Here is a 72,089-nt window from a genome sequence, read left to right as displayed (position 1 = left end):
TATTCTTAGAGCCAAAAACATAGTGGCAGAGGGTGGAATCTAAAAGGCGTTCAATAAATTTTTGTGGACTGACTGAACCTCTTGAAGTCTTAAATGAATCAGTTTCCTTATCTGTAAAATGGGCACAATAATAGTAACCTACCTCAAAGATTTGTTGTGAGTATGAAATAAGATAGTCCATCAGAAACGCTAAGCCCAGTTCATGGAACTATTAGATAATAGTGTTATTACCATTGGAATCATCACCACCCCTTTAACCTTAGAACCTCCAAAGCACTTTCAGTCCCATCAGCTCTCAGGATTTTCTCAACAACACTACAGGGGCAGCACGTGGGCTGCACTGAGGTCCAGAGAAGTTAAGACCCCTTCCCAAAGCCACACTGCTCCTTAGTGGCAGAGAACCCAGGTCCCTGACCACCCTACCATACATATCTTAGCTCCCATCTAGAGAGGCAGGACCATCCTAAGTTCAGCATGGCATTGAAGACAGGAGTCATTGAATAGATGTCTTGATTGAATGGGGAACTGGGTTTCATTTTACTTGCTGCTGGTCCATGATATAGGAAGCATTATCATGTAAGGCAGAGTTCAATTTCTTCTGTAAAGGTCCAAAAGGTCAGTATTTTGGGCTTTGTTGGCCACATACAGTCTCAGTCTTAACCACTCAGCTCAGCCATGATAGCACAGAAGCAGCCATAGACAGTACATCCATGAATGGACATCACAGATTCCAATAAAACTTTATTTACAAAACAAGCAGCAGGCCATCATTTGCCAAGACTTGATGTGTGACAACAAGTCTAAATCAACAGCTAAACATTGGGTCTGGTATCAACTTACTGTCTCTCTCCCTTTGGGTCTCAGTTTCCCCATTAGTACAATGAAAGGGTTGAACTAGACCAGGGATCTCAAACTGAAATTCCTCCAAGGGCAGGCAGGTGGTACAGATGTGTGAGGTGGTTTGGGCAGGGACTGGGAGAAGCCCACCTCTCCCACTCTGGGCAGCAGCCATGACTTAGCTCCCACTGATTTCGGTCATGTGGGAATTCAGTCCAGGGTGACCAGATCTCCTTAGAATCTGGACAAGCGGAATTGTATGTGAAATGTTCAGGCTTTTAAAATATTTTTACTGAAATATAACACACATACAGAAAAGTACACACATCTTAATTATCCAGCTTGATGAATTTTCTTAAACCGAACACACTCATGTAACTAACACCCAAATCAACAACAGGAGGTGACCAGCACACCAGAAGCCTTCCTCAACCCCTTTCCAGGAACCAACCCCAAGGGAACCATTTTTCCTGACTGTTCCAATTTTTAAAGCTGCACCTAATTCACTCTTTTTTGGCTCTGAGTGGACTTAAGGCAATGGTGGGCCAGTTTGCAACACCTGGCTCCGACCCTCCCAGCACAGCGTGACCCGTGCCTTGTTATTGATGTTACTTCCAGGCACTGCAAACACACCAATGCGGAACACACACAGCCTGTGCATGACAGGGTGGGTAGGGCCCTGGGAATGAGAGGGGCGGGCGTTTTTGTTCCCCTAAAGGCGTGTGCAGTGAGGAATCAGAGTGACAATGCGGCCCAAGGGGCGTCCTAAGTGCCTTCCAAGGAGGGCAGCGGGAGGAGGCCAGGCTGGGCAGGCGCACTCGGCTGGCTTATTAAAACGACTTTGATCCCCGGCCGCTTTGATATCCTGGGTCTTATAAAGAATTCACTTTCAGGGGTAAATATAGGTAGTTCAGAGAGATTTTATGACATACTGTACAGGCTCCTCTTCCAGAGACTTACTTAATTACTGGGATGGGGAGGGCTGGGGGGGACAGCAAAAGTGCTGACGGAGGGGGCTGGGCTTCAGCTTTTGCCGCTGCCCACCAGGGCATGCCAGGCACTGCCCGCACCCTGAACGAGGCTCAGTCCACCAGTCTCTGGCAGAGGAAGGACCATTTGCATGGAACTCCTGCCCAAAAAAGGCCAAGGCTAGGAAAGGTGGGAGGGGCTGCTTCCTGCAGTTTAGTCCTGGACATTGGAAGAGAAGCTGGGTGGGAGATGGGTGGGAGATGGGGCTATGCTGCCTAATGATTAGTGCTTGTAACAGTGTGACCTGGGCTTGAATTAGGCTCTGCTGCTGAGTCCCCGTGGGCAAGAATGTAACTTCTTAGCGCTTTCGTCTTCTCATCTGTAAAGTGAGAACGAAGCAGTGCCTACTTCCCAGGGTGGGAATGAGGAGGTTAAAGGCATCCATTGCCAGGCGAGGATGTAGCACCATGCCTTGCACCCCGAACAGAGTAAGGCCTACCCTTGGATGGAGCCCAGGCCCAGTGCCGTTCCCTCCAGGCTGTGGGGGGAGTTGCTGTGCTGCTGACCTCCTGATAGCCCCCTAGCCCCAAGGCTTCCACACCTACCCTGGTCCTGCAATGCAGACTTGAAAACAAGCAGGACCCATGGGAAGAGCTACCCGTGGTGGGGTGGGAGTCACAGATAGGAAGTGCCCGTGGCTGGACAGAGGCAAGAGGGGTGAAAGAAAGGGGGTCCTGGGCTGCAACGGAGAATGCACTGGAATAGTGCTTCTCAAACATAATATGCAGGACTTCTTAAAATGTAGATTCTGATTCCACAGATGTAGAGGGGGTGAAATTATGCATTTCTAACAAGCTTCCAGGTGACTCCAATGCAGCTGGTCAGCAGTGTCCTCCTGCGTTGAGGTGCTGAAGCCATAGACAACCCCTCGGGCTCTCTCCCAGGCCTTCCCCTAAAAGTGAAGAGCACTTTCCTGTCTGAGTCACTCATGGGGTGCTCAGTCCAGAACAATTCCTAATCTGTCCCCGGATTCCCAGGATTTGACTCATCCAGAGAGATGACCTACATAAAGCACCTAGAATAGTGCCTGGATTGTAACTAAGTGCTCAAAAATCAACAACTGAAGTTGTCATTATATTGGATTGGCCTTCAGGACAGAGATTTGGCTTCCGGGGCATCTACAGAAATTTCTTGATTGTGCACCATCTCTGCATACTTGATCTTCTTAAAAAAACTCACTGGGATAATAAAGTGTTGGCATAAAAATTCCCAAGAAATTGCAATCATTAGCCCCATTTTATGGATAAGAAAACTGAAGCTCAGAGAGATGGGAAGATACTCGCAAGGTCCCAGAGCTGATAAAACACCTAAGCCAGGATTGGAAGTCAGGCAAAACGGCTGTCAAATCCACGTAAACACGTGGCAAACGCCCCACAGCATGCATCCTTTGATTTCTCCCATCCATTACACATGTACAGATGCACACACATACACATGCACAAGCACGCACACACACACACACATATTTTGTGCCTGCCACTGAGCTGGGCACATAGAACTCATTGTCCCTTATTACCTTATGGGGTTGTTATTTTGTTTTCATGCCCAAATTCTCCCATTAGCTATAAATTCCTAACAGGCAAGAATCAGATCTTACATATCGCAGATGCCCTGAACCTGATACAGGTGATGCCATTTAGTGAGTGCCCCCTAAATTCCTGTTGAATGAGTGAATGATGAAGACAAGAAGATGGACAAATTTAGCAAATATCCTTTGAGAGGGTAAGTGATTTTGTTACTTTTCCCGGTGATCCAGCTAAATAAGTTCCCCCAGTCTTCTTGCTGGATCTATACAATAGCTGCCATGTGATAAACAGAAACATGATAGTTTAAATCTAGAAAATACCTTGTTTTTCTGTGATGGCCTGCTATCTACTCCCCTGTTCTCCCCCAAACTGCAGTCGAAGACGGATTAGATGAAAACAGAATTGCAAAGCAGAAAGGACTCCAGGACAGAGGATAAGTACCATGCGTTGTTCATTCCGGGAGACCCTCAGTGCCCTGGCAAAGGCCTTGCACATAGTAGATGCTCATAGATGCTCATTAAATAAATGAACCAGCATTGGCTATTTCAAGCAAGGAAGTGGCACAACTGTCCCCAGGCCCTCGTTGCCCAAATCTCTCTCTCTTTCTCTCTTGCATGCACACACACACACACACACTCACACCACTTGAGCCCCTTTAGCATGGGGAAGGAAACTGCCTGTAGGCTTAAGGGACTCTGGCACCCATCAGTCTGGGGACAGGAGCCCTCTGTGTGTTTCTCTTTCCCTTCTTCTCTTGCTCCTCTCCTTGCCCTGGAGCTGAGGCAGTAACTAATATTGTTTCCTGGCCTAAATAGATAATTGCCCTTCTGGCTGGATAAAAGATGTCTCACAGAGCAGAGTGAAATATCATTAATAAAGGAGACTGATTTACTCAGGAATTCCTCCAGAAGTGAGATTAATAAGCCATCCCCTGGCGTTAGATATAATCTTCAGTTCTCTCCTCACCGCATGACTTATTTTTGCAACAACCGCACTATTCTATCATTAATCATTACGGGAGGCCAACGGTTTATCTAGGCTAATGGGTCTGATACACAAACACAACAACTTTTTCCTCCCATTTGACAAGGAAGAAATTCAAGGGGAAAAAATTAATCAACTGTGTGTTTCTTTTTAAGGAAATAAGCCACCACCTTACCCAGAAACCAGAGTAAATACACACTTTATGGATAAAATGAATAAATGTGCATATAAATTAATATGACGTGTGGCTATAGATATGTAAATACATATGGAGTAGAACTGTGAATATATAAAAGTATCTGGGGCATGATCATGTGTGTGAAAATGTCTATGGTGTATGATTGTATGTGCATACATGTCATGTTGTTCTGTGTGTGCATAAATGTATATAAGATATGTTTGTGTGTGAGTGTATATAGAATATGGAGTAAGAGACCTGGCGAATATAGGGTATGGGATCATGAGCTAAGCTTTACAGGTAAATGTATACATGGTATGAACACTTGTGTGTGAAAATGTGCATGACGTATGATTGTGTGTGTAAATGTATATGCCTATATATGATGTTATGCCTGTAAATATACGATGAGTGATTTGGGCATGTATATCCTGGTGAATGACAGTATGCTTAATAAATGCTCACTATATTAAATTAAAAGACAAATTCTGTTCCATTTGAAAAAACAGAATTAGCAAACTTTTCGTGTGCCCATTTCCGCTGCCTGGATTTGCTTTCTCTTTTTTCCTGTCTTAGGCTAGGTATCCCGAAAGCAGAACGAAGACAGGGATTCCCCTGCAGTGATTTATGGCAGAAGGGGTTAACTTCCCTGGCATTTCAGCACAAGGCAATGTCTGAAGAGAGCAGCTGTGAGCCTTAGTGGACAATATTCACAGCAGCTGGCAGTGGGTGCAGCTGCCCAGCCAAGGGCATCTAGGAGGGCCACCTTAGTGTCTAAGTTACCTACCAGATAAAGTTTGGAGTTGCACTGGGAGAGCTCTTCATAACCATGATCGGAAATTTTTTACTTAATCTTGTGTGCAAGGAAAGATTTGGGGTGGGGGCACTGATGGGCTTCTGGAGCTTCAAGATTAGAGGTGGCTCAAGATCAGAGGTAGGCTTCAGGACAACAGCCCTGGGGATGCTCAGAGGATTGAATGGAGGAGGGAAGGGTGTGATGGTCCAGGACAGAGACCATATGGGGCGTTGACGGAGGCAGGGCTGCAGGTAGTGAAAAGAACAATACATTTTGCTAAACTCCCAGCCCTGCTTTCTCCACCCTGGTCCTTCAGGAGCCTACAGGGCCACAGTGCCCAGTGGGGCCCCAAGCGCGTGGCCTCAGAGCCTGCATCCGGCCTGCCCTCCCCCAGCACGAAGGCAGTTCTGGCTCGCATCAAAGGCAGCATTCAGCCAGCTGGGTTCCTGTCCTATAGCCACAGAAATGCCCAATCCCAGTGAGAAGGTGAGAGGCCAGCTGGGTGCATATTTATAAACCAAACTCCCTGTCTTTGTGGAGGGCAGCAAGGCAGTTCCCGCGTGGGCAGTCAGCCCTAAGCCTCAGCTCTGACAGAGCCAATGCTTGTCTGGGCCGAAGGAGGGCCGCCAACTTGGGCCCCTGTCCCGGGCAGGAACCGAGCAGCAGCGTGCAGCTTGGGTTGCACCCTTGGCCCCCTGTCCCGGGCAGGAACCGGGCAGCAGCGTGCAGCTTGGGTTGCACCCTTGGCCCCCTCCCTGTGCCACGGAGGAGTCAGGCTGGTTACAGTGGCATTCCTGATGTTGTCTCATGAAATCTGAGTGCTGAATCCTGAATTATGGCCACACTCTCACTGCTCCACTTGGTGACTCAAAGGAATGCAAAATGGGGTGATTCTGGTCACCCCTGCCAATCGTAGCTCAGAGAATGTGGTATTTGTAGATGGAATTAGAGGCAGCTTTCATGTTAACAGACTGAAATGAGCAGGGTTTGGTTTTGTAAAATAAACTCCTTTGGTCCCAGCTGCCTGGAGGTGACCCAAGCTGCAGACACCCCAATCTGACTCACACAGGCACCGACGCACACACAACACTCTCACACCCACACCACATACACCATGGCCACATGTGTGTACACCTGAAGAGAGGCAGCTCTGGCCTAGTGGTTAAGAGCTCAGAGCCTGGCTGGGTTCAAATCCCAGCTCCAACACTTAATGAATGAGCTGTGTGAACTTGGGCAAGTTCTTCAGCCTGACCTGTAAAACGGGGCTACCAAGAGCACTTAACTCCTAGTATTTATCTATCACAGTCCCTAAGTGTCACTGGGACTAAGTGAGTTCATGTTTGTATAAATGCTCCAAAGAGTGCCTGGCTTATATAAGTGGTTATGCCTTAGGTCTGAGCAGGAAGCCGCCTCACCCCCATCTCTAAGGGACCTTGGGGAGACCCCTCACCAGTCCCTGGAACTCTCTCCCCTATAAAAGGGGTCCTCCCCTCACCTTAGCAATCAGTGAGTGTGTGAGAGGAAGAGCCTGCATGGTCCTGTTATCTGCTTTCAACATCCATCTCTCTCCCTGGCTCAAGGCAAGGGAAGGTCTCATGACTCCCACCCAGCTCAGCTCGACTTGGTACTGAGTTCTCGGTCAAGCCTGGGAAACTTCAACTATTAGAATGCACTCAAAGCCCTCCTTCTGCACAAGTAACTTGGAGCCAATGGAGAGCTCGCCGTGTGTGGCATCTTTGCACAGAACTTTCCTTCCATTCCCTTCAATTCTCCCTACATACGTCCTGTTTTACCTCCATTTTAGAGAGGAGGAAACCAAGCTTGAGAAACCAGCCAGCTTTCCCAGGGGTGCTGGGCAGCAGGGATTTCAAAGCCCAGTCATTTAACCGCTCACTGGCGCCACCTGTGGGCTTAGCGAATATTTGGGTGCACCTGGGAGTGACATTCACTCCAACCATCACCATGCAGTGAACATTTATGCGCTTTCATTTCTGGATGACATCAGAAAGAAAGCCATTGGTGCTAGACTTTCTTAACACTTCCCTAACATTTGCTAATGCTTCTTTTCAACAAAAGGAAAGCCCAGCCTCGAACGTGGTACCTTGAACTGACCAGAGTAGCTAGCTGGAATTTAAAATCTCCTGCTATTTTCATTGTGTTCATTTTTATCACTATCTGCTATTTATGCCAAGTGATATTGATTTTTCCATTTCTGGTAGCAATGAAACGTTTCTTTTTAAAATAAATTTCAGTTAGGAAATGAGTTGACTTAATGAAAAATAATGTAACGAGTCATGGTCAAAGTAGCCTGTGAATATGGGGCAAAAAAGTGAAGGAGGTCCTCCAGGGACTTGCACATGGGAATGGCTGCATTTTGCTTTACTGCTTCTCTGGACCTGGGCAGCTTGATCCTTGGGGCCCCTTTGTCGGGTGTGTGAGCACTGGGGCAGCTGATAAGTGAATTCTGCCAAGAGGGGCAGTTGGGGCCCAGACCTGCCCATTGCTATTGCAGGGCAGAGGAGCTCCTTCCTGGCACCCTGCTGATTGAAGCTGCCATCTCAATAACCACCCCAGCCTTCAGCCCTGAGCTGGAATTCTAGAAACTCAACTGGACAGTCTAGAGGATGGGGAGACTGTTCTAAGGAAGCAAGTGGATACAGGATGCTGCCGTAACTTCTTGCAGTGAGATTCCAAATGTGAGAAGAAAGAAATAGGGAGACAGAGAGGAAGGAATCCCTACACACACACACACATATATCCACAAAGATGCACATACACACAAATATACACATACACACGAGCACATATAATGTGCAAACACACTCATACACACAAGCACACATAAATATACACACAAACATGCATGTGCAAACACACATACATGAACACACAGTCACACAATTGCTTCATCCCTTGAAGTACCAATCTGGGTGGCGGCTGGTGCAGTGCAGAGACCAGTTTTTCCCGAGCCCTGTTCACGTCTAGTCCAAGACACTCCTCTCACCTCCCAAAATGGAAGTCATGAGAACGCCACACAGCGCCTGACAAAAAAGGTATTTGCTCCATTCTGGCCTAATTACAGGGGCCATTCTGGGCCTGGCCTGGCTAGCGCTGCCTCTCCCCACCCCTCTGCCCGTCCACTTTCCTGTACGGAGGGGCATCTCTGGCCAAGCTGTTTCCCGGACATGGCGTCCATTAGGGCCTCAATTACCTGGCTGGGCCACGGCCTTTGAAGTGGCCGCCGAGGCCTCTGGGAGGCTATTTTTCTCTCACCTGTCACCACTTATTTTCCTGGGCTCCTGGCCTGTGGCCCGGCATTTTTAACTAATGGGGATTAAATAATCCAGCTGTAATACAAATGCCCACTCCCAGCCCCTGGGTTTGCGTCGGAGTCATTAAGACCTCAGCCGGAGCTGGCAGGCGCTCCCCGTGGAAGGGTTAAGGAGAGGCCGGGCGGCACATTCTGGATTTTTTTATTGCCTCCTCATTATAGCTATTATCCACAAACACAACCGCTAATGAGAGGGCTGAGGAATTTGGGAGAGGAAAGGTTTCATTTGGGCTAGAGAAGGAAGCCATCGTCTGCCCTGAAATAGCAGCACCATGCCTGGGGATACCTCTCCCCTGAACACCCCCACGTTCCAGGGCGGGAGCGCTGGAACCAGGGACAGGAGAGGGTTGGAAGAAGACCCATAGCCTGGGGTTCTGGATGCCTGAGAAGAAAGAGATGCCCTCATCTCACCTGTGGGTGGCAATATTTACTGCACACCCTTAGGTGCCTGGGCCTGTGTTAGTGTGGTGAGGTGCCCGTGGAATCCAACACACAATCTGGGACACTCCTGAGAGTAAAAGGTGACACTATTAATGGTTTCTCCAGGACAGCAGACACCAGCCAAAACTAGCAGGAAACAAGTGAAGCGTTTGCCTCAGATGCAAAATTCCAGGGGCTCCAAGATACTGAGTGATCAAATAATATTTTAATGCATTATTTTTTAAATAATATTAATGCAAAAAAAACCCACGAAGAACAGAGTATGAGCTTTTTTTTTTTTTTTTTTTTTTTTTTTTTTGAGACAGAATCTAGCTCTGTTGCCTAGGCTGAAGTGCAGTGGTGTAATCTCGGCTCACTGCAACCTCTCCGCCTCCCGGGCTCCAGCAATTCTCCTGCTTCACTCTCCTGAGTAGCTGGGACTACAGGCATGTGCCACCACACCCAACTAATTTTTGTATTTTTAGTAGACACGGGGTTTCACCATGTTGGCCAGGCTGGTCTCAAACTCCTGAGCTCAAGAGATCCGCCCGCCTCAGCCTCCCAAAGTGCTGGGGTTACAGGCATGAGCCACCATGCCTAGCCAGAATATGAGCATTTTAAATAAAGGAGGATCAGACAGGGTTGGGATTAGAGTAAGGACAGCAAAGTCAAGTCATACAAGTTGTGCAAGCTCAGGGACAGATCTTGTCTTTAAAATGTTGATATTCTGTTCATCATGGATTTTTTTTTTTGCATCAATTTTGATTTTTTAAGATATTACATTAAAATAGTACTTATTTTAATTACTGAGTGTTCTAACATGCTCTTAAATTTTCCACCCAAGGCTGCCACCTCACTTGCTTCACCCTAGTCCCAGCCCTGCCAAACCAGGTTTGGAAAATTAAAGTCATGTCTGACCCCAGCTCTTGCCTCTGTCTCCCCAGTCTTCTGTGCCCAGACAGAGAGAACTTTCTCATTTCCCCATTTCTCTCTCACTTCTGAGCCTCCCTACAGGCTGTTCCCTCATCCTCAAAATCTCCCATCCCCTTCCCTGTAATAATGACAAGAATGATCACTTACAATCGTGTCCAATGAGTCAAGCCCTATACTAAGTGCATAGCACACCATAGCTTGTTAAGTAAACCCAACAACCTGTAAGGTAGGTGCTGGGAGGATCCACGTTTCACAGATGGGGAAAATGAGAAAGGGTGTCTCACTCATGCAGCTCCTGAGCCATAATCACCGAAGCCAGTGCCCTTAGCCCCTGTCTTCTCTTGCCTCCATGCAGCTAGTACCCACTCAACGTGTGGTCACGTTCAAAAGCGCGCGCTCTGGGTTCAGATCGTGGCTCTGCCTAGCTCTGGCTGGATGTCCTAGTCAGGTTACAAACCTCATTCTGCCTTGGGTTCCTCCTACGTAAAATGGGGATAATAATAACACCCATCGAGTAGAGTTATTGTGAGGATGAAATGGGTTAGTACATGTAATGTGCTTACAACTGTGTCTGACACATGGGACTTTCTAGATTTTAGTGCTGAAAGTCCCTTATCCCAGGAAACAAATCAGTCCAGGGCAAACGGAGGTGGTTGGCCATGCTAATGGGAGATGTCAATAAATGTGAATTATTATTACTGTTGTTATTATTACTGCTCACCTGGTGTCACCGTGTCCAGATGTCTTCTCTCGTCACTGCATACACTCTCAGCCCAAAACCTGGGTTGGGCTCCCTTCTTGCTGCTCCCATAGCCCCCTGTATTACTCTGTCATAGCACTTGCTGAATGGGTTCATAAACCACCTGTTATCTGTCTCTCCCGGTACACTGGAGCCTCTAACAAGGCAGGGACTGCAACTGTTCAGGCCCATGTCCTGGCTTATAGGGCAGTTCCTACCATGCTAGGTGCTCAGAAAATTTCTGTTAAATGGCTGAATGAATGAATGAAAGAGGCAGAGACATCAAAAAGAATGCAGTCTAGTTAGCCAGATAAAATTAAGCATATAATATTAGAAAATAGAAACTGTTAAAATACTAAAAGAAACACAGAAATCCTACAACTTAATTCATTCTTCTGCAGGGGAGGTAATAACACCTGGAGAGGTGTCAAGTGGCAAGAGAGGCGGAGTTTGAAGGATAGCCTGGAGGACTTCCTTGCCATGGATGGGATCCAGGCATTGCCCCTGGCATCTCATCATGAGTGGGAGATAACCCAAACCTCTCTGTCATCCTGCCCAGTGAGGTCTAGGAGAAAGACAATAGGCTGAAGCGGGGAGTCCCGGGTTTCAGCCTTCTTAGGGAAGTTAATTCTCACCATTGTCCTCAATCTCCTTATCTGTCAAATGGACAGAGAGTGAATAAATAAGGCAGATCTTAGAGAGCCAGCCCTCAAGAGAAGAGAATGACACAGGGTGAGTTACCCACTTCTATAGCTTTTAGCCAGGCAGCAGGCTGAAATCAACCTCACAAGATATAGCTAAAACTTTGATAGAAAACCCAGAGCCTTTCTGGCCTGAATAATCAAATAACAATGTTTGAAACAAGCAGAGTTACTGGAAGGCAAAGGAGAACCTTCCTTGGAAAGGAGTGAGCTAAGGAGAGAGCCCCCAAACTCTGCATATTAACTCTGCCTAAATCTTGGCTTGACCCCTAAAATATGCATGCATGGGAATAAATCCAGCTAATGATAAAATAACTAAACTGAGAATTGACTTGCTTCCCAAAAGATAGAGTTTGTGGTTTAAGTCTAACCAAGGTAATTGCTTGCCAAAACAAGCAAATCAAAATCAATAATCTTCAGAGAAATATAAGAGTCCAGAATCTTCACAACATAGCATTCATAACTTCCCCAGTACAACCCACAATCATTCAACATAAAAGAACAAGAATTTTGTGACCCATTCTTGAGCAAAAAGATAATCAATGGAGACCAATGCTGACAAGACTCAGCTGTTAGAATTAATAACAGAAATGTAAAAGCCACTATTGTAACTATGCTCACGGACCAAAAGAAAAATAGCTTCACAGTGAATGAAATCTTAGCAGAGAAATACAACTATTTTTAAAAAATGATAGAAATTCTGGAGCTGAAAAATACAGTGTCTGGAATAAAAATTAATCTATTAGGCTTAGCAGCAGAAGTTTCTCTCTGAACAACAGAAAGAACAAAGATTAAAAAAATAATGTGGATCCTAAGGGAAAGCCTGTAGTACATGTAATTGGAGTCCCAGAAGTAAAGGAGAGAGATAATAAAGCAGAAAAAAATGTTTTGAAGAAATGATGGCTGAAGTTTTCCCAACTCTAATGAAAGATATAAATTTACAGATTTAAGAACCTCCGTGAATACCAAGCAGGATAAATACCAAGAAACCCACACCTGGGCACATCATAGCCAAACTCTTGAAAATTAAAAAATAGAGAGAAAATCATGCACCAAGCTAGAAAAAAACATAACATTACATACAGGGACATAATTTGAAATTTCACTAACTTCTTGTCAGAGATATAAAGACCAAAAGATTGTGTGTTCAAAGTACTGGAAGATAAAAAATAACTCGGAATTCTATATCCAGTGAAAACATCTTAATAATGAAGGTGAAATAGAGACATTTTAGATAAAAGAAAATTAAGAGAATGTGTCTTCATCAGATCTGTACTACAAAAAAATGCGAAAAGGAACTCTTCAGGCCAAAGGGAAATGAAGAGCATAGTAAATGGTAAATATCTGGGTAAATATACAAGGCTATTTTTTCCTCTTAATTTATTTAACATACATAAAGTACTTTAAAGCAAAAAATATGATATTGTAGTGTAGCGTTTATAAACGTAAACATAATATAAGAATAGCATACAGGATGGCTGGATACAGGGGTGGAGGGGCAGTAAATGGATTTATATGATTGCAAAGTTTTTATGTCTCATATCAAGTGGTACATATTAATACTCATTGCATGTGGAGGTGTAAGGATTATCTAAGTTCTTTAAGAATGCCATAACAAAATATCATAAACTGGTGGCTTATAAACAGCAAATATTTATTTCACACAGTTCTAGAGGCTGGGAAATCCAAGATCAAGGCACCACCAGATTCTGGTAACAGCCTGTTTCCTGGTTCATAGATTGTGCCTTCTCCCCGTGTCCTCCCAGTGGAAGGAGCTAACTAGCTCTTGGGGGGTCTCTTTTTTTTTTTCTTTAATTAAAATGCTTTTATTCATTTTTATTTTTTAAAATTTTTATTTTTTATTTCAATAGATCTTTGGGAAACGTGATGTTTTGTTATATGAATAAGTTATTTAGTGGTAATTTCTGAGATTTTTGTGCACCCATCACCTGAACAGTGTACACTGTACCCAATGTGTAGTCTTTTATCCCTTGCCATCTCCCACCTTTTTCCCCTGAGTCCCCAAAGTCCCATGTATTATTCTTATGCCTTTGAGTCCTCATAGCTTAGCTTCCACACATGACTGTGAACATATGACGTTTGTTTTTCCATTCCTAAATTACTTCACTTAGAATAATAGTCTCCAATTCCATCCAAATTGCTGCAAATGGCATTATTTCATTCTTTTTAATGGATGAGTAGTATTCCATGGTGTGTGTATATATATATGTATATATATATATCACATTTTCTTCATCCACTTGTTAATTGATGGGCATTCTGACTGGTTCCATATTTTTGCAATTGCAAATTGTGCTGCTATAAACATGCATATGCAAGTATCTTTTTTGCATAATGATTTCTTTTCCTCTGGGTAGATACCCAGTAGTGGGATTGCTGGATCAAATGGTAGACTTACTTTTAGTTCTTTAAAGAATCTCCATCACTTATCAGCCTTTTGGCGAAGACCAAGTGTCAGAATCTCCACGTTGTTTTCTATCATGGTTGTACTACTTTACATTCCCACCAGCAGTGTAAAAGTGTGCTCTTTTCACCACATCCATGCCGACATCTATTTTTTTTTATTATTATTATGGCCACTCTTGCAGGAGTGAGGTGGTATCACATTGTGGTTTGATTTGTATTTTCCTGATAATTAGTAATGTTGTGCATTTTCCCATATGCTTCTTGGACATTTGTATATCTTCTTTTGAGAATTGTCTATTCATGTCCTTAGCCTACTCTTTGATGGGATTTTTTTTTTCTTGCTGATTTGTTTGAGTTCTTTATAGATTCTGGATATTAGTCCTTTGTGGGATGTATAGATTGTGAAGATTTTCTCCCGCCCTGTGGGTTGTCTGTTAACTCTGCTGATTATTTCTTTTGCTGTGCAGAGCTTTTTACTTTAATTAAGTCTCCTCTATTTGTCTCCATTTTTGTTGCATTTGCTTTTAGGCTCTTGGTCATGAAGTCTTTGCCAAAGCCAATGTCTAGAAGGGTTTTTCCCATGTTATCTTCTAGAATCTTTATGGTTTCAGGTCTTAGATTTCAGTCTTTGACCCATCTTTAGTTGATTTATTTTTTTTTAGAAGAGTTTTGCTTTGTTGCCCAGGCTGGAGTGTAGTGGCATGATCTCAGCTCACTGAAACCTCTGCCTCCTGGGTTCAAGCTATTCTCCTGCCTCAGCCTCCTGAGTAGCTAGGATTACAGGCATATGCCACCATGCCTGGTTAATTTTTTTTCTTTATTTTTAGTAGAAATGGGGTTTTGCCATGTTGGCCAGGCTAGTCTCGAACTTCTGACCTCAGGTAATCCACCCGCCTCAGCCTCCCAAATTGCTGGGATTACAGGCATGAGCCACTGCACCCGGCCTCGAGTTGATTTTTGTATAAGGTGAGAGATGAGGATCCAGTTTTATCCTTCTACATGTGGCTTGCCAATTATTCCAACACCATTTGTTGAATAGGGTGTCCTTTCCCCATTTTATGTTTTTGTTTGCTTTGTTGAAGATGAGTTGGCTATAAGTATTTGGCTTTATTTCTGGGTTTTCTATTCTGTTCCATTGGTCTATGTGCCTATTTTTACACCAGTACCATGCTGTTTTGGTGACTATGGCCTTATAGTATAGTTTGAAGTCAGGTAATGTGATGCCTCCAGATTTGTTTCTTTGTGTTTTTATTTTTTATTTTTTCCTTAGTCTTGCTTTGGCTGTGCGGGCTCTTTTGTGATTCCATATGAATTTTAGGATTGTTTTTTCTAGTTCTGTGAAGAATGATGGTGATATTTTGATGGGAATTGCATTGAATTTGTAGATTGTTTCTGGCACTATGGTCATTTTCACAATATTGATTCTATCCTTCCATGAGCATGGGATGTGTTTCCATTTGTTTGTGTCCTCTATGATTTCTTTTATCAGTGTTTTGTACTTTTCCTTGTAGAGGGCTTTCACTTCCTTGGTTGGGTATATTCCTAAGTATTTTATTTTATTTTTTGCAGCTATTGTGAAAGGGGCTGAGTTCTGATTTTATTCCCAGCCTGGTTGCTGTTGGTATATAGTGGAGCTACTGATTTATGTACATTGATTTTGTATTCTGAAACATTGCTGAATTCACTTACCAGTTCTAGAAGCTTTTTGAATGAGTCTTTAGGGTTTTCTAGGTATATGATAATATTATCCGCAAACAGCAACAGTTTGACTTCCTCTTTATTGATTTGGATGCCCTTTATTTCTTCTCTTCTCTGATTGCTCTGACTAGGATTTCCAGTACAATGTTGAACAAAAGTGGTGAAAGTGAGCATCCTTGTCTTGTTCCAGTTCTCAGGGAGAATGCTTTCAACTTTTCCCTGTTCAATACAATGTTGACTGTGGGTTTGTTGTAGATGACTTTTATTACCTTAAGGTATGTCCCGTCTATGCTGATTTTGCTGAGGGTTTTAATGATAAACAGACGCTAGATTTTGTCAAATGCTTTTTCTGTATCTATGGAAATGATCATGTAATTTTTGTTTTTATTAATAATTCTGTTTATGTGGTGTATCACATTTATTGACTTAGGTATGTTAAACCACCCCTGCATCCATGGTAATGAAACCCACTTGATCATGGTGGATTCTCTTTTTGATACGCTGTTGGATTTGGTTTGCTAGTATTTTGTTGAGGATTTTTACATCTATGTTCATTAGGGATATTGGTCTGTAGTTTCCTTTTTTTGTTGTTATTTTCTTCCCTGGTTTTGGTATCAGGGTGATACTGGCTTCACACAATGTTTTAGGGAGGATTCCCTCTTTCTCTATCTTTTGGAATAGTGTCAATAGGATTGGTACTAAATCTTCTTTGAATGTCTGGTAGAATTCAGCTGTGAATCTGTCTTGTCCTGGACTTTTTTTTGTTGGCAATTTTTTTATTGCCATCTCAATCTCACTGCTTGTTATTGGTCTGTTCAGAGATTCTATATCTTCCTGGTTTAATCTAGGATGGTTGCATATTTCCAGGAATTTATTAATCTCATAGGTTTTAGAGTTTATGTAAAGGTGTTCACAGTAGCCTTGAATAATCTTTTATATTTCTGTGGTATCAGTTGTAATATCTCCCGTTTTGTTTCTAATTGAGCTTATTTGAATTTCCTCCCTTCTTTTCTTGGTTAATCTTGCTAATGGTCTATCAATTTTATTTATCTTTTCAAAGAACTAGCTTTTTGTTTCATTCATCTTTTGTATTTTTTCAATTTCATTTATTTCTGCTCTAATCTTCGTTATTTGTTTTCTTCTGCTCGTTTGGATTTGGATTGTTTTTGTTCCTCCAGTTCCATGAAGTGTGACCTTAGATTCTCTATTTGTGCTCTTTCAGACTTTTTGATATAGGCATTTGATGCTACGAACTTTCCTCTTAGCACCACTTTTGCTGTATCCCAGAGGTTTTGATAGGTTGTGTCACTATTATCATTCAGTTCAAAGAAACTTTTAATTTTCGTCTTGATTTCATTGTTGACTCAACAATCATTCAGGAGCAGATTATTTAATTTCCATGTATTGCATGGTCTTGGCTCCTTTTGGAGCTGATTTCCAATTTTATTCTACCGTGGTCTTAAAGAGTACTTGATATAATTTCTTAAATTTACTGAGCCTTGTTTTGGTATTATATGGTCTATCTTGGAGAATGTTCCATGTGCTGATGAATAGAATATATATCCTGCAGTTGTTGGATAGAATGTTCTGTAAATATCTGTTAAGCCCATTTGTTGTAGGGTATAAAGTCCATTGTTTCTCTGTTGACTTTCTGTCTTGATGACCTGTCTAGCGTTGTCAGTGGAGTATTAAAGCCCCCTACTATTATTGCATTGCCATCTATATCATTTCTTAGGTCTAGTAGTACTTGTTTTATAAATTAGGGAGCTCCAGTGTTAGATGCATATATATTTAGAATTGTGCTATTGTCCTGTTGGACTAGACCTTTTATCATTATATCATGTCCCTTTTTGTTTTTTTTAACTGCTGTTGCTTTAAAGTTTGTTTTGTCTGATATAAGAATAGCTACACCTGCTTGCTTTTGATGTCCATTTTCATGGAATAGCTTTTTCCACCCCTTTACCTTAAGTTTATGTGAGTCCTTATGTGTTGTTGAGTCTTCTGAAGACAGCAGAAATTTGGCTGGTGAATTCTTATCCATTCTGCCATTCTGTATCTTTTAAGTAGAGCATTTAGGCCATTTAAAATTCAATGTTAATATTGAGGTGTGAGGTACTATTCTATTTATCATGCTATTTGTTGCCCAAATACCCTTTTTAAAAAATGTGTTATTGTTCTATAGGTCCGGTGATATTTATGCTTTAAAGTGGTTCTATTTTGGTGTATTTTGGGGATTTGTTTCAAGATTTAGAGTACCTTGTAGCAGTTCTTGTAGTCCTGTAGTCCTGGCTTGGTAGTGGCAAATTCTCTCAGCATTTGTTTGTCTGGAAAAGATTGTATCTTTCCTTCATTTATAAAGCTTAGTTTCAGTGGATACGAAATTCGTGGCTGACAATTGATTTGTTTAAGGAGGCTAAAAATAGGACCACAATCCCTTCAGCATGTAGGGTTTCTGCTGAGAAATCTGCTGTTAATCTTACAGGTTTTCTTTATAGGTTACCTGATGCTTTTGCCTCATGGCTCTTAAGATTCTTTCCTTCATCTTGACTTTAGATAACCTGATGACTATTTGTCTAGATGAATATCTTTTTGCAATGAATTCCCCAATGTTCTTTGAGCTTCTTATATTTGGATGTCTAGCTCTCTAGCAGGGCCAGGGAAGTTTTCCTCAATTACTGCCTCAAACATGTTTTCCAGGCTGCGATTGGTGGCTCATGCCTGTAATCCCAGCACTTTGAGAGGCCAAGGTGGGTGGATCACGAGGTCAGGAGTTCAAAACCAGCCTGGCCAACATAGTGAAACCCTATCTCCACTAAAAATACAAAAATTAGCCGGGCATGGCGGCTTGTGTCTGTAGTCCCAGCTGCTTGGGAGGCTAAGGCAGGAGAATTCCTTGAATCCAGGAGGTGGAAGTTGCAGTGAACCGAGATCGCACCACTGCATTCCAGCTTGGGCAACAGAGTGAGACTTCGTCTATATATATATTTATTATATATAATACATATTATATATTATATATATAATATGTATATATAATATATGTATATATATTATATATAATATAATATATTATATATATTATATATAATACATATATAATATATAATATGTATTATATGTATTATATATATTATATATTTATATATTATATATTATATATGTATATATTATATATTATATATGTATATAATATATATTATATATTATATTATATATTATATATAATATATAATATATATAATATATAATATATATTTTATATATATATATTTTTTTTTCCCAAACTGTTAGATTTCTCTTCTTCCTCAGGAACAGCAATTATTCTTAGGTTTGGATGTTTAACATAGTCCCAAACTTCTTGGAGGCTTTGTTCATTTTTTAAAATTCATTTTTCTTTGTCTTTGATGGATTGGATTAATACAAAAGCCTTGTCTTTGAGCTCTGAAGTTCTTTCTTCTGCTTGTTTGATACTATTCCTGAGACTTTCCAGTGCATTTTCCATTTCCCTAAATATGTCCTTGATTTCCAGAAGCTGTGAATGTTTTTTCATTTATGCTATTTCACTGAAGAGTTTCCCATTCATATTCTGTATTCCTTTTTATTTCTTTAATTTGGACTTCACCTTTCTCTGGTGTCTTCTTGATTAGCTTAATAATTGACCTCCTGAATTCCTTTTCTGGCAATTCAGAGATTTCTTCTTGGTTTGGATCCATTGCTGGTTAGCTGGTCTTTTGGGGGTGTTAAAGTACCTTGTTTTGTCATATTACCAGAATTGTTTTTCTGATTCCTTCTCATTTTGGTAGACATGTCAGAGAGAATATCTGGGATTCAAGGGCTGCTGTTCAGATTCTTTAGTCCCACGAGGTGCTCCATTGATGTTGTGTTCTCCCCCTTCCCCTAGGAATGGGGCTTCCTGAGAACCAAACTGTAGTGATTGTTTTTGCTTTTCTGAATCCCACCCAGCGGAGCTACCAGTCTCCAGGCTGCTACTGGGGAGTGTCAGCAAAGAGTCCTTTGATGTGATCTGTCTTCGGGTCTTGCACTCCCCTGCTACCTCCACTGGAGCAGGTGCTGGTATCTGTGGATAAAAGTATTGAATATAGTTAGATTGAGGTCTAATTAATCCGTGGATACCAGCACCTGCTCCCCTGGAGTTAACAGGGGGGTGAAGTGGACTCTGTAAGGGTCCTTGGTTGTGTCTTTGTTTAGAGCACTGGTTTGGTATTGATTAGCCTCCAGCCAGGAGGTGGCGCTTTCAAAAGCGCATCAGCTGTGGTCCTGTAGGGAGGATGCAAACTTGCCCTAGGGACACCTGGTTAAGTTTCTTATTCAGGTTTCTTAGCTGGTCGGCAGGGCCATAGAGCTCCCAAGAGATTATGACCTTTGTCTTTGGCTACCAGGGTGGGTAGAGAAAGACCACCAGCTGGGGGCAGGGATAAGTATGTCTGAGCTCAGTCTCTCCTTGGGCGGGGCTTGCTGCAGCTGCTGCGGGGATTGGGGGTGTGGTTTCAAGTCCAATGTGGTTATATTTCCAGGGAGATTATGGTTGCCCTGCTGAGTCATACAGGACACAAGAGAAGTAGGGGAAAGCCGGCAGTCACAGGCTTCACCCGGCTCCCACACAGCCTGTAGTCCTACCATGTGTTGGGCAGTAGCTATGCCTACATAATGGTGAGCAAAAACATTCAATAATTTTTTTTTTTTTTTTTTTGAGACAGGATCTGGCTCTGTTTCCCAGGCTAGAGTGCAGTGGCATGAACACAGCTCACTGCAGCCTCAACCTCCTAGGCTCAAGTGATCTTCCTCAGAGGTCTTTTTTATAAGGACACTAATCCTGATCATGAGGGCAGAACCCTCATGATCTAATTACCTCTCAAAGCCCCACCTCCTAATACCATCTTTTGGGGGATTGGGATATCAACATATGGATTTTGAGGCGGCAGAAACATTTACACAATAGCAAGGATTATGTTGAAATGCTTAGAGCAACCACTTAAAAATGTGATTCTAAAAGGTATATAGCTAAAAAGACAATAGATAAGTTAAAATTGAATTCTAAAAATATATTTGAATAAAACAAAAGAAGGCAAAAAGAGGGACAGGAAAACAAAACCCAAGGGTCAGAGAAAACAAATAATAAAGTGGTAGAACTCAATCGAACTATATGCAATACTTTCATTAAACGTTGATGGACTAAACACTCTAATTAAAAGGCAGAGATTACTCATAAGGATAAAGATCACTAAGAAAAGAAAAGTCACTTGAATGAATGCAGGCTGGACATTCACCTAGTGTGTGCTGATACAGCTTGCTAGTTGCTAAAATATTGAAATACTTTCATACCTGATTCGTAACTAGCCCCCAGTGCCCCTTCTATTTTAAACCCTCACTTCCCCTATCAACCCTCATCTCTACAACCCAGCATCTCAATGGTTCATGCCTGGCACAGGATAGGGACCCTGGGACCCAGCTGCAGCATGGAGGCCATAATCCATTCTAATCTGACATTTCTAGTGCTATAGTATTTTGAATAACACCCCTGGATGAATGCCAAAATTTGAAACTAGGAATTTCAAAGGCCTCATTCAGGGTCTTGCCAGCCTCAATGTGTAATTCACTTCAGTATTTGTTTTTCCTGCACTTCATTCAGAAGCACATTCTGATTCACACTGAAAAATAGTTTCAAGTGATAACAGTTTTATTCTTCTATTAACAATTCAGTTTGTAATCTCAGTATATACATCAATTTAACAAAGACATGGAGAAATATTATTTTAAAGCCTGCACCCCCACACACACCCCAAAAAAAGTTATTTGGCAGCACATAATAATGCCTCAATGATCTCCAGTAGGTTTAAATTGGGAAACATACCTTAACATACCTCTTGCTTGTTTTTATTTTTTGTAAATAAAAATTTTGTTTTTATTATAGTTTCTTAAATACTTACAACCATATAAAAAGAAGAAATTTTAATCAAGCATTTGAGATACTAAGGGCTGTGTAAAATGTACTTTAAACTCCTCCTTTCCCCACTCTATGAGGAAACTGATGCCTAAAGACTGTGTGGGGGTGTGTGTGTGCGCATGTGTGTGAGCACATGGGTGTGAGTGTATGGGTGAGAGTGTATGAGAGTGTGCATGGGAACATGTGTGAGCATACAGGTGTGTGTGTAAGTGTGTAATAAGTGGGAGTGTGGTGTGTGTATGTGTGTGTGAGAGTGTTGTGATATGTGTGTGTGTGGTGTGTGGTGTTTGTGAGTGTATGAGTGTGTGATGTGTGAGTGAATGTGTGGTGTGTGTGTGAATGTATGGGTGTGTGTGGGGTGTATGTGTGGTATGTGGGTGTGTGGTGCCAGTGTGTGTGGGTGTGTGGTGTGCGTGTATGTGAGTGTGGTGTATGTGAGTTTGGTCAGTGTGAGACTGTGGTGTGTGTATGTGTACGTGTGAGTGTGGTGAGTGTGTGTGGTGTGTGTATGTGTGTTTGGTGTGTGGGGGGGTTGTGAGTGTGTGTGGGGTGTATGTGAATGGTGTGTGTGATGTGTGACTGTGTGTCGTATGTATGTGAGTGCGGTGTGTGAGTTTGGTGTGTGTGTGGTGTATGTGTGGTGAGTGTATAAGCATGTGTGCATGCGTATGTGTGGCGTGTGTGTGTGTATGGTGTGTGTGAGTGCATTGTGTTGTGTGCGCATGAGTGTGTGTGAATACGAGTGTGTGAGTATGTGAGTGTGGTATGTGTGAATGTGTATGTGTGAGCGTGGTGTGTGTGAGCGTGTGTGTATGAGCGTGTGAGTGGTGTGTGTGAGTGTGGGTGTGTGATGAGTGTATGAGTGTGTGTGTGTGGTGTGTGTAAGTATGAGAGTATGGTTTATGTGTGTTGGGCGGTGAATGTGTGTGTGAGTCTGTGTGCATGAGTGTGTGTGCCAGCACACAAGATCACTGAGGCTTCTCCACGTGTTCTCTCATAGGCCCTCAGGAGTACTTGGAGAAGGAAGGGGAGGGAACGCCCCATTTTCCCGAGCCTCTGCCCTCTGCCTGGGTTCCTCCTCTGCCCAGTCTGGGGGACGCCACATTCCCGGACAAGCCAGCGGGCCATGCCGCATCGCACCCTGCCCGGTGATGCTGGCGGCCCCCGTGTCTGAGTGCAGAAAGGTCACAGATGGGGTTTTAGAGACACTCGTGATTACCTTCTGGGTGACCGCCGAGACGGGCCACTTTGGGGCTGACACCTTTCTAAACATAGCACGGGGGAAGGGCCGACATCCCGTTCGTCACCAAAGCCACTTACTTACCCACCCAGACAGGCCCACACGCCAACGGGAGCCACTTATAGCCACCTTCAAAAGGGCCCGGAGTGGGTGCAGTGCCCGGGGAAGGGAGGGCGTGGCGCAGGCCACTGCCTGCAATCTCTTGACCAGAGAGGAAACTCTGCCGCATGACATTTAGAGGCCAAGGGACCTGGGTTCAAATTCTACCTCTGCCCCTGCCAAATTCTACCTCTGCCCCTGCCAGAGTGGGAGCTTTTCACTCCTCGAAGCTGCCTTTCTTTCCATTGGCAAGATGGAGATCGGCATTGTACTGACCCCGTTCCTAAGAAGCAAGGCCTGGAATGCTGGAATGGACCCCTCTCCCTACCCATGGCATTTTTTTTTTTTTTTTGACAGAGTTTCACTCTTATCTCCCAGGCTGGAGTGCAGTGGCACGATCTTGGCTCACTGCAACCTTCGTCTCCCAGGTTCGAGCAACTCTTCTGCCTCAGCCTCCCAAGTAGCTGGAATTACAGGCTCCTGCCACCACAATCGGCCAATTTTTGTATTTTTAGTAAAGATGGGGTTTCCCCACATTGGCCAAGCTGGTCTCGAACTCCTGACCTCAAGTGATCCGCCCACCTTGGCCTTCCAAAGTGCTGGGCTTACTGGCGTGACACCCTTGGCTCTTTTAGGCTTAAGTACGTGGTGGGAAATCTAATGAGGTCTTGGTTGAGGTCCAGGTGAGGCAGGCCCACCTAGGGTCACAGGAAGAGCTGCGGGTACATAGATGGGGTCCAAGTTCAAGTCCATATGTGCTGCGTAGCTTTGGGTGAGCCACTCCTGCTTCCTGAACCTAATTTCTCTGAGCCGTTCTTCTTGTCCTTCTAGACCTATTTTGAGTACTGCTTCAGCCACTGGTCCTAATATCTGCATAAAACAGGGTTCATCCTGAGCTGATCTAATCGCCTGAGACTACCCAGGCCTAGCCCCGTGGGCTCTATGTGTGTGTGTGTGTGTGTGTGTGTATGTGTGTGTGTGTCTGTAGACGGAGGAGGAGAGGGTTAGGGCTGTTTAAATATGACAGCTTTATTAAGATCTAATTCACATGCTATGCGATTCACCCATTTAAAGTATACAATTTAAAGGTTTTTGGTATATTCATATCACGACAATCAATTTTAGATTTTTATTACCCCAAAAAGAAACTCCATTCCCCTTAGCCATGCCCCCCTCATCTCTGCCCCCGTACTCCTCCCCTCATTCCACTTTCCCCAGGCCCTGGCCACCACGAATCTACTTCCGTGTCTCTGGCTTTGCCTCTTCTGGTCATTTCCTGTTAATGGGATCATATAATAGGTGGTCTTTTGTGACTGTTACTGCTTGGGCTTCGGCGCCCAAGGTAAACTTGAGAGCCTTCTTTCCAGACATGCAGGGAAGGCCTGTTCCCTTCCTCTTGGCACACATCCTCGTTTTTACCAGGGGCCCAGGAGCTTCCATGCTGCCCTCAGGCTTCTGTCAATGCAAATTAACTCACTGCAAGGTGGCAGAGACTAACCGTGTCTCCAGACTCATTGCTTTTTCAAAGAGGAGCCAAGAGAAGCGATGATTAACCCAGTAGAGCAACTTGGCATTGGTGCCCCCTTGGGATCCCTCAGGAAAGATATCCAGAAGCAGAAGCCCCTTCCCAGAGCCCCTCAAGTCACAGGTCAGAGCTAACACCATGTCCCCTAATAGGCCCAGATGAATATGATTCTCTAGGGCTTCCTACCCGGTCTGTCCCAGCAACACTGTGCTGCAGGAGAGACAGGACCCAGGGGTTGGCATGCCCCAGCCCCACCCTCCTTAAGCAAGTTATACTGAGGCTGAGGGGGCAGCTTAGGGTGACCAGCCCCTGCTCCCATGTGCTCACCCTCCCAGGACAATGTGCCCTGGGACAATGAGCAGCCCAAGCCTGCATACACCAAGCTTTCCATCTCTTCCCCAAATTAGTGTACAATTTTGGGCAAGTTTTCCTCCTCTCTGAGCCTCAGTTTCTTCATCTGCAAAATGGGGATGACAGCTCCCACTGGATTGGGTTATTGAGAGGCTTAAATGAGCTGGTCCATGAAGACTCCTTGCACGGAGCCAGGGGCACAGATCTGAGTCTGGACAAAGTAGGCATCTTGGTGATGATAACAGTGAGGAAGAGGAAGATGCTGGGGTTAGTACACAGATGCTTTGGGAAGCGGGCCCAAGCTCTGTCAGTGGGAGCTGGGGGCTGCATGCTCCTCTCCCTGCCAACAATGCTCTTTGCCATCAGCGACATCTGGCTCTTTGCCCTGGATGTGTATTAGGAGTGATTACGTGTCCCTTTAAATTCTGGGAGCTGTCGCTAACGGGTGCCGAGGTTTATTTGCCACCATTTATTTCAGCTCCCATGCAGCCCCTGCCCCTCTCTCCTGAGAGGGGCAGGCAAGGACAGACACCTGCTCAGAGTGTTTAATTTCCATGAACAGTGTGCTTCTTGGGAAGGAGCGCGTTTGAAGTGCTCCATGTTGGCTCGAAATGAGTCCCAGTAGGCACCACCACCCGAGACACTATGCTCCCCCTTTCCTGGGGATGGAGAGGAAGGGAAGCCCTTTCTAAAGAGAGGATCACATCGGTTAAAAATTAGGGTGGAGGAGAAAAGATGAGGATAAGTCCAACCTCGGGGTGAGGACCGAGCAGGGCTTCGCAGTAAAGACAGACCTGGGCTTGGATCATGTATTGTCACATTCTGAGGCACATTTCTTATCCTCTCTGTAAAAAGGAAAAGCTGAGCTCCTTTTCCCAACACCTCCCCACAACAAATACACACACACACGCACACAAACACACACACGAGCTGACAGGATTAAATGTGCTGGAAAATGCTGGACCCAAATTGCAAAGGGTGATAATATCACAACCACCCCAAACAGCTGTGGCACAAAGGACAAGAAGCCTCCACTTCCTGATGTCTCTCTCTCCTGACTCTGCCCCTCGTGGAAGGGGACCCCTCAGAGTTGTGTGTGGACTCTGCAGCGCACCCTCCAGCTCTTTCCATACACTTCTCCCTCCATAACAGCTGCCTGTTGGCCACCCCTGGGATCAAGGGTGCCTTCACCAGGTGTATAGCTCACCTTTGGGGGGATAGACTCACAGAAGTCATCCATACAGGCCCTGGAAGGGCCATTTGAGCAAAGAATTCAGAAGCCCCAGGTACCTGGAGTATCATCTAGAAATGGGTCACCTCCACTTGACCCCATAGACACCTCAACCCTTGGCTGCAAAGCTTCCTCACCCCCTGGGGTGGGGAGTGGCTCAGGGTGGACAGAGCCAGGCCTTTTGAGGTGCAGGCTCAGAGCAGCGACCCCTCTAGTCCAGGTCTAGGTGCAGTACTAAAGTCAGGAGCTGGTGAGGATGAAGATAAATGGTTCCCATCAGCCAGAACTGGTAGAAGTAGAAGACAGCATGGCTATTTTGGAAGGCAACTTGGCAGTGGCTCCTGAAACTTAAAACACACAGAGATCCAGTGACCCAGCAATTACACCTCTTCGTGGCTACCCCAGGAAACACTCACCACCGTGTCTAAAGAGGTATGTGCCCAGACGGTCACACCATGTGATTTACCAAAGTTGACAAAATGAGAACAACCTAAATGTTCGTCAGATGGGGAATGTCTAATTAAACCACAGCATAGCCATTCCATGGAACGTTGTGCAGCCAATAAAAAGAATCGTGTTGTTTCTACGGGTTCTCGCAAGGGACAAGCATGAAGACACGTTGTTGGGGGGGAAAGAAACGTGAGTACTTTGAGTCTGTTTACATCAAATCAAATCAAAACAATGCCATATATTTCCACAAATACATATACACGTGTGTAAATATGCAGAAGCATGTCTGAAAGAATTCACAATAATTGTCTCCAGGGAATGAAGTATGGCACCAGGACTAGGGGATAGTGGTCACAAAGAACTTAATTCTAAGCTGTAACATGTATATCTATATATATCTGCATGTAGTCATGTGTTCCTTGTGTAGTTAAAATGTCCTCTAAATTTATTATTATTATTATTATTATTATTATTATTATTATTATTATTTCAGAGTCAAGGTTTTGTTCTGTCACCCAGGCTGGAGTGCATTGGAAGAAGCTCCTCACTGCAGCTTCTAACTCCTGGGCTCAAAACATCCTCCCACCTCAGCCTTCCGAGAAGCTGGGACTACAGGTATGTGCCACCACACCCGGTTATGTATTTTTTTATTTTTGTAGAGATAGGGTCTCACTGTGTTGCCCAGTCTGGTCTCAAATGTCTGGCCTCAAACAATCCATCCACTTCCCCCTCCAGAGTCACTGAGTTCATCTAGATTTTAACTGAGCAGATGCTCAATTGAGGTTCATCTATGCTTCCTACCTTTTCATCCTCAGAGCACTTGAAAGTTTCCAAAACATTTTGCACCCACTGTCTGTAAGTCAACAGAGCCCAGAGAGTCACACTTTAAAGATGAGAAAAGCAAGGTTCATCCCAGGAAATAACCAAGAGTCTCCAAAGACCTCCTAGGAAGGACTCTCTACCCAGGAACATTAGAAGGTAGCAGGTAAGGGAAAATTGAACATCTTTAATGGAGGAGGAAAAAGATTCCCACATTCTGCTTCTCTTCACTCCTTAGCTGATGAAATATGATCATCTGCATGTCCTCCTTCTGCCATGGGGTCTGCCTGGAATGCCTGCCTTATCCCACTTGTTTTTATGCTTCCAAGCATAGTTCATCTTGCCTCCTCCAGGAAGCCTTCCCTGACTAACCCAGCCCAATCTTCTACTCCTTCCTCTGCTGCTTCTAAGTTAGCTACAACTAGCCATGTGTATCCACAGGGATACTTATTGTGCACCTACTACACGCTAGTGGCTTAAAAAAGGGTTTTGTTTTGTTTTGTTTTGAGACGGAGTTTTGCCCAGGCTGGAGTGCAATGGTGCAATCTCGGCTCACTGCAACCTCCGCCTCCTGGGTTCAAGCGATTCTCCTGCCTCAGCCTCCCAAGTAGCTGGGATTACAAGTGCCCGCCACCAGGCCCAGCTAATTTTTTGTATTTTTAGTAGAGACGGGGTTTCACTATGTTGGCTAGACTGGTCTCGAACTCCTGACCTCAGGCGATCCACCCACCTTGGCCTCTCAAAGTGCTGGGATTACAGGCGTGAGCCACTGTACCTGGCCAAAAAAGGGTATTTTTAAAAATACATTGGAACACTTAAGAAACATCTAAATGTTAAACTGTGTAGTACTAAGAGTGAGTTATTCAAAATTTAATTATTTGGTAACCTCAGCGATTCAAAGTACAACTCTAAAGAATTGTTGCCTTATCCAGACATTTTTACTTATAGATGAGCCCCCATGGGATCCTACTTAGGGCTTAATTACTCTTACTTGACAAACAATACTAACAATTGCAGTGATGCGGTTTTGAAACCTACGGAAGCATCAAATTAGAATGGGGAGCGAGGTGATGCTTGAGAAGCATGTACATCAGGAAACAGAAGTGACAGCCCTCATCCTGGCAGGAAAATGAGAGAGAAACATTCACAATGCAGACAGGATACTTGAAAAAGCAGAGCCCCTGGGGACATTTGGCACAAGGACAAACAATCCTCCATACTTCGGTGGGTCTTGAACACATTCTGAATGTATCATAGCACAGAATACTAATGAATATTCATATTTTAAGGCCTCCATGGAAGGTTAAATAATGTTCAGAGTTCTCTAAGAAAACATGGACATAGATGATCTAGTCAGGAAATTTTTATCTTAAGACATTTAAATAAGAAAAAGTTGCATACAGAAAGGGCAACTTTCAATTACCTAAAATATTTAAATACATGGATAAATGTTGCTGCCCCATGATTCTGGGTAATTGAGGCACGGCAGGTTGTAGCAGATTTTTCTGTGGGTGCTGGTCTCCACTCTCTGCCGTCCTCGAGCTTCACCTGTAATTAGAGATCCGTGTTCTGTGCCCATCCCCAAGGCCTGAGAGCCCTAGCATGGCCCGGGCCCAGTGGAAGAAGATGCCTACAGGGTCATGGGCTGCAGCTCACAACTGACTTCACCTCTCAGCCTGGTGCGCAGCTCTGGCCCTGAGACTCAGTAGGACAAGAGTGAGCTGAAAAAAAAAGCACTGGAAATTGGTGAGAATAAATAGAAGGTAGGCCTCTGTGGTCTGAATTAAACAAAAACTGAGAGGAGACAGGAGGCAGGTTTGTAGACATGAAAGAGACAGAGTGGCAAAAACCCAGAATCTGGGTCTTCAGATGTCAGAAAGCCACAAGCCCATGAGAACATCAAGATTCAGTGTGGCAAAGAGAGTCCAATTGGTTTGCTACTGCAATCATATGCTAATACCTGTTGGGATAAGGAGATGCACAGGCCAGGTCCAGACTCAGAAAGACTAACCTGAGTGATTGGCTATCCATTATTGATGTCTGCCACAGGCGCAGAAAGAGTGGGGAGCAGTGAGTGTGCCAAAGATCTGCTCTCCTTAATCTAGTCCAATCCCCTTATACAGATTTCTCCAGCAAGAGAAAGAAGGGGATGGGTTAGAACTGTAATGCCCAGGGTAGCTGCTAGCCACATGTGGCTACTGAGCACTTGAAATGCAGTTGGTCCAAATGAAAATGTATAATTGTAAAATACACACTGAGTTTGGAAGACAATATGAAAAAGAAGAATGTAAAATATCACATTAACATTTTTATGTTGTTTGCATGTTGAAATAATATTCTGGATATAATGAGTTAAATAAAATTTATTATTAAATTAATTTTACCAGGTTTCACTTTACTTTTTTAAAAATGTGGCTAGTAGAGAATTTAAAATTATATAAATGGCTCACATTTACATTTCTATTGGATAGTGCTGTATTAGAACAAAGAAAAGGCACTCTGCCAGGCAGAGCATAACAGTGGATGGCGAACTTATCGTGCTAATCTTGGAGGTCCTCCTGGAGGAGGAAATGATCCAAAAATGTCTTCTTAAATCCATGATGCTCAGTCCACTTTTATTTTTTCAGGATGATAAAGATATTGAAATTGAAACAATTAGACTCATGGAGTCAGGGAGTAGAATGATGGTTACCAGAGGCTGGGAGGGGTAATGGGGAGACGGGGATAAACTGAGGATGTATAAAGTACAATTAGATTGAATGAATGAGATCTGGTTTTCTTTGGTTTTGTTTAGACTGAGTCTTGCTCTGTCACCCGGGCTGGAGTGCAGTGGTGCTATCTCAGCTCACTGCAACATCCACTTCCCAGATTCAAGCAATTCTCATGCCTCAGCCTCCTGAGTAGCTGGGATTACAGGCGTGCACCACCACACCAGGCTAATTTTTGTATTTTTAGTAGAGATGGAGTTTCGCTGTGTTAGCCAGGCTGGTCTTGAACTCCTGACCTCAAGTGATCTGCCCACCTCGGCCTCCCAAAGTGCTGGGATTACAGGTGTGCACCACCACGCCCAGCCAAGATCTAGTATTTGGTAGCACAACAGGGTGGCTACAGTTAACAATAATTTATTGTACATTTTAGAATAACTAAAAGAGTAGAGTTGGAATGTTCCTCACACACAAAAAAGATAAATGCTTCAGGTGATAGATACCCCAATTACCCTGATTTGAATATTATGCACTGTATGCCTGTATCAAAGCCTCACAAGTGCCCCATAAATATCGACACCAAGGACGTACTCATAATAATTAAAACTTCAAAAACTTAGAAAAAAAATTTTTTTAAAGATATTGGGACAAATTGCTAGACCATCACCTTTGGAGTCAAAGTCACGGCGCACACTGAAGCCCTGCAGCCGCTTCTGTGTCCCAGCCATGTAAACTTACTTATCTCCATGGTCTCATGTCACCCTCTCAAATCCAAAGAAGGGCGGCACATCCGCATCCCCATCCTACAGCTGCTCCAGCTGTGCCTCTGGAAGGCTACATAACTTGTCCAAGTTCACAAAGTGTGAGACGTGGCAGAGATGAGTGCTCCTTCCACCATGTGGGTGGGGGGGAATGAGGGAGACCTCAGCTGGTGCCTATTTTTAACCAAAGAATTGGAAATGTTCTTCTGAAAAGCTCTGAATGGAATGCAGCCTTGCAATAAACCATAATCAAAACCTGATTTTGCAGGGCACAAAAGGAAATAGCCCCCTCCTGTTATTTCTTCATCCAAGCTTTCCTGGAAAGGGAAGTGCGAGGCTAGGCCTGCATATGGTTGGTGACGCTGCAGAGTGCAAGCCCTGGGTGGCCGTGGGTAGACCGTGGCTCTCTCTGGGCCCCAGTGCCCTGCCTCGGCCATGAGTAGGTGATTTCAGCCTCTCCAATTGCAGAAAATCTGCTCTAATCCAGGCACCCCTTGACAGTGTCATACCTAGGAACCTTGGAGTCGAGATAGTAGAGATCTAAGGAGACAGTGGGTGACAAAGCTAAGCTTTCCCAGCTCTGGAGCACTGTGATCCTCTGGGCAACTGTGCACAGTTGTACAGGTTGTTCACTACACCAGAGCATTCCTAACAGCCGTAATGGGGGAATAAATTCAGCCTCCACACCACTCTTCTAGTGTGATACCTGGTATGTGAGCTGCCCTGAGAAAGGTGTATCTCAATTAATCTGCACAAAGGTGCTGTCCAGGCTATCTGGGTGCCCTGGCATTCCCCCCCTACTGAGCACTCACTCCTAAAATGACTCCACCCACCTTTTCTTTATACCCAAACAAAAGACCCTAATGTTGTGCCTGTTCATGAAATTGGCACAGCCTGAGGCCAGAGGTCAGAGAGAACATGAGCATTAATCGTGATCTTGGAAGCAAAGGTAGCCAAGGGTACAGGAGCTGGGAGCAAGGGGCACTCTGGTGTGCATTGGAAGCAGAGACCAAGCCAGAGGCAAAGGGACTGTCTCCCTGCCTGGGCTTGGCAGCTTCACGGTCCGGGAGCCACTCTACCACCAGCTCCCTGTGTAGCTCCAGACAAGTTTCTTTCTCTTCCTAAGCTTTGGTTTTTGCATCTATCAAATGGGCGTGATACTCCCAGGGCCCTGCTGATTCTCCCAGCGGGGAGGTGGACATGACCACATATGCTGGGCCACAGAAGGGAGTCGTGGCTGACTGCCATGCATGATCCAGGGCGTGGCAGGTGTCATCTGCCCCCGAGGGCCCACTAGATTACTCAGCTGGCTCTGGTCCTCTGGCCTTGCATACTCAGCCGCCCTCCGCTTTGCCCCCAGACCTTCCCACACCACATAAGCCCTGCAGGGCTGCCCACTTGCGCAGCCCATCTCGAGGATGAGACACGGGGATGGAGAGGCGAGGCACACTCTTCATAGAGTGAAGGGATTGGCAGCCCATCCACATGGATTTCCTTCTCCCAGGCCCAGTTGCAATGGAGGAGTCTGAGAAGGCTGAGGCTCGGTCCTCACTGTCTGGGAGCTGGCCCAGGTGAGAGGACAGAAAGCAGACCTGGGGACCCTAAAAAAGAAGACAGGCTGACCAAGCTGAGGACAGGGCCACCACATCCTAGGCTCCCTGTGACTGCCACACCCCCAGCCCAGCTCAGTGCCTGGAAAGACATGTCACTTGGCAAAGCTGCCCCTCGATGCCAGCGTGCTGGGCCTTTCCCCAGTCTTGTAGACTTGACCATGACTTTCTGCCTCTGCCCATGATCACGAGCCCTGGGCCCACCAAGCGATCCCTCTGTTTGCAGTGCTGGGGCTAAGGAGAGGTGACTGTGCCCAGCCAGCCTCTACTCCAAGGCACAGGAGGGCCCCGGCTCCCAGATGCAAGGCCGAGCGCAGGTAAGTGCTGTCTGGGTTTTAATCAATTGCCATCTGAGGTACTCGGATCATGCGAGGTGACGGCTGACCCAGCCACTTTCTGTAATTGGGATCAAGTGCCCTCTTGGTCTCTGGAGAAGAGGGTGTAGGGCACAAAAGGCCCATCATGGCCCAGCCTCTCGACTCCCTAGAAGGATGGGGGCCTAGGCCACCCCCACTTAGGGGGAGAAACTTCAGCCCACTCCCCCGCTTGCAGCCACAGTAGCCTCCCTGCCTCAGCTGCCAGGCCCACCTGCTGGAGGGGAGGAGGAGGAGAGAAGATGAGAATCCACTTCTCCTCCCCCAGCGTAAGGCATCTTTTCACTTTCTCAGGCCTCCCTCTCTGCCTGTGACCCTCATGGCACAGATGGCAGCTCAAGGGGGACACATCTGGAGTTCTATCCCAACTCTGCCACTTATGGGCTGAGTGTAAGTCCCATGCCTCCCTGAACCTCAGTTTTTGTATCTGCAAAATGGACATTTTTGTATCACCCAGCCGTTGTGGCTGAGAGGATCCAAACACGATGCATCACCACGGTCCACCTGGCGTGTTGGTGCCCAATCAGGGCTAGCCCGGCATCCACCACCCTGTGTAAAATGGGAGAATGACACCAACCCACTCAGCTCCTTAATTTAGCAACCAGTGTGCATGTTCTTTGTTTTCCCTGAAATGTCATGCAAATATTTATTTTGTTATTACATCAATCATGAAAATTAATATTAGTAAGCACATCCAACATCTCATAAGACATGTCCAGCACTGTGAAAAAAAAAAAAAAAAAAACCCACACCTTTCCTTACACTGTCTACTTGAATCCTCATATCAATTCAATTCGCTGGGTACAACTGTCATCCCCACTTTACAGATGGGGAAGCTGAGGTACGGACAGATTGAGGAAATTAGTTCTAGTAGAAGGGAGGCTAGATTTTGACTTGCATGTAGATTTGAATGCGGGATTACACGGTTTATTGTGACTGGGTAAAATCCTAATATGTTTGAGAAATTTAATGTTTGTGACGGGTGCTTAAGTTTAAGGTTGTTAGTTATAAGGCTAAGTTCTATTGCTAGTGAAAAGCCTAGATAGTCACACTGAGGGCCACAAGTTTTAGGTGGAGTGGCACGGTTGTTTGGGGAATTGATACTGCAACAATATTGTTAGAGATGAAGAATCCGGCAAAGATGCTACTGATTGTGAGGCGTAGAACTCATCCACGAGCATGGAGGATGGAGCAACCCAGATTTGAAATGGGCTGTGACTCATATCTAAGCCCATGTTATTGACGGCTGTGCCTTGCTGCTCTGATTAGCAGCACACTGTCTGTTAAGGAGCCCCCATACCAGCTTGATGCCATGGGGCTTCCACCGCGAATAAAGCTGGGCCCTGCGTAAGGGCCTGGATGACCCATGGTTCCATTCACTTCCCTCCATGCCCATCTTGGGGTCTGTGCACCACAGTGCTGGCAGAGGGTGAAGGTGCTGGCAGAGGGTGAGGGTGCTGGCAGAGGGTGAGGGTGCTGGCAGAGGGCGAGGAGGGAAGTTCTGGGAAGGCTGCCACGATTCTGTTTCCCATCAATACCCAGCCCTTTTCAATCCCCTTCTCTGCCCCATGGGTCCCAGCAAGGGTTGGACTCTGGCAGCCTGTCCTTAGTCTGAGAAGCCAGTCACTCCCACCACACGCCACTGCCCCCTCCTCAGCAGGTACACGGAGTCAAGCGGTATTGGGCAAGCTTTGGGAGAAAGTGTCTTTTCCCCCATAAATACCACTCTATCCCTGCCTCAAATCTACTGCACCTAGAAGGAGGCAAAGACTTTTAGCATTTTACAGATGCTGAAAACTTTGTGGAAAAAAAAAAATAAAGTCACATGGGTGAGAAAGCCCAGGGCGTTTTTGGGAAATAGCAAAGTCTGGAGGGGGATATAATATGAAATGCGGCTGGTACCGAAGGCTCAGTATGTCAAAAGCCTCGAATGCTCCACGAAGGCATCTAGATTTCATTCTTCCTTCCATGACAGGAGCCGTAGAATATTCGGGAACAGGAGACTGACATATTCAGAGATGATTTTTTGGAAAATAACTTGGGCGGCAGTAAGACTTTATGTAGCCATCGCACAAATATTTACTGAGCACCTACTATGATTGAGACACTGTTCCAACAGCCGGTGATTGAATGGTAAGCAGACTCACAATGTCCTGGCCTTAATGGAGCTTAGATTCTACGAGAAAGGCAACACCCCACGAAGATGACTGGGGGCTTTCAAAAGAGTTCGATTCTTTTCCCACTTCCTCTGCTTCTCCTCCTCAGTTCAAGCAATGCCGGCCTCCAAATATCTCTTCAGATTGAAGGTACTGCCCCTGAAATTGACTGAACTCTCCCTAGGCAGCTGAAGATGCTCTGAGCCAATGGGCTACCCTCAGCCTCACTTCCAGGAACCCCATTCCCTTCCTGTGGCTCCAGGATCCTCTGCTAACCTGCTGCATCCCTCCTTGTCACTGCCTGCATCCTACTTGCCAGCATCTTTTCATTTTAATTGTAGTAAAATATACATCACATGAAATTTACCATTTTAGCCATTTCAGTTAGGTCCGTGCAAAGGTAATTGCGGTTTTTGCCATTAAAAACAATGTTTGCTAATTGTACTTCCTATTTCCTGACACTGGCTACTCTTGGGGGCTTTGGCCTACAAAACGAAGTCTCCTCATAAGCCCCTGACCTGTTTGGATAGACCACAGGGAGGGGCAGATTTTTTAAAAATCTTTATTTGTTTAAAGCTGTTTCAAGGACACGGCAAAATGCAGACAGATCTCATCTCTTGCCTACCTTTCCCCATACACAACCTCCCCCATCATGAATATCTGTTTTTGCCATCATTAAAAATAATAATGGCATTAAAAATAATGGCAAAAACTGCAATTACTTTTGTACCAACCTAACAAATATATATAACATAAAATTTACCATGTAAACAGTTTCTAAGTGTGCAATTCTGTAGTATTGTTTTCACAATGTTGCACAACCAATCTCAAGAATTTTTTCATATTATTATCATTATTATTTTTTGAGACAGAGCCTTGCTCTGTCACCCAGGCTGGAGTGCAGTGGCACTATCTCAGCTCACTGCAAGCTCCTTCTCCTGGGTTCACGCCATTCTCCTGCCTCAGCCTCCCAAGTAGCTGGAACTACAGTTTAAACAACAACACACCATCTCCCCTTTCCCCAGGCCCTGGTAACCCCCATTCTACTGTCTGTCTCTATGAATTTGATCACCCTAAACACCTGACATAATTGGAATCAGACAGTATTTGTCTTTTTGTGACTGGCTTATTTCACTTAGCATATCGTCTTCACTGTTCATCCATGCTCTAGCATATGTCAAGATTTCCTTCCTTTAGAAGGCTGAATAATATTCCATTGTATGGATAGACCACGTTTTGCTTATCCATTCACCTGGCAATGGTCACTTGTGTTGCTTCCACCTCTTGGCTACTGTGAATAACACTGCTACGAGCATGGGTGTACAAAGATCTCTTTGAGTCCCCGCTTTCAATTCCATTGAATATACATCCAGAAGTGAAATTTCTGGATCATATGGTTATTCTATTTTTAATATTTTAAGAAATACTTGCCTGCATCTTAAGTTAAACTAGTCAACATAAAAACACAGGCACTTTACTATTCTGTACATTGTACCGTATGTAGCAGAAGTTAAAAATTTGCGTCTGCTACGTACAGTGCGATTCCAACTCTATGACATCTGAAGAAAACTAAACTATAGAGACAATGAAAAGATCAGTGGTTTCCAGGGATTTGGGGGAAAAGAGGGATGAATAGAGGCAGCACGGGGAGGTTGTAGGGCAATGAAACTACTCCGTGTGATACTATAATGGTAGTCACATGTCATTACACATTTGTCCAGTCCCATAGAACGTACAACACCAGGAGTGAACACCCTCAGCATTGCCAACCAGGGACTGTACGAGCTGAGGTTCACATTTACTTCAGGAACCAATTGCATGGGCTGGAAAATTGTCACCAGTCAGAATAAGCCACTATTTCAAAAGTCTCTCAAACTCTGGACTTTGAGCAACAATGATGTGTCAATGTAGGTTCACCCATTGTAACAAATGTCACCACACTGGTGGGAGGTATCCATAATGGGGGAGGCTGTGTATGGGGAAAGGTAGGCAAGAGATGAGATCTCTCTGTATTTTGCTGTGTCTTTGAAACAGCTTTAAAGAAATAAAGATTAAAAAAAATACTGCCCCTCCTTGTGATCTATCCAAACAGGCCAGGGGCTTATGAGGAGACTTTGTTTTGTAGGCTGAAGCCCCCAAGAGCAGCTAGTGTCAGGAAATAGGAATAACAATTAGCAAACAATGGTTAATGTCTACGTTTACAGGCCCAGCGATCAAGGTCATCATTAGCTGCTTTAGACAGCACTGAGTGGTAACATCTGTATATGAAGATCAGGACAGGGAAGTTTCATATGGAATTCAAACATGATCCTGTGAATTTACAAACCTCTTCGTGAGCACAAAGGACTTGTATAAAAGTAGAATGGCTTTAACAACCGGCAAACAAACAACACACACACACACACAAAAACCTTGTCAAATCAGCGTCGTCCAAGGTTTCTCCACTTGGGCGCTAGTGACATTTTGCACCAGATTATTCTTTGCTGTGCACGGCTGCCCTCTTCATTATAGAAGGTCCAGCAGCATCCCTGGCCTCTCCACATTAATGCCAGCAGCACCTTCCCCCAGTTGTGACAACCAAAAATGTCTCCAAACATTGCACATGTCCCCTGGGGGTGGTGGTGCAGAATCCTCCCCTGGTTGAAAACCAGTGTTGCGGCGAGAGCACCATTTACACTTGACCATCGTTGCTATTTAGACTGGATGGTCAGGGGACAGTAAAACCGTACGCATTTGAGCTAATGCCAACTTGGGATTATGAGGTCAGGAATGTCTGGAGAAAGAAGAACTGAAAGAGCAACATGCGGGTCCCAGGGGGGAAGGACTGCGCTGAAGTTGCCTCTTGTGCTGCCTTTGAACATGGACATGTTGGTCAAAGCCTGTACACAAGACTGCAGGGGGCAGATTCGGCCTTCAGAACAAAACCAGTTTTCCAGAAGCTTGGCGGGCAACTTGTGCAGCGATGTGCTAATTATCAACTATTATGAGTTCTTCTTCATTGCTCATTAAAGTGGGTCTTCGCCCACGGCCTCTGTTGCTCTGTGTGTGAATAAGCCTAGATTTTGGAAGCATTTTAAAGAAGGATGTCCATTTCCATACCCATAACAGAGGCAACCGCACCTCAGGAATAGGGCTGTCTCCAGGGCGGGCTGCAGAGAAATGTGAAATCGCTTCTGCCTGCTGTATTGCCTGACCCCAGCATCGAGGGTGTTGGCTTGGGTGAGAGGGGCAAAGGCAGCCCTCTTAACTTCCATCGATCCATCTTCCAGGGACCCACCTGGCCTCAGCATATGCGTTAAGTGAAGAGGAGTAGTGTTCTCAGAGGAGCCAAGCTATTCCCATTTCTGGGCTGTGTTTTCAGCATTAAGAAATCTATACAGCTGCTCAAATGAATTACCAAGTTTAGCTGCAGCAGGTCCCAGGTCTGCCATGAGGCCCAGCTTGGTCTGTTCTGTGCAGAAGGGCAGCCTGTCCCTCTCTTCCTCGGATCCCTGTGCCACTGAGCAGCCAGAGCCAGAGGCCCAGGGCTGGGCCACCACCCTCTGATGATAATATCCCGTCAGGTGTTTGTCATACAACAGACACCGGGTCCACTGAGCATTGCCAGCTGGGGACTGTACAAAGAGGTTCACACTCACTTCAGGAACCAATTGGATGGGCTGGAAAATGGTCCCCGGTTAGAATAAACCACTACTTAGAAAGTCCTTGAGAGAGGAAGGGCACTCTCTTCCGGGAGACCCAGGACAGAGGAGTAGAGACTTTGGAGCTGGGAAGGACAGAGTTAAACCCTGCAGGGGGCATTTATTAAGCCAAGGGAAGACCCAGGGCTTAAGGGCACAGACTTTAAAACCAGGCACGGCCACTCTGGGACTTTGCACAGGTCACTTCACCTCTTCACACCTCAGATTCTTCACCTGTTAATGAGGCTGATGACAGACCCTATCCCACAGGATCCTGTGAGGAGTAAGTAAGTTTACATATGGAAAACACTAGAATACTCCCTGGCACTCAGGAAGCACCATGTCAATCATTCTTGTTGCAATGTAGCTTCCAGCAAGTCATTGGAAGCTCTCTGAGCCTCAGTTTCCCATGATGTAAGGTAGAAACAATAATGCCTTCTGAAGAGGGAAGATTTATAAATAAGAAAACATATCCGATGTGTTGTGTATAATGCCTGGAACATAGCAGACATTTGATAATTGGCAGGAGTTATTTTTATGTTATTGACAACATCATGTCCCTGGCTTCTAATTCTTCTACCTTCTAATTGTGTTGTTTCCGCTCACTCTTCAGCCCTGGAGGAGCTGGGGGATGCTTTCAGCTCATAATTACTCCTTTCAGTAAAAAGTCCTGTGCACTAGGATGTGCGTCTGTCAGATCAGTACGTTGAGTGAGTTGAGAGAATGATGTCACTTCCTGCGCTCTCCTTGCCATTTACCTATCCGGTGACAATTTTCATAGAAAGCAATTATGGCCACTGAGCAGATCATTAGAGAATGGCTCCCTGTTACTCTTCCAGCTATGCAAATGTTGCAGCTACTCTCTCATCCCTGAGCATAGTAAGTTATCAGGAGACAATCAAGCTCATTGCTGAGGCAATGATAATTCCTCCTAATCAATACCGAGAGGTTCTCAGCTACTCTTTATAAGAGCCTTGTCAAATGCTGCAACGACGGTAGCGTATTTTAGTCCCTAACTTCCTTGGCTGGTACTTAATCCCTTTGAGTCTCAGTTTTCTTAAAGAAGCACTAATAATATAAGATTCCCTAATACTCTGTTAGGACTTTCAGGAGCAAAACCAAAACACAGGGTATGGCCCTTCTGCTATGAATCAGAGGAAAATGAGCTGATTCTGCTATGAATCAGAGGAATTCAAGGGACGTGGGTTCTTGCCCAGGCTGTGTGACCCAGGACTTGTATTGCATGTCTGTAAAATAGGCATTACACACATGAATCCGTTGTTTGTGTTCCTAGCTATTTATACTCTGCCTGCTCCCAAAAAGGATTTGAGACAGCTTGTAATCAGATGCTGTGAAAATAGACATGGAAAATCAAAGACCATGAGGAAGGAGAAGGAAGAGGCAAATATACCAGCCACATGGACTAACATAGTTTCTGTGGTTAATATGACCCTTTTTGCCTTGGATCCCAGGAAGCTCAGAGCTAAATTTATTATTCCGGAGTTACACAATCTGGACAATTACCTGTTCAAAGAAAATTCACTCTTACCAGTTATTCAAAAGAGACCAACTTTGCCCAAAATTAAACTCTGAAAATAATCAACAAAGGTACCAAACCTCAGAAGAATTCACTATAAATATTAGTTTTGACATTGACTCACTTAGTAACTATTTATTGAGCAAGATGTCAGGCATTGAAAATGAGAATACGGGATGAACAAAGCTAACAAAGCACCTGCCCTCATGAAATGTATTCTAGTGGAGGAAAACATGCAAGATAGAATAAACAACGCCAAGTAATAAATAAAAGATGAGATATTAAGTCCGTCTTTGAAAATGATGGGATGGGGGTGGGGAGGGGCGAGGCTACATCAGAAGGTCAAGAAAGCATTTTCATGAAATTAACATTTGAGCCGAGAGCTGAACAGCAGGAAAACTTTTTGGCAACATCTGGGAGAGGACAATATTCCAGGCAGAGGGAACGGAAAGTGCAAGTGTCCTCCAGCATTGGGGAGAACTTGGCACTTTGGAGGAAATGGAGGAAGGGCAGAAAAGGATGAGAAATGAGGCAGTGATGGTTATCAGATGAGAGATAAATAGAAGCCGGGTTACAGAGGCCACAGTTCTCACCCTGTACCATGTGTTAGAATCACCTGCTCATTCCAGTCCCATCCCTGGAGATTCTGATGTAATTGGTCTAGGGTGGGACCCAGACTATAGCATGTATCAAAAGGTCCCCAATTGACCCTATTGAGCACTGGGGTGAGGATCAGTGTGAAACAGCCTCATAGACCATCGTGAGGTGTTAGAAGTTTCTTCCCAGCGTGATGAGAATCCACAGGAGGAGTTTTGAAGTTTTTTCTGCTGCTGGGTGGAGAATAGATCTAAATAGGGCAAAAGCAGAAAAAAGAAGCAGGGTCACCCCTAGGTACATGGGATCCTAAGCAAATATTCTTTCAGGGCCCCTGTCTAGATAAACAATTTGAGTCACTCCAAATCAATGAGTCAGCACCTTTCAAGCAGCCCAAACTCACAGGCTCCTGTGAAAGAAATACCGCAGTGGCCAGCATGAGTGATCTGTTTGCCAAGCCACCCTCTTGCAACTGTTGCCACACCATGAGCCCTAGCACGACCCCATAGGCATGAGTCTTGAAGTTCTGTGGGGCATCTGTTCTACCCCAGTGAGCGATGGGCAAGGGCAGAGAGTTAGAGAGCACCTCAGGGGAGAGAAATGGAGATAGGTATCCAAGTTCCTATCTGGATTCAGGATGTCCTGGGCCACTACTGGCCCTTGCTGGTCCCAGGCACTAAGAGGACTTAGACTAAGAAATTGTCAAGAAAGTAACTCAAAAGCACAAGGTCCGCTATTGCCCAGGTCCCAGAACAGGTCTAAGAGTGGCCCTGGTAGGGAGAACAGGTCATCAGGGTAAGGTGATGGCAGCTTGGATGACAGTAAAGGCAGAGAATGGAGAAAAGTGGATTGATCCAGTGGTCCAGGATTCTGATCCATGAGCAGAATTTATGACAACGATAGCCATCCAGGCTGTTGACAGACATAGGTTTTCTTGTTTAGGGGCACATGGTGGGATGACGCTGCTTTGCCCAGTTGAACTTGTTCATGGCCATGTGAGTAGCTTTGTCCAATGAAATGTGACAGAAGTTTTGAGATAGCCCCTGGTGCACCATGCTTTCCCCTCTACCTCGAGGAGGTGGCACCTCCGTGAGAGGGCCCTAGGATAGCTCTGTTAAATAGACACATCCCTGGAGCACGGGACATGCTGCGTAAGGGAAAATTCAACTTTGTTTCTGGAAGCGTCAGATATTCAGGGATGGGGATTGATTTATTACTGCAGCATAACCAAGTCTATCCTGAGTAATGCAGTGAATCTCACTGGCCCAGGCTGGAGTTTCATCCACAGTTTTCCTTATCCTTGGCCCACTGGGGGGCCTTCTCGGCCTCATCTACTGTGGCAGGACCCCAGCCCATTGGAGAGCCATTTTCTGGGCCTTGGATGGTCCCTGGAATGAAAACAGTCCAGTAGAGAGCATGTGCGTGGCCATTACCCTGCAGGCTGGCCAGACTGGGCACCCACGCCCCCACCCTGGCTGTGGGCTCATTAGATGAAAGTGCTATCACCTGTCAGACAAACTGCTAGAACTGTGATAAATTAATGATCAAATGGTACAGTCAGCGCAGCTACTGTACTGCCTCGGCTAGTTACAAGCCGGTTGGGTGCTTAAAAAATGCAGCCGGCATTAAAAAAAAATCAGGCGTTAAAGGAAAATGTCACCCAGCTTTTCAAAAAGGATCTGTTTTAAAATGACCACAGACGGCTCGGTTGCAGAGTCTTTATTTGATTCCCGTTCTTTGTATTTTGTTTTATTGCTCACAAGGAAGGAAGGGGGGAGGGCATGGAGTGGGGAGAGGGCAGAAGGAAGGTTGGAATTTCTATTTTCACCAGCCTCCATCTGTGCAGCGTGTTGGGCAGGAGATGTAGCCCTTCTTGACAAACATGGGGAGAGTGATTCTTCCCAGGGCCTGGCTGGAATTAACAGTAATTACTATATAAGTAAGGGTATAATCATTATAGGCTTTTTTGTACAAAGACCTTTATTCTTATTTCACTTACTCATAATGACATCTCTCTTAAATGAATAGCAATATCCCCATTTGTCAGATAAGAAAACTGTTACTCAGAAAGTTATCATGGTTAACGTTCTTTGAGTGCTTGACTATATATACGTCACACGAACTGTCCCCTACAATTGCTACAATAGGTCTGGGTGGACACTAATATGACCTCCCTTTTAGAGGAGAGAAAAGATAGGATCAGAGAGGTTGAGCCACTTGTCCACAGTCACACAGCTAATAAGTGGTAAAGGGAGGGTTTGCACAGTGGTTTCTGACTCCTGGGACCCTGGAATCTTATCCCTGAGGGCCTATGGGGATAATTGCAAAAACAAGGCAGGAAAAAGGCTGCCCTTGACTTAAAAGTCCAGCCCAAACCTGATGACGGTACTCATTACATAAATGCATAGGTTCCCCCTGTGAGTGCATCAGCCCCACCTGGCCCTTCCACCGATGGCTTTATGAGCTTAATTTATTCTTTTTAATATAAAATCTCATTACCTGAACATGATACCACCACTTCTACTTTATCTTTGATATAAGAACAGAGAGAAACCTAAATCAAACCTTTAAATAAAGTCTATAATCATGCTGCACTTTCACTTGCTTTTCAAATTTCTAAACAAAATTAAGTGGAAATACCTTTGAGGAGAGTCGTGTGGAAGGAGAAGGGGGTGTATGAGGAGAGATGGCAGGGGGGACCCCTGAATGTGGCTTCCTGGGCAGCCACGGGGGATGCGATTACTCTCCTGCCTGATCCTCGGCTCCTGCTATTTTCTGGCTCCCTGACCCAGGTTTGGAGAGGGAATCAAATGAAGTCCGCCCAAAACCTGTGTGTGCTTGGAATTGATCTCAAAAAGCCATTTGCCTCACCTTGATGTATTTTTCAAGGCATTTCCTATCCAGCCTTAATTTTCATAAAGGGGAAATTGATGATCAGTTTAAAGAAACACAGTTAAGGGTTTGGAGTCCCCAGGAGCCTGAGGTGGGCAGGTCAAGGTCTAGGGGGTTCTTGGCAAGCAGAGGGTGGCAGAGGGCTTTTGGGAGAAGTGGTCCCTTCCTCGCCTTGGGGCATGGGTCTGTATGGGCAAAGACGGGGCTTGTTGCCCAGCTGGGGAAGGTAATTCCTAAAACAGCCATGGTCTAAGCTTCTGACAGTTGTGGAAGGAAAGGGGCAGTGAGTCCCACAGAGTTTATGAAAGCCGCTTGGACAGACCAGGAGGATGTTTGGGGATTATCTGGTCCTTGGAAGAGGCAGGGCTTTCCCTTCAGGAGACCACCTGGTCCAATAGACTCACTGTAGTGGGAAGTGAACTGAGCCCCCAAAACTTCAGCCACTTACTTGTTTGAGGTTGCAGAAATTTCACCAGTGTTGGTCAGAAGAGTGGGAAAATGCCACAGAGAAGAATGTGGTGTGGATGAGGGCTTGCCTGAGTGTCAGCAGGCAGAGGTTGGAATTTCAGCTCTGCTCCTCACCAGTCAGGTAACCTTGGGCAAGGCATGTCAGTGCTTTGGGGCTCCCTCAGTTTCCCCATCTGTGCAATGGGGATAAACACTCTCCACTTCACAGCGCCATACACAGAAAATTAAAATAAACTATGGGAAAGTGCCCAGCCCTGTGCCTACTCACAGGGTAAGTAATGAGTGTATCAAAGCTGCACACGAAGAGCTGGGTCCATCCTTTCCTTTCTTCAGCACATCACTTATCTCAGGAATTAGCTGGTCTCTCCTCCTCCAGGAAGCCTTCTGTGATTGTTGGTAATGGATCTGAAACATCCATGGTTTCACTTTCTTTAGCCCTTAGGTAAAAAGCACCATAGCATCGTCACAGTGTGAATGGGGCAAGCAGATTCTGGTGGCAGCCGGCCTGCGTCCAAGCTGTGACTCTGTATGTCCTCACGTATGACCTTGGAAAAGTCACATAACCTCTGTTGCCCCAGCTGGTCTCATACTCCTGGCCTCAAGTGATCCTCCCACTTCAGCCTCCCAAAATGAGATTCCAGACATGAGCCACTGCACCTGGCAATATTTTCAGTATTACTACCACCACCTCTCAAAGCACCTATGATGTCTTTGGCTGTTTGTGTGTGCATGCGTGTATATGTGCTGGGTTTTTTTTTTTTTTATAGAAGATGTTTGCATTGGGGTACAACATACAAACAAAAATGGGAACATAGCAGAAGCATACAGCTCCAAGAATTTTCACAAAGAGAACACACCTGTGTACCTACCTTCCAGACCAAGACTTGGAGCACTCAACCCCTCAGTAGATCCCCTTGTTCCCTTTGCCAGGAAGCAGCAGTTTCCTGCAGGACAAAACTAGAATAAATGGAACCCTGGAAGATACCAATAGGATGGCCAATGTTACAACAAATACTTGAGCACACGGGGTAGATGGCAGAGGCTGTGAGGGCTGTAACGAAAGCCTTCACTGATATTCTATCGGGAACAGACCCTGCAGACCTAGGCTCTGTCATTAACTGGCTGTGAGGCTACAGATAAATCCCTTCTCTTCTCCGGACCTCAGTTTCCACTTCTGCACAAAGAAGAAGTTGATGGGCTAAACTCACATGGCTCTAAGGATATATTTGCTTAAATATTTGTTGAATGCCTGCTATGTGGTTGGTGCTATTCTAGGCATTTGCGGTAAACAAAACAGATACTCATCCTTGTCCTTGTGAATGCTATATTTCACCAGGAGGCAATGGACAATAAATAGTCGGCATAATGAATAAGTAAATTACATCTGATTCCTTGATTCTCGGGGAGTGTCCCAGCTAGAAGATAAATTGCAGCCACCTGACACAGTTGCCTTCCCTCTCCCGTCCCCCTTGGTCAGTGTCATGCCAGGAAACATATGGCTTCAAAACTGATTTTCCTGAATCCCGTTCCTGGGAGTGTGAGCGTCAGAGTATCTCCCTAAGGGAATGAAGGTGCCGAGAGAGATTTTCCCATCTACATCATTTTTTCCAATTTGTCCAAATGAGGATGAAATATTTCAGACACAAAAGGAAGAGTAAGAGAAATGAACAACTCCTGGCTTATAAGATAGAGTTGAAGCTCTTTGTGCCCCTTCCTGATTGCAAGGAGGGATGATTTCTCCTGATAAGGAGCTCTCCCCACCCCATGCCTTATGCTGTGTGGATTTGGAGAAACCAATTCCCCTATCCCCACACACCTGCCATTTCCCTGAAAATGAGCACTTTGCCTTAGGGGTCCCCAGCTTTCTGCCCAGAGAAAGATCTCAACAAATGCACAGAGGCCTCAGAGAACAATCATTCCTACAGAATGAAAATCCCACCTCCTACTTCTCCCACAGGTAAGAGGCAGTGAAAACAGGCTGAGCTGGGCAGATGTGGGCCCTTGCTCTGGCCCAGTCTGCAGAAAAAAGCAGGTAAGTGGCTGGTGGGGTGGCGGAGGTGAGCTGGGGAGACTAGAGAAAGGCTAATCTTAAATACCTTAGAAAGGAGCCAGCTGAGGGAAAATGGTCCTTGAGTGATAGGATCGGAGTGATGTTCCCAATATTCAGTGAGTGCTTTGCACAGGCCCTGGCAGGCTTTCTGGGGCGTGATCTGTGTGGCCCATGTTGGGTCAGACTTTCCCCTTTTCATGCTCAATTGTGGGAAATCTGAGGGTTCTAAAGAGGGCCTGGGGCCTTAGGATGGGAAAGTACTCAAGGGGGTCCAGATAGCAGCTATTTGCCAAGTGGTTGAATGTATTTTAATACTTTAACAACCAATGGGACCTGGGTTAGGATGGCAGAACGAGACATGAGCCATAATGGCAAAGGGTTAACAATGCCTTTGGAGAAAAAACTTCAATGCAGGGCACATACCTGAGTACAGAAACGTTTACCCATTCCTGAGTTTTGAGGATCCAGCTTTATTCAGAGAACAGGGAAAAGGCAATTTTCCCTGTATCAGAAGCCATTTCAGGTACGGAGAGAGCACTGGTTATACAAGGTCTGTCAGTGGGCTGCCTACAATCCACACAAACAGATTTGCTGGAGACATGGAATGTTTTCTTTTCAAAACTGTCAGTTAGTTGCAATATTTCCAAATGGGGAAATTTTACATAAAAAACCTGAACTCCCAGTTTCTCTTAGAAAATCAGCCAGGTCAAGTGGCTCACACCTGCAACCCCAGCGCTTTAGGAGGTCAAGGTGGAGGATTGTTTGAGGCCAGGAGTTCAAGACCAGCTTGGGCAACATAGTGAGACCCTGTGTCTGCAAAAAAAAAAAAAAAAGAAAAGAAAAGAAAAAAGAAATTGCTGGGTGTGGGGATGCGTGCCTGTAATCCTAGGTACTAACAAGGCTGAGGCAGGAGGATCACTTGAGCCCAGGAGTTCAAGGATGCAGTGAGCCGTGATCATGTTACTGCACTCCAGCCTGGGCAACAGAGCAAGACACTGTCTCTAAAAAAAAAAAAAAAAAAAAAAAGAAAATCAGAAGATAAGGCTCAGAGTGGGCCCTGCACCATGGCTGGAGCATTGTGGGGGCTGCTTCCTCCAACAGTGTGTGCCCCCAGTCTCCCTCCACAGCCCGTGTCACTTGTTTGTGTTTCCTGCCCAGCCCTGAGCTCACTACCCCTCGAGAAAATGGCAAGAACAGAGGATCTGAATCCAGAAGATCTGGGTCAGTGACTTAATCCTGCTCTTTCCAAGCTCATATAACTTCTTGGAATTTCAGTTACTCCATCTGTAAAATGCCAGTCATAATAATGTATTTTTAAAGAGTAGTTGTGGCCAGGCGTGGTGGCTCATGCCTGTAATCCCAGGACTTTGGGAGGCCAAGGCAGGCAGATCATTTGAGGTCAGGAGTTCGAGATCAGCCTGACCAACATGATGAAGCCCCGTCTCTACTAAAACTACATAAAATTAGCCAGGTGTGCTGCTGCACACCTATAGTCTCAGCTACTAGGGAAGCTGAGCCAGAAGAATCACTTGAACCTTGGAGGTGAAGGCTGCAGTGAGCCAAGATTGTACTACTGCACTCCAGCCTGGGTGACAGAGCAAGGCTTCATCTCAAAAAAAAACAAAACAAAACAAAAAAAAACACAAACAAAAAAGTTGTGAGGATCAAGTAAAATTGTACAAATCAGCCAGGCATGGTGGCTCATGCTGTAATCCCAGCACTTTGGGAGGCCGAGACAGGAGGATTGCCTGAGGTCAGGAGTTCGAGACCAGCCTGGCCAACATGGTGAAACCTTGAGTCTACTAAAAATACAAAAAATTAGCCAGGCATGGTGGCATGCACCTGTAATCCCAGCTACTCCAGAGACTGAGGCCGGAAAATTGCTTGAACCCAGGAGGCGGAGGCTACAGTGAGCTGAGATCACACCACTGCACTTCAGCCTGGGTGATAGAGTGAGACCATCTCAAAAAAAAAAAAAAAACGTACAAATTATTGAACAGCAGGATCATAAAGAACAGGGTCATCAGAATCAGTTGCTTCTAAATCTAAATCTTGGATTTGCCACTGTCAGATTGCATGGCTTTGGATAAATCCCTTAACCTTGCCATGCCTCATTTTTCTCAACTGTAAAATGGGTGTGATAGAAAATCAACCAATAGGCTGTCCTGGGGAAAATGTGGGTTAATACCTGTGAAGTGCTTACTGTGGTGCCATATTGTAGGTGCTCAATAAAGGTGCACTATTAATATTATTACTATTATTATTATATAACTGGCTCTTTTGTGCAGCCAAAGCTTATTCCCTAGATCTGAACAGGAAATCTAGCTGTGGAATATCACAGTAACAATTTCTTTCTTTTTACCTAGAATATTATCCTGAAGGAGAATAAATCTTAAATTGGAAAAGTAAGATGTAAAATAATTTTGGTGTCAATGAAATAAAAGCCAGTCAATTAATGATAATTATCACATTCAATGAGACTCTCTGGGAGTACTCCTTATACAATTCCCAGAAACGCCTCAGGACTCAGAAAACCCACTGGTGTGTATCACTGGTGTAATCACTCTTCAGTCATCCTTTAAGTATCTTTCTGGGACTCCTGCTATGAGCAGACTAGACTACGGAGCAATGATATTGAAGACAAAAACAAAGGAAGTTTAAATCATAAACCTTAGAAATCTTTAGCAAGTGCTAGAGTTGTGCTGGAAAGTTGCTTAGACTGTGCTTGGAACTGCTGTCTTATGTTGAACCAGGAACCTGAGGATGCTCCTTGAATTCTGCAACAAAAGCTGACTCTCTCCTGCCCAGAAGCAATCTGGGGCGCTTAATAGCCCACCTTGGATAGGAATAAAATGAACAGGATGACAAATGCAGGTCAGGCAGCCTTGGAACTTGCCAGGGACTGAAACCAATCAAATGCTTTCCTCTGTGAAGAAAATTTCACTCCCTTGTGTACGATGCCTCCTCCCGCACTTGCGCCTGTGCACCCCATGGGCAGGACCCACGGTGGGTGCCTCTGAAGTCCAGCCAGTGGGCTCTCGGTCTTCACTTGTTTAGCACTCACTGCAAAAACCTGCCAGCCCGAGCAGCATGAAACATTATCATTTTTTGCCCTGGGAGAGAAAAGCACAGATTTGAAACAGCTCTAGGAGATCCAAATAGAGAATATTTAAAATACCAAAGGAACGAGAAATGGGGTCTGGGGCATCTGTTTAATTTGCCTTATTGGTGGCAGCAACAGAAAGAATCTTCTGAGAACTCTGGGCAGAAAAAACAGGAAGCAGAGGGTGGTTCAGGGAGCAACAGTGCCGTGGCATGAGGCAGGATTGAGAAGGTGGTAAAGAGCAGTCAGCTCAGAGCCTTCTGATGGAACCACAACCTAAGCCATGTAGGTTCACAAACTCCGAAGTGCATGCACTCGGATTCTTGTTAAAAGGCATATTCTCGGCCAGGCACGGTGGCTCATGCCTATAATCCCAACACTTTGGGAGGCTGAGATAGGAGGATCACTTGAAGCCAGGAATTCAAGACCAGCCTGGCCAACATGGCAAGACCCCATCTCTACAAAAAATACAAAAAAATTAGCCGGATGTGGAGGCACATGTCTGTAATTACAGCTACTCAACAGGCTGAGGCACGAGAATCACTTGAACACAGGAAGCGGAGGTTGCAGTGAGCTGAGATTATACCACTGCACTCCAGCCTGGACAACAGAGCGAGACCTTGTCTCAAAAAAAGAGAAAAAAGAAAAAGTCAGATTTTGGCTTCACACAGTGGCTTATTCCAGTAATCCCAGCACTTTGGGAAGCCAAGGAAGGAGGATCACTTGGGCTAGGAGTTCAAGACCAGCCTGGGCAACACAGTGAGATCAACACCTCTTTGGATGGTGAACATTTCTGCTTCCAGGTTTTAATTAGGGTGACTCTTCCTCCAGGGAGCCTTCCCTGACTGTGATGGTTAATATTAAGCATTAATTTGACTGGGTCATCGAGTGCCCGGATAGTTGATCAATATTACCATTATTACTTCAGGTATGTCTGTGAAGGTGTTTTTGGATGAGCTTAACATTTGATCTGTTCACTGAATAGAGCAGAGTGCCCTTTCTAATACAGATGGGCCTCATCCAATCAGGTGAAGGCTTGAATACAACGAAAGGGCTGACCTTCCTGAAAGTAAAAGGAAACTCCTCCTGCCTGACTGCCTTCAACCTAAACATTGCTTCTTTTTTTCCCACCTTTGGATTTGAACTGAAACACTGGCTGTCCTGGTTCTCAGGCCTTGGGACTCAGACTGAAACTACTCCATGGCTCTCCTGGGACCCCAGGTTGCCAATTAAAGACCTTTAGACTTCTCAGCGTCCCTAATTGTGTGGACCAATTCCTTATAATAATATCTTTCTATAGACATGTATACCCTATTGATTCTGTTTCTCTGGAGACCCTGACTCACCTAAGAAGAGACTCTGACTCACCCAAGAATTTCTTTCTCATTTCTGTTGTTCTTATATTTTATCTTATACAGAGATTTCATCTTATTCCAGCAAAATACCTTATTTTTACTTAACAATGAACTGTCCAATAAGGTATCTGCTAGCCATGTGTGGCTATTGAGTACCTGAAATAAGGCAAGTCTGGACTGAGATGTATTGTAAGGAGAAATACACATGGCATTTTCAATATTTGGTATAAAACAACGTAAAAAATCTGTTTAATAATGTATTATATTGATTACCTGTTGAAACCATAATAATTCTGAGCTATTTGGTTAAATCAAATACAATATTAAAATTATTTATTAAAATACAGTATTACAATTATTTAGCCGGGCATGATGGTGCGTGCCTGTAGTCCCAGTTACTCAGGAGGCTGAGGCAGGAGAATCACTTGAACCCAGGGGGCGGAGGTTGCACCAGGAGCTGAGATTGGACCACTGCACTCCAGCCTGGGCAACAGAGCAAGACTCCATCTCCAAAAAAATTAAAACAAATAAATTAAATTAAATTAATTTTACCTGTTTCTTTTTTCCTTTCTAATGTAATTACTAAAATTATTAAATTATGTATGTGCCTTGCATGTATATTTTTACTAGCCAGTACTGCTCTTGAATAAGGCACAATTACCAAAGAGACTTCCAAGCTCCAGAAATTGAATTCCTTCAAGATAGCTTCATAATAAAATATATCTTAGTGCACTAGAGTAGGGGTTGGTGAACTACAGCCCGTGGGCCAAATCCAGCCAGCCACTTGCTTTTGTAAATAAAGTTTTTATTGAAACAGAGCCACGCCTATTCGTTAACGTATTGTCTATGGCTGCCTTGGTGCCACAACAGCAGAGACCATGTAGCCTGCAAAGCTTAAAATATTTACCATCTGGCCCTTTATTAAAAAGTTTGTCAATCCTTGGTCTGGGGTGTAAAGGTTAAGACTGCAGCTCCGGGAGGCAGAAAGGCTGATGCTGGTTCCATAGCTTATGATAAGGTGGCTTTGGCTGGCCATGTTACTGCAGATCTCTGTGTCTCAGTCTCCACATATGTAAAATGGGGTCATTATAATAATTACTTCATGGAGTTGCTTTAATCATTAAGTGAGATGATGTATTTCAAGTGCCGGTACCCAGCCTAAATGCCCATCAGTCAACTAGTGGATAAAAAAATTGTAATATGTAAATACCATAGAATACTACTCAGCCTTAAAAAGGAAGAAAATAACGGCATTTGCAGCAACCTGGATGGAATTAGGGACCATTATTCTAAGTGAAGTAACTCGGGAATGGGAAATGAAACATCGTATGTTCTCACTCATAAGTGGGAGCTAACCTATGAGGTTGCAAAGGTGAAAGAATGATATAATGGACTTTAGGGACTAGGGAGAAAGACTGGGAGGGGGACGAGGGATAAAAAACTTCACATTGGGTACAGCGTACACTGCTCAGGTGATGGGTGCACCAAAATCTCAGAAATCACCACTAAAGAACTTATTCATGCAACCAAACATCACCTGTTCCCCAAAAACCTATTGAAATTTTTTTAAAAAGTAAAGCAATGGATTTTTTAAAAAGTGCCTGGTACCTAAGTAATAACAAATTACTACATGCATTTATTTGTCTGTTTGATGTTTGTTTGTTTTGCTGATTCGGGGGCTCTGCCCTTGAGTCTCTGGTGGTCCCTGCAGGGCTCACTTTCTGTAAGGTATTTGTCTGTTTTTCCCACTGTCTCCTCACCAGACCTTGCACTCCCTAAGAGCAGAAGAATCTATGTCTTTTGCCCCGGGGTCTGCAATGTGCAGCATCAGGGGCAGGCAGTGCCGTCCGGCTCCCTCTGGTCATTCCCTCACTGCTCTAACTCCGTGGACAGCTGAGAGGGACCTTCTTCAAGGACAGGAGGTGAGAATGTGGGGAACATCAAGGCCACCCCTGCACTGATGTCTCCTCGGTGGTCTCCCCATTCGGATCTGGGGGTTCTGAGGCCCTGAGGAGGTGGCAGAGACAGCCTTTCTATGCAGTGCTTTACTGAACCTGTTGTATTGAGTGGTTTCTACTCCGGCTCCTTGCAGGGCGTCTCTGAGTCAGCGAGAGGCCCAGAGCGGACGTCCAGATGTAACGGAAACATATTTTTATCCCCTATTGATCTCTCTTGCCCAGAAACCATCATTACGCCGGTGTAAAAAGGCAGCTCCCAATGGCAGGAGCCTCTTGGCCTCTCTGGCCGATGGGTGCCCAGCAAATTGCTCCAAGCCACCAGGCGGAGAAACCAAAATAACTTCACGAGACAGGCGTTCCGGGCCCGACCCTGCTGGGGCTCTTGGAAAAAGGCTAATTTTTACTCTTTCTAACATTATCCACAGCTTTTCTTGTCTTGGCTGTTTTGAAACAAAGATGAAGTTAGTCTCTAATTGATCTCTGTCTGCAGTTCTCGGCTCTGCCTGGCAGCGGGGCAGAGGTGAGGGGCTTTGGCCAAGGTCAGGCCTGGGGATGCTTATCCATGTGGAGACGTGGCTGCCCGGGGCTCTGGGCTCACAAAAGAATAACAGGGACAGCCTTGAACCAAAGGAAATTGGGCCAGGGGAAGGTGAGGTTTTATCCCCATCCAAGTTACAGCCATCCAGCCAAACTCCCTCTCACCTAATAGCCCAGAAATAAATCCCTGTTGTTTGGGGTGGACAGATGAACAAGCTCAGCTCCTAAGCACCCAGCACTGTCTGTGGTGTGGAGGGCAGTGGGGAAGATGCCCAGACTCCCTAAGTTATAATGCAGGGAACACCAGCTTATAAATGGACAGTGCAGGTCCAGGCCCTAGTGTGCTGGTCAGTGTGTAACAACCGGCTTTCTGGGGAGAGGGGAGGAAGCTCTTACTGGGGCATTTGCTGATTCCCGTGGTGTAAATATCACCAGTGTGACCTGTTTCAAGGCACCAATGTGATTGCATTCAGAGTTGCGAAAAGATGGGAATGGCTGACCGATCAGCTCTCATAAGCCGTCCAGTGCCACCTCCAGCTCCCCAGTGGCTTCAGCTCTTCTGCTTGCTGCTCTGTGACCTGGGACAAGTAACTTAACTTCTCTGTGCAGCAGTTCCTCAAGCATAAAATGGGGGAAATAATAGCACCTACCTCTTCAGATTATCATATGATTTAAATGATATATACCTAGAAAACACCTAATGCTATCCCTGGTACATAATGGGCACTCAGTAGATGTTGAGTTCAGTTATTATTTCTATAATGATTGTTATAATTAAGCTCATAGCTGAGTTGGTAGAGCCACACTCATGTACACATAGGTACATACATACGTTCTCACTTACAAGACAGTGAATCACTCACTTGTGAAAGGACCGGCAAGGAGAGGTAAGCATTGAGTAGAGCAGTCCTGGGAGGCTTCCTGGAGGAGGTAGGGTCTGGTTCTGGGGCTTGGATGATGGGGCTGCACAGGCGTGAAGGAAGAATTAGAGAGCACGGGCAGAGAGCTAGGAATGGATGTTGAACACTAGCACAGGCTAAGCAGGACTGAGAGACTTCTTTGGCTTCTCAGATGCAAATGTAGGGGGATTTGGAGGAGGTGATAGAAGGGGAAAAGAAGTGGGCAAAAGGTTGGGGGCCAGGAAGCAGAGAGAGGGACACATGAAGGCTCAGAGATGGTCAACAGGGGTTAGGGGATGAGAGTTCTGCACACAGAGCTGCGCACAACCACCATGGCTGTGGCCTTACTAATGCACGGGGCTGGAGGGTTTTGGGCTGAGATGTGGGCCGAGCCTCAATGGGGCTCCCAGCAGCGTAGCTCAGAATAGAAGTCCAGGCCATGCGGAGTCCAGCATAGGACGCCCAGGCCTTTTGGGGTTCTTCTGGCCAGTGGCTGGCAGTTTAGTAACATCCTGGAGAATTGGCCCCAGCAGCAAGTACTGTGCCCCTTAAGATGCGGAGTTTTCAGCAGCGCCTCTCTCCACTCCTGCCACCCCAGCCCAGCCGGGCCGCCCTGACTCGGGTAATTGCAAGCAATAATTATTGAGTGTACACAAAGGCCTGGCTTGTTTTCTCGTGCGGGTGGGGGCCGGGGTAGCTTTGTTTGGGCCAGGAATTGTCGTGGGGCCTCTGTTTAGCCAGTGCTGTCTCCTCTTTGTTAACATTCCTCACTAACCGTGGCTCCTCCCGGGCTGGAGAAGAGGAAGAAAAGGCGGTACCCATGCCCACCAGCCACGGCGGCCCCCCCTTCCCTCTCTGCAAGCCCCTGGGAACCTTTGGCCCTGCTTCCTTCTCCCCAGACCCACTGGGGACAGAAACATGGGGCAGGCGGCGGACAGGCCCAGAAATAAATAACCCAGCTCACCTGGCAGGTGCAAGACCTGCAGCTCAGGCAACTGCCTTAAACATGGGGCTTTTCCCGTTACCCATGTTGGGCTGAAAACAGTCATTAGGTGTCACCTTCTATGGCAGCCTTCTCTCTTTTTGGGAGCAGAGGGAATAATTACACACCTAGGCTTCTCACTACCTTGCACGGCTCCCAGGACAAATGCTACCTAGGTCCTCTCGGTACTGGGAGCCCATTCCCACCCGCCACTTACACGGCCTACAAATGAATGTTTTCGCCTGTCTTCGGTTCACATAAATAGCCACAAATTCCTATAATTAACTACAGTAAGCTAGGCTGGGATTAAAACAAAGACGGGCTTGTTTACTGGGATGTTCTGAAACAAGCAATTTTGAACATTACAGTGTGAACTGCTGTCTTTGTCTTTGTTAAGCAAGGCAGCAGGAGGGGGTGCGGAATGAATGGTGAGGGGCCTCAGCTGGGAGTTGGGAAGGGGTGGGAGACTGCTTCCAATGTTTCAGCCAAAAACCTTTTGTCTGTGGGTCATCAGGCCTCTTGAAGACCGCAAGATCTACTTAACCTCTCACAGGGGACAGTAAAACCAGGCATAGCCAAGAAAGCACCCCTTTCTCTTCCCAGGTAAGGGATTTTAGGGCAACGGAAGGCTTCCTCCTTCATTCCCGGCAAAAGTGTCTCCTTCCACCCACTTTGCAAAATTCTGAAATTTCCACCATCAGGTTTTAAAGTGCAATAAGATTTCAGAGATCATTTGGCCTCGGCCCTATTTTTTCTCAGACAGGGAAACTGAGTCCCAGAGAGGCTAAAGCAGCTAAGCTCAAAGTCACTCCATGAACTGACCACCAAGAAGGACTCAAATCCAGGTTTTCCGACTACGACAGGGGTCAGAAAACTGGGGCCCACGGCCAGTCCTGCCTGCTGTCTGTTTATTTATAGCCAGTGGGCTGAGAATGGATTTCAAATTCCTAAATGATTGGGGAAAAAATTAAAAGAAGAGTAATACTTCTGGCACGTGAAAACCACATGAAATTTAAGTGTCCATAAAAAGTGTTTGGTTGGAACACAGCCACTCATATATTGTCTAAGGTTGCCTTTGTGCCACAACAGCAGGTTGAGTAGTTACCAGAGACCGTCTAGCATGCAAAGCCCAAAATATCCACTGTCTGACCTTTTACAGAAGAGGTTTGCCAATCCCTATTCTAGTAGTATGCTGCTGTATTGCTCTATTTAAAAATAAAATATAAACAGTTTTTTTCCCCACAAGTTTGTTTTTTATTTACTGAGATTCTGTCTTCAAACACAATCTTGGGGAGACCCTGTGTGTGAAACTCATCAAAGGGAAACTGTTCTGCTGACGCAGAGTGGGAGTGGGGTGAGTGAGGACCCCGAGGAGTCTGTGGATTCCCCAGATACGAGCGTCTGAAACCCCTGGTGAAAGTAGCGTCTCCTGCAGACACAGCCTTAAAACCCTGTGTCCCAGAACTTGTGACCCTAGCCAGACCCGTGCAGAAGATCACGGAAGTACAGATGCATGTTCCCATTGGCAAGATCAGGAAGCCAAGGATCAAAGGTGTGGAAGGGATTCTAGAATCCAGGTCCCTTGACTCTCGGAGAAGCCCAGCAGGCCAGGGTGGGCCGTACAGGCCGCGAGCTGAGGTTGCAGTTCTCACAGGCACAGTGTCGTCTGTCTGCAGTCTGGGCTCTTGAAGAACACTCTCCACTGCCCAACCCCTTATATATGTATTTATTAATCTCGATGATTCGCCTTAATAGCACTGCCTTAAAGGCAACTTGGCACGTGGTGGGGTGACAAAACTCATAAAAAGTCAAGAAGGCATTTAACAGCCACCCAGTGCTGGGTGAGGAGGGCTCCTGGCTGCAGCCTGCCAGCCCAGGCAGGGCCCAGGGCTCCAGCAGTCTGGGCCTGTGTCACAGCAGTGGAGAGGCAGGGAGTGGGAGAGAGAGAGGCCAAGAGGGGTGGGTGCACTGTGAAAGCGGAGGAAATCAGGAGATTCTACTCCGAATGACCTTAGGGGAGTCACTTATCCTCTCTGCACCTCTGTTGCTAGCTCTGAAAAATAAGGATGAGATGGGATGATCACAGTACGACCAGGGAAAGCAAAGGAGGTGACAGGGTAATGCACATACGTAGCAACCCTTCCAGAGAGGTGGGGGCACTGCTGCTGGTGACGTGAACAGAAGTGAGAGGAGGAAATGCTCATCTGGCTAAGAGAAGGTCCATACAACTAAACTTCAGTGTTCTCCTTAGACAACAGGCTGTTCATGCAGACTTTAAGCAGGGCCTCTGGGGCCAGGCTGCCTAGGTTCAAATCCAAGCTCTCATCTTTAGGGGTCAGGGTATTAGACCAAGTCACCTTATTTCTCAGAGTGTCAGTTTCATCATCAATAAGATGGCAATAGTAACCAGAATTACCTGTTAGTTACATAAATCAAGCCATTAGAAAGTGCTTTGTTCATTGTTATTAAACAGGGACTATCCCTGCTGTCCCAGGCTGTCATGAGGACACAGGGTAGTCTCTAAAGTCGGTAGATAGAGGGGCACATGGGAAGGGCTGTTCTTCCTGGTGTTTGGGGGCTGGTTTGGGGAGCCTGGTGCTGTCGGGGACCTTGTTTCTTTCTTCTCCTTCTCTGCTTCTGGCTTTCCACTGCATGGTGGAAGCCGAGGAGACATTCCTTCCTTATATTGTGGAAAGAAGAGACAGACAGTACCGCAATAAATTAATGTGTTCAAAGGTGATGGACACCATGAAGAAGAATAAGGCGGGTTAGGGGAATAGTGGACTGGGCGGCAGAGGGGGCAAAGGGGAGGCTGAGAATGGTGATCAGAAAGGTCATATTTGAATCTAGGTTCAGGACTGGCCAGATCTACTGGGCACTGTGGTTTTCTTCCTCACTGAATTATGTTGAATTTCCTGAGCTCCAGGCATTAGTCTAGGTGCTGAGGACAAGGCTGGGATCAAATAGACCAGCTCCCTGCCTGGCAGGAGAGACAAGAAATAAATGTGCAAACAGACAAGTAATGTCACATCGAGCAGTGACCAGTGCTATGGAGGAAAAAGAAGCAGGTGACAGGCCAGTTGCCGGACACTGTTTTAGCCAGAGTGGTCAGTGACGGTCTCCCTGAGGAGGTGTTGGTGAGCATAGGCTCTGACCCTCAGGCTCCCAGTCTGTAGGACCCCTGTAACACTCTCTGATCAGTCTGTCCACTTGGCCGCTGCCTTCTGGGGGAGTCCAAACTCCAAGGCATCCCTCGCAAGCAGAGGAACCTGGCTCCTCCGAACCAGCACTGCCATCAGCCCCAAGGAGTGCTATTTTTTTTTTAATTCGGGCCAAAGGTACAATTAACAGCCTCCGCCTGGGTCTCACCCAGCCCCAGGGCCTCTGCTCACGCCTGCCTGACTGGCAGGAGGGAAGGGGCCCTCCCAATACCCCCTCAGTCAACTGCCAGGGCTATTTTGGTGACTGTTATTTGGGCAAGGAGTGGGCTAGTGGCTTGTGGGAGGGAGGGAAGGAGGGAAGATGCTAAAAATACTGAGGCCAGACTGAGGTAACTGGCCTCTACCCTCTCACGGGCCTGGCCTCCTCCGTGGGTAAGCAGAGCCTGTTCCTTGGTCTCTCCTGGGGACTGGCTGCTGAGGGTTCAAACGCACCCAGGAGCCCTTTTCTTCTGGCTAATTTGAGTCATGACCACCATTAGTTGAGAGGCCCCAGGGGCTAAGTGACCTGCACTGGTCACACAGCCATAAGTGGAGCGAAGACCAACCTGGTCAGAGTGATGTCCTGCTGAGGATACAGCTTGGAAGAAATCAGCGTGATGATGTCACTTCTCTAGGCCCCCTCCAGCCCTTCCCTTGCTGCAAGGGGACCCCAAGGGCCCTTCTCCGCACATCTAAATCCCACAGCCCAAGGCCACCTCCCGCCAGGACTCTGAAGCAAGGACGCCAGTGGGCTGTGTGCTCCCTGCTCTATTTTTTTATCTGCTAAGTGAGAATCCATGCTGGAGCTTGGCTCAGGGGACCAAGAGCAAGAGGGCTGCTGTGAACCTCACCTCAGTCACACCTTGATCTTGGGTGATCTCTGACACATCACCCACTCCCTGGGCCTCAGAACTTCCGCCCTGACCACCCTGCGGACAGCTGTCTGGGTGACTCCCTGACTTCTACCAGTGTGAGCTCTGAATGAACAGGATCCGTGGGTCACATGACCTGGAGGTCAAGGTTTACTGCATGACAGACTCGCCTCTACCCTGGGAGATGGTACACCTTGTGTGAGGGAACCTAAAGGGCCCTTGATATTAAGGCTAAGTAATTCCCTCCATTCATTCATTCATTTGCTGTTTGGTTCATTCATTCCTTATCTCTTGGTGAGCACCATTTATAAAGGCATTGTTCTAGGCACTAGGATTACAATGATGTACAAACCAAAGCCCCATGCCCTCGTGGATCTTACATTGTAGAAGGAAGAGACAGACAGTACACCAATAAATTAATCAATATGTTAAAAGATGATGGATGTCATGAAGAAGAATAAGGTAGATTAGGGGAATAGTGGCCGGGACGGTGGGCTGGGGGATGGAGGGCGGGGCTGAGAATGGCCATCAGAAAGGTCATATTTGAACCTAGGTTCAAAGTCCAGCTGTAATCTTAAGGGGTCAGGAGATTTGACCAAGTCACTTTACAACTAGGCCAAATGAAGAGAGAGTGTGAACCATTTAAATACTTGGGGAAGAGCATTTGGGGAGAGAGTATGAAGGAGGCAACAGGAAAGACCTCCCCACCTTTTCCAAATCTTCTGTTTCTGCAGGTCCTGCAGGCAGAGGCAGACCCTGAAACCTCTCTTGCCCATTACAGCACCGCTGATGCCCTTGACTCCACAATGCCTACCCGCTAACTGGAGCTCACCACACCTGCCCCCAGCTCTAGGGAAGGGGCTTCCTAGGCCTCCTCGGGCTGGGCTGCTATTGCCCTAGAGCGGTCCTCTCTCCCCTCCGAGCCCCTGGTGACCTTCACCCTACAATTACCATCCTCTGCCCAGGGCTATTTCCTGAAGACTTGTAAATAGAATCTCTTTCAGCTCCACACACATTATGGTTTGTCTAAAACGGTGTCAAAGGAGCCAATTTTCCTGAACAGAGACCATTGACGAGAGGTAAAGTTTACAGAGGATTCCCGCAGGACCTGGGCCTGCAGGAGTCAAAAACAAGGGTCTAGAGGTGACGCAACCGCCCAGAATAGCCAGCTTGAATAGTGGGGCAGGTCCTGGACTTTTCTAGGGGTAGATTTTCTCTGCGACATAGAAATAAATAAGATGGTTGAGCCACAACCTGACCGACCTTATCAGGGAAGGGTCCCAGCCCAGGCTCAGGAGTCCCAACTTGGGAGGGAGAGGGCCTGGGTTTTAGGCCTGGCTCTGCTGTTCTCTGTTCCTCTGTCTGAGTCTGAATCACTCTGTGAGCAAATACCAATGCCACACGATGTGTGGGCTATGGCAAGTCTCAGCCATCTTGCAGAAGTGAGTGAGCTTTCTTATCAGAGAGAGGAAAGAGGCACAGATGGTAAGATGGTTCTGAGACCTCTGCACACTTTCCACGCCAACCACTGGTGACTGCCTAGGAGGCTGCAGGCCCATATGATGAGTGTGGCTGGCAAACACACCTCTTGTGGGCAGAAGCAGCCACAGGCATGGGGCCTGGTGGAAAGGGAGGGAGGCTGGACTGTGGCCCCCTGTGAGGTTAGGGTGATGATCTTCCCCTTACAGATGAAGAAACAGAGACCCAGAAAGATGTAGTAACGTGGTCCAACATACATTTCATAAGCGGCCAAGGCAGGATTTGAACCCAGGCTGGCCTGACCCCAAAGCCCATGAGTCTTCTGCAGTTCCAGACGCCTCCACCTCCCCGGCCTGACCCTGCTTGGCCTTAGCAAGTCCTGGGCAGAGCCCTGTGAGCAGGAAACCTCTACAGGCCATGACCTTCCCATGACCACAGAAGAGCAGCTGTGCCAGCTCTACAGCCCCTGTCCATCTCCAGGGCTCAGCCTGAAACGAACAAGGCAGATACTGCCTGTTTTGACCTGGGTTCCACCTCACTTATGTGTCTATGAATAAAGGCTCAGAGAGCATTTTAGGAACCAAAACTGCCCAGCAATCTTCACACACACACACACACACACACACACACACACACATACACACACCCCAAAACAAAAGCTAGACCAGATGTTCAAGAAACATACTAGCTAGAAAATTATACTCACTTGAGGCTGGGCGTGGTGGGTCACACCTGTAATCCCAGCACTTTGGGAGGCCAAGGCAGGTGGGTCACTTGAGGTCAGGAGTATGAGACCAGCCTGACCAACATGGAGAAACCCCATCTCTACTGAAAATACAAAAATTAGTAGGGCATGGTGGTGCCCCTGTAATCCCAGCTACTCGGGAGGCTGAGGCAGGAGAATCACTTGAACCTGGGAGGCAGGGGTTGCATTAAGCTGAGACTGTGCCAGTGCATTCCAGCCTGGGTGACAGAGGGAGACTCCATCTCAAAAAAAAAAAAAAAAAAGATACTCACTTGTATTACCTAAGGATACACCAGGAAACAGTGGTTCAAGGACCAGATTCTGGACCCAGATTTATCTCCAAGTCATTTAACTTATCTGAGCCTCAGTTTCATCATTTTCCAAATGGGAAAAGTATGGATATCTGTTGTGCTAATATGCCATTTCCTCAAGGAAGAATTGGTTGGGAAATGAGACACCGTGGTTAAGAATACAGGTTTTAGAATCAAACACACCCAGGTCTGAATTCTCAGTTCCACCATTTCTAACAGTGTTGTCTTTGGTATCTGGCAGTCCCCTCTCTGGGTCTCAGCTTCCTTAACTGCAAAATGGAATTAGCAGTCCTTGTCCTGCCTGTCTTCCAGGATGGGTGTGAGGCTCCTGAGAAGCAGGGAAGTATAATGTTTTATAGGTTTTCCTCCTCCCTCTAGGAATTATTAGTTGTTAAAGGATTTTTAAGATGCATATAAAGAGTAAAATCATGACTCGCACACAAATATAAAATGAACAGGTGTCAAAGATTTTATTTAACTCATTAATTAATGAGGCAACTATAAGATGTTACTATCTCTTCAAAGGAGAATTCAAAGAATTCAAAGAACACACACAGGCAAATGAGAAAACTGAAATGAAGTTACAAATAGATGCAAAAATAACCTATCCACAGGGCATCAGTCAGTTGCATTCTGACCTAACAAAATGTCTTTGCATTCCCATGGACGAGAATTGTTTGCATTTTGCTTTCCTACAATTTTCAGAGTTATAAAATAGCTCAAAGACTAGGAAATGTGGAGATAATCCAGAAAGGTGATCTAAACAGGACACCCAGCAACTTTTTTTCTGCCCATTTCAAAGCCTTTCGTAATGTTTCCTGACAGTTATGGTGTCCTCTATCCACCACCCCCCCCCCGCTCCTCCCCCTCCCTGTGGTAAAACAAACTAGCCAGGAAATGTGTGTTGACTGAGACCACTCAAATCAAGAAGGCAATAAAGTTGCATCTTAGCTGTCAGCTTCAGTTCGTCTGTAGAGGCTTCCTGGAGCCTACTGAAAGGTTCTAAGGCTGCTCGGGAAGGAAGAGGGGTCTGGCCTTAGAGGGAAAGGGCCAGGGGTGCATATAAACCTCCCCGAAACTCCTTCCCTGTGTGATCCTGTATGCTCTTCCCACTTCAGGCTGGCTGGACCGGAAATGACCCTAGAGTGACATCAGGAACCAAGCGTTGCCAATGACAGAGCCACAAGAGAGAAGGTGCCTGAGTCCCTGGACCATGACATACTGGACACTTTTTTCTTTGTCAAACCAGTGAGATTCTGAGGTTTATCTATTGGAACAATTGCTACTGCTCTACCTTATGCAGCATCTGCATATTTGGTTTGAAATCTTGCTCCCAGCTTACTTGCTGGGTGATCTTGGAAAAGTTACTTCACTTCTCTGAGCCCTGGATTCCTCAAATGCACAAAATGGGTCTCACGGGATAGAAGGGAGAATAAAGCAAGAAAACATACATGGCAGAGTGAACTGGTGTCTGTCCCTATCAGGAGGGGTCGTAGACTCCAGCCTCAGGCAGGAGAAGAAAGAGCAGAAATGCTTCTTAGCAAGATAAGAGTGGAGAATGGAGGTGGAAGTCGTTTCCCAGTGGGCAGCCGCAAAGCCACACAAATAGGAGAAATAGTCCCTCCTCTACAGGGGGGTCACTGAGCTGTCTCCAAAGAAGCCAGATGCTCACTGCAGTGGGCTCTGCTGGCTTGGGAGGTGACCTAGTAAGAACTTTGGCGTGTGTCTCTTGAATGGGGAGATGGAAGCGGAATGGAGTGTCCACCTTCACCCTCACTCATGGGACTTGAGCCCATCCCAAGGCCATTTGGGGGCTTGCAATGGCTGAGCTGGGAGAGCTGAGGGTCTGGCCAAAGCTGGAGGCTCTATGAGAGACACAGGAAAACAGTTGTGGGTGGAACCCCTTTCTCTTGGCCTGTAGGAATCGGAGTTTCTTGAGGACCTGTTGTAGTCATCATTTTGAAGAGCTTGAAAATGCCTTGTACGGAGAGATGTGAAAAGGTATAAAAGAGAGAGAGAGAGAGAATCAGGCAGAGAAAGATCATGCACAGTTTTGTGGGGTGGAAGGAAAAGCAGGGGCCATCCCTGCTAATATCTGAATCTTCAGAGGCCTTCCTGGAACAAGGGAATGACCAGGCGAGGGATCCTACACAACCCTCATTTCTCCTTTTTTTGACCTTTCTGAGACGTAGCCTGCCCTTCATTAAAGAGCTGCACATGTTCACCGTTCAGCAGGCCCTCGAATAATGGTCCATTCAATGTCATTTTGTTATAACGTTGATGAGAAAAAAAAAATGGATTCCTGGCTGGGGCATCTGTCTGTGTGGAGTCTGCACGTTCTCCCCACATCTGCCTGGGATTTCTCCAGGTACTCCGGTTTCCTCCCACACCCCAAAGCTGCTCATGTTCCATGAACTGGTGCGTCTGTGTGGTCCCAGTGTGAGCGAGTGTGGATGCGTGTAGCAGTCACCCTGGGATGAGATGGCATCCTGTCCAGGGTGGGTTCCTACCTGGCACCCTGAGCTGCTGGGATAGGCTCCGGCCACCCTCTACCCTGAACTGAAATAAGAATAAGCAGATAAATTATGATCTCATGTGTTTGTATTAACCTTTCTTAAGTGTATGTGTAGCTCACATGTATTTCAACGTATAACGTTGGAATGTTTTGGTCTTTATTTAGAACTCTGGTGATATTTCTGTGGCCAGAAATGTGCCAGGAACTTCACTCTTGATTACTCCAACTACCTATAATAAAATTGGTTTTGTTATATGTGGTTTTGCTTAAAGTTGCAGTTTCCAAGAACCTACGAATGCTAAGTGAGGACTTACCATAGTCCCCAGCCTTTGGTCTGACAGAGGCTGATAAGGTGGCAAGGCCAGAGGAAACGGCCCCCACTTCTGCTTCTCTTTTAAGGGGGCTCTAGCACAGATGAGACTGGGTAAGAACCTACCTTTATGAGATGAATATATGTAGCCACTGCTCATTGTCACTCATGCCCCTGTTAACAAGCAGATAAGACCTTGAAGTGTGAGACCGAATCCCTGATTTCTACCCTGCCGTGGTATAGGGCCTCCCGTGATCTGGGGGACACAGACATGGAAGTTCCCAGGGTGTAATGAGGGTGATGGCGCCTGTTTACAGCTGTGTATGCTAACAGGTTGCCAGGGCATGAAATTAACAAGGAGCAGGAAATCAGCTCCCCTGACCATGAGCACAGGATGTATGTGTAGAAGAAGCATAATGTCTAGTGCAAGGGAGGTGTTAGTTTTGCACTGATCGGACCCCATCCAGGAGGCTGTACTGTCATCATCACCATCGCCACCACCTTTGCCTCATCATCGTTACCAGTGGCGGCAGCGGCGGCAGCAGCAGCATCACCACCACCATTATCAACATTGTTATTCATGATTACATCCTAACACTGGAATGAGTGGATACTGAACAAATGTTTTGAATGAGTAAGATGCTGCATAAATGACAGAAAGGAAGAGCTGGCAGCTCTGGCAGATGCAAAGAGGCAGGTGCTTTCTTCCCAGCGAAGAACTAAAATAACCCTGGTTACATAGGGTCCTGGGGCCAATTGTACCCTAGACAGACAGAAAGAATCTGTTGGGTTACACAGTTCCAGATCATCGGTGTTTCTGGCTCCATGATGAAGAAAATGAAATGGCAGCTCCCTCCACAGTGAACTACAGAGGAAGTTTATGAGGGAAAGAGTAGATGGTGAGAGGAATTTATGTTCCAGTCCTTACTGCTCTAACTGCATCTCTCTCTCTCTGTCTCAGTTTTCATATCTGTGAAATGGAATAGTAATAGTTCCCACTTCACAGGGATGTTCTGTTAGATGGAGGCATGTATGTAAAGCATAGGCCTTAATAAATGCTATCTGCTATCTTTATTATTACTTTTATCAAATGTTATCACTCATCAGAAGAGCCCCAAACTGGAGTTGGAGCTAGGAGTTTGGAGACATCAGAAGTGGAAATCTTCAGTTGAGGCCAAGAGTTCGAGATCAGCCTAGGCAATATAGTGAGACCCCATCTCTATAAAAATAAAAATAAAAATAAAATAGCCAGGAGTGCTGGCACACACCTGTAGTCCTAGCTACTCGGGAGGCTGAGGTGGGAGTTTTAAGGCTAGAGTGAGCTATGATTGCACCACTGCACTCCAGCCTGGGCAACAGAGCGACACCGTTTCTGGGAGAAAAAAAAAAAAAAAGGAAAGCTGAGCACAGTAGCTCACACCTGTAATCCCAGCATTTTGGGAGGCCAAGGCAGGGGGATCATTTGAGCTTATAAGTTTAAGACCAGAATGGGCAACATAACGAGACCTTGTCTTTGCTAAAGAAAAAAAAATTAAAATAATTTGATAATTTTTAAAGGAAGTGGAATTTCTTGTATATAGTTGTGGTCCATAAGGCCTTAGCTGGCCTCATTGTTCATATATAAGCCTCTCCCCAATGCACATTTTTAGGATTGATCCTGATATGATGGTTAATTTTATGTGTCAATTTGGCTAGACTGTGGTAACCTAGTCTTTGTATGGTCAAAGACAAGTCTAGATGTTGCTGTAAAGTTATTGTTAGGATATGATCAACATTTACGATCAGTTGACTTTAACTAGAGCAGATGACCCTTTCGAATGTGGGTGGGTCTCATGGAATTTGTTGAAGGCCTGAAGAACAAAGCCTGCAATTCCCCCAAAGAAGGAATGCTGCAATATAGAAATCCCACCTGAGTTTCTAGCTGATATGGTTAGGCTTTGTGTCCCCACCCAAATCTCATCTTGAATTGTAATACCCAGGTGTTGAGGGAGAGACCTGGTGGGAAGTGATTGGATCACAGGGGTGGTTTTCCCATGATGTTCCCGTGATAGTGAATGAGTTCTCATGAGATCTAATGGTTTTATAAGCATCTGGCATTTCCCCTGCTTGCACTTCTCTCTCCTGCTGCCATGTGAAGAAGGTCCTTGCTCCCCCTTCCTCATCTGCCATGATTGTAAGTTTCCTGAGGCCTCCCCAGCCATGCAGAACTGTGAGTCAATTAAACCTCTTTCCTTTGCAAATTACCCAGTCTCAGGAAGTTCTTTATAGCAGTGTAAGAACAGACCAATATACTAGCCTTCTGACTCGAGATAGCAACAAAAACTTTTACCTGAATCTGCAGCCTGCCAACTTGCCCTACAGATGATTTGAGTCTTGCCAACCCTAATCTTGTGAGGTGTGAGCCTCACGATATTTCTGAAAGTAAATCTCTCTCTCTCAATCTCTATCTCTCTCTCTCTCTCTTTCTCTCTCTCTCCATATATATAGAAAACAGAAGCCAGATATACGGATGTAGATCTGGACATTGGTTCTGTTTTTCTGAAGATCTTTGACTAATATACCTGTTCTCAGCCCAGATGGCTTGGCAAGAAACCTCAAGTTGGAAATGCTCAGGAACCCACAGGAAGCACTTGGTTCTCAAAACATGTGACTAGAATTGAGCTCTAAGTCCCCAATAAATGCTACTTCCCTTGGAGAAAATGTTGGTTAAAATATGCAATTTCTGCCTACTTCCCCCTAATATCATCCTGCGAGGAATGACTGGGAGCATTGCAATCAGCCCTGGTGTTTTTCCTGAGCCTCCTGTCCTATAAGCCACATTTTCTGCCTCCAGATGAGAGGTTAGTTTCTCAAGTGAATGTAGGTGGAGCCCTCAAGGCAGAAAGTAGAGTCCTTCTCTCGAAAACTGCATGACCACCCACAGACCCAGGGACACACATCACTCTTGTGAACAGGTTTATGGCCTCAGAGTGCTTCTTGGAACGGAAGCTCAACCACTCCAAATGCATCTATCATCATGTCAACCTCCCCGGCAGTGGAGGGGAATTTGAGAACTATGACTTTTTAAATCCAAAGATTCAGAATGCCCCATTGTTAAAGTTGGGAAGCTCTGTAGTACAAATGTGTTTGGCACTCAAAATGATCGCTTACACTGGTGCCTCGAAATACATGGACTCCAGCCACTAAGACATACCATGTTTTCAATCAGCCTTGCTGCTGGTTGCTGGAACTCCGTCTTCTCAGCTTTGGGAATTGCTAGGAGAAGCATGGGATTTGGAATGACTTGGACTGGGAATTGGAGTCCTGTATCTGAATTTTTCTAGTTGTCTGACCTTGAGCAATGTTCTCAAACTCTCTGTGCTTATGAAGAAGTATTTGTTGTATAAAAAGGAGATAACAGCAATTGTAATCCATGACTTACTAAGTGTGTCAGTCAGGACAGGCTAGGCCATGCTGCAGAACAAATAACTTTAAAAGCTTCAGTGGTTTAATATAAGAAAGATTTATTCACTCACTTATACTACATGTCATCATATGTTGGCAAGGGCTCTGTTCCATGTCATCTTCATTCACTTAGGATAGCAGAGACACCACCTGGAATATCACTAGCCATCATGACAATGTGAAGGGGAAGTTGAAAATCATAAATTAACTCAGAAATATTTCCATGCAAAAGTGACACAGTCATTGGTCTGGGCAAGTCACAAAACCACACCTGATGTTGAAGAGAGAAGGAAATGTAATTCCCCTGTGTGTATGGAAGGGAAGAAGATCTGGAAATACTGTGAAGCAAGACTGATGTCTACCATTTCAGGAGGAGCATTTCTATTCAGGAGAGAATTTCTTACATTTTAGGATACTTTGGAGACTGTAAAGAGTTTTCACATTTATTACTATTTCAGAATATTCTGGGCCACTGGGATGACCACATAACTGAGAACTACCACACTTTCCAATGTCATATCTGCTTTTGTGCCTACAATCATATTGGTATCAAAAAGTACAAGTAGAATTGTCAAGGGCTAAGGAGAAAAGAACAGAGATAAACTTAATATGGGAAGAAGTCTTAGTGCCAAATGAAGACCAATTGGCAAATGTATTACATAACGTTTCCACAACTCAGAAGAGCATTGATGTAGCAGTCAGCATCATATTCTTATTTCAAGTAGTGATTTGGTTTCAGCAAAACAGTGTTGTTCATCTTAAATAAGTGTTTTTAATAAGTGAATGTTACTGCTTCTTTAAAATTTATATTTCATTCATCAATATGTTTGCATTTTATAGCATTATAAGGGCTATAAGCTAGTTTTATATTTGTAACTTGTAGGGAACTCTTGCTGACCTCATGACCTTTGAACTCTCTTCCTCTATGACTGTGGAATCCCCACCTAATGAATCAGGATCCACTTCCTAATGGAAAAGCTGGAAATGCCAGGAATATGCTTTCGCATCTTCCCTTGCAGCTAGAAAACAATCACTTGACCTGGATCCACCAATCAGATGTGCTCTCACCAGACTTTGACTGGAAGCTTGTGATAGAAAAAGGAGAGGCAGGGCTGTCAGTCCATGGAGCACACTTGGAGTTGCACTGTGGACTGTGGCCTTTCTAGGTATGGAGACGTTGATTCCTCAACCCTGGGTCCCCAGCCCTTTGTTCAAGTATCTCTGGTGGTGGAACAGACCCAGGTGTGAGCTTTGAGGGAGCTAGAGGGCAGAATTGACCCAACATGATGAGGAGGAACACGGACTGATTGGGTAACTGGGGCAAGAGAAATGCCGTGACCCAAGAAATACTGAGGAGGAGGGTATGGAGACAGATAGGCTCAGGGCAGAAGAGCCAGAGGAGGGGCAATCAGGAGCTGTCCTGGCAGACAACTGAGCTCCCCATACCCAGGCTTGGGCCAAGGAGAGCACTGAGGTGGGAGGTGGAGCTCCAGAGAGGAGCTACCTTTGACGGATACACCAAACGAGGTGGCCAGCAAAAGCAACACAGGCAGGGGCCAAGGAGGAACCCAGGAACGAGGGACACTGTTCCCTGCACAGAGAGAGCAAGCAGGATGAGGACTGAAAACCATCAGAGTTGGCAACCAGGCCTTCAGCAAACTAAGAAAACCAGGCTCGGCGTGGTGGCTCACGCCTCTAATCCCAGCACTTTAGGAGGCCAAGGTGGGTGAATCACTGGAGGTCAGGAATTTGAGACCAGCCTGGCCAACATGGTGAAAACATGTTTCTACTAAAAGTACAAAAATTAGCTGAATGTGGTGGAAGGCACCTGTAATCCCAGCCACTCAGGAGGCTGAGGCAGGAGAATCACTTGAACCCGGGAGGCGGAGGTTGCAGTGAGCCAAGATGGCACCACTGCAATCCAGCCTGGGTGACACAGCAAGACTCCATCTCAAAAAAAAGAAAGAAAGAAAGAAAGAGAGAGAGAGAAAGGAAGGAAGGAAGGAAGGAAGGAAGGAAGGAAGGAAGGAAGGAAGGAAGGAAGGAAGGAAGGAAGGAAAGAAAGGAAAGGAAAGGAAAAGGAAAAGGAAAGGGAGAGAAAGAAAGAAAGAGAAAAAGAAAGAAAGAAAGAGAGAGAGAGAAAGGAAGGAAGGAAGGAAAGAGAGAAAGAAAGAAAGAAAGAAAGAGAAAGAAAAGAAAGAAAGAAAGAGAAAGAAAGAAAGAAAGAAATAGAAAGAAAGAGAGAGAGAGAAAGAAAAAGAAAAAGGAGGAAGGCTATGTGAAAACCTTTTAGGGAAGGTTGGCTGCCAGGGTGGCTGCTACCCCTACTCCGGCAGCAGTATCTAGGGGGCAGCCTGGGTGGTATCTGTAGAGATAGCACTGGTATTGACACCAGCTGCAGCCCCACACCAGGCTCTGCAGGACCCATTCTGCCATGTGGTTTGATGTGCTGAAGCCTCCATTCTTTTTCTGTGATCTTCAGGGACCGTCTATAATGTACCCTATATCCTTTCATTAATATGATTTCTGCTTAAATTAGCCACCATTGTTTTCTGTTGTTTGTGACATATGTATAAATATGGAAGTAACATTAAAATAAAAATAATCTGTGTCAAACCTTGGCATCCACAAGAAAGGCACACACACACACACACACCCCCTCAAAGAGTTGGAAATATAATCTGAACTTGAAAAACGCTGATCTGCTGGGACTCTTGTATTTTAAAATGACACTACTGAGGATGTGATAGGGAAGGACCCAGCCAGCGTCCCACAGTGGGTGAGCAGTGAGTTCAGACCAGAATTTGGATGTCTTGCCTTTAGGTCCTAAGTGCCTTCCAACTAAATATCCCGGCCAGGGCAGTGCTGGCTTTCTCTGGGCCTCTGGCAGGTGGAGAAGACTTGAGGTATGGATGGGAGCTGATAATGGCACCTGGTTAACCATCTGCACCCCAGCGGCTGCTCCCTTGAGCATCCTGGCAATGAGCACCCCAGGATTAAGCACTGAGGTTGATGGCCAGGCTTGGGCCCAACCAGGGGGTGTGGGGAGCAGCCTTTGCCTCCGGAGCCACCAGACAATCACTTTGCAGTCCACAGCCCTCCTGTAAACAAGCTGTTGTGCCTGAGAGAACATGATAATAGCAGGTCCTGCCATCCTGCCCTCTCTCTGTGTCGGGAAGGCCTGCAATTATTGTCTTAACTGACTCAGATATGGCTCGCCAAGGGTATACATTTCCTGAAGCTGTATACAATTTCTACAAACTTTCTCCTCCACTCCTTCTTCAAGCTCTGGGGTCTCAGGTTCCCTCCCCCAACCCCACCCCTCAAACTGCTCCTGGAACTCCAAGCAGCCAACACCTTAGAGGTTCTGCAAGGCCAATGGCATGGCACTCTCAGGAGAGCATAGCTGCAGAGTCTTCCTCATCCATAGCTTAAACCCATGGCTACCAGCATAGTCAGGCTCGGAGGGTGGGTGCAGAAAGGTCCCTGTGGAATGTAGCTTCCCGCTTAGGCTTTCCCTGTGCCTGGAATTTCTCCATCAAAGAGACAGTCCTTTTGGTGAAGCATGGACTCGCATCTTTGAAGATGAGATGAGTTTATCTCTGAAGACATTAAAAGGACTTTTTTCAGAGCAGCCAGTGGTTCACATGCCTTAAAAAGAGCAGATTAAAAAGTACATCTGCCCAAGCATGAGCTGAGTGGCAGGGGCAAGTGGTCTCAACACGCCTGACCTGCACCTCTGAAAAGCAGCTCCCAGCACCCATCACTCACTGTGACTCTGCAGGCCCAAAGAGACATCTGGGCTGTGGAGAAATTGACTAACAGGTCCAAATATGACCTAGCTCTAGCCACTTCATGTCTGTGTGCTTTTGTTTCCTCATGTGTAAAATGGGGGTGATGATTCCATCAGTCGGGACAAGCTGGGTTATGCTGCAATAACAAACAAACCCAAAATCTCAGAGGCTTCCAAAAGCACAGGTTTACTTTTAATTCATGCCACATCACCATTGTTGGTTAGCTAGGAGCTTCTGCTTACTGTATTTGGGGCAGCCACTGACTCAAATATTTCAGCCTGATGAAGCAGAGGAAAAAAGAATGGTAGAGATCTTGAAACATAAATTAAATGCTCTGCCTGTAAATAACACACAGTCCTTCAATTCACAACTCTTTGGCTAGAACCAGCCACCTGGCCAATTTGACCCCAGGAAGCCAAGAAGTACAGACCTACCATGTATCCTGGAGCAGGAGAGCCAGACATATTTAGTAGACAGCA

Source organism: Pan troglodytes, chromosome 18, assembly GCF_028858775.2.
Source record: "Pan troglodytes isolate AG18354 chromosome 18, NHGRI_mPanTro3-v2.0_pri, whole genome shotgun sequence".
NCBI classification, from domain to species: domain Eukaryota; kingdom Metazoa; phylum Chordata; class Mammalia; order Primates; family Hominidae; genus Pan; species Pan troglodytes.
The sequence above is the reverse complement of the archived record's forward strand: the minus strand, read 5'-3'. Positions refer to the sequence as shown.